At 34.2% G+C, this 72,089-nt stretch overlaps 4 protein-coding genes across 9 annotated transcripts; 1 reads left to right on the forward strand and 3 right to left on the reverse strand.

The window, feature by feature from the left end:
* Window positions 1-2,940: 2,940 nt before the first annotated feature.
* Window positions 2,941-6,212, reverse strand: LOC141689753 (thioredoxin-like protein AAED1, chloroplastic). 3 transcript variants are annotated; one of them, XM_074494134.1, is made up of 9 exons: window positions 5,912-6,212; window positions 5,657-5,807; window positions 5,499-5,544; window positions 5,060-5,119; window positions 4,866-4,902; window positions 4,135-4,202; window positions 3,957-4,048; window positions 3,477-3,537; window positions 2,941-3,226 (listed from the first exon to the last, which is right to left on the reverse strand). In XM_074494134.1, exons 1-9 carry the CDS (start codon window positions 6,102-6,104, stop codon window positions 3,167-3,169), a joined length of 768 nt encoding a protein of 255 aa, XP_074350235.1. In that variant the 5' UTR covers window positions 6,105-6,212; the 3' UTR covers window positions 2,941-3,166. The 3 variants fall into 3 exon arrangements, with proteins under 3 accessions (XP_074350235.1, XP_074350234.1, XP_074350236.1); XM_074494133.1 differs by having other exon boundaries at window positions 4,135-4,214; window positions 5,912-6,211; XM_074494135.1 differs by lacking the exon at window positions 3,477-3,537 and having other exon boundaries at window positions 4,135-4,214.
* Window positions 6,213-9,410: 3,198 nt separating this feature from the next.
* Window positions 9,411-11,358, forward strand: LOC141692509 (uncharacterized). 4 transcript variants are annotated; one of them, XR_012562839.1, is made up of 6 exons: window positions 9,411-9,705; window positions 10,319-10,387; window positions 10,518-10,640; window positions 10,765-10,850; window positions 10,933-10,990; window positions 11,106-11,358. XR_012562839.1 is itself a non-coding variant. In XM_074497374.1 (6 exons), exons 1-5 carry the CDS (start codon window positions 9,488-9,490, stop codon window positions 10,966-10,968), a joined length of 501 nt encoding a protein of 166 aa, XP_074353475.1. In that variant the 5' UTR covers window positions 9,411-9,487; the 3' UTR covers window positions 10,969-10,990; window positions 11,106-11,358. The 4 variants fall into 4 exon arrangements, 3 of the variants coding, with proteins under 3 accessions (XP_074353475.1, XP_074353477.1, XP_074353476.1); XM_074497374.1 differs by having other exon boundaries at window positions 10,765-10,819; XM_074497376.1 differs by lacking the exon at window positions 10,933-10,990.
* Window positions 11,359-12,513: 1,155 nt separating this feature from the next.
* On the reverse strand, window positions 12,514-15,958 carry LOC141692739 (putative protein phosphatase 2C 38). Its single transcript, XM_074497672.1, has 4 exons — window positions 14,919-15,958; window positions 13,716-14,083; window positions 13,108-13,344; window positions 12,514-12,893 (listed from the first exon to the last, which is right to left on the reverse strand). The coding sequence occupies exons 1-4, from the start codon at window positions 15,220-15,222 to the stop codon at window positions 12,663-12,665; spliced, it is 1,140 nt and encodes a 379-aa protein (XP_074353773.1). The 5' UTR covers window positions 15,223-15,958; the 3' UTR covers window positions 12,514-12,662.
* A 32,096-nt stretch (window positions 15,959-48,054) lies between these two features.
* On the reverse strand, window positions 48,055-54,014 carry LOC141693052 (kinesin-like protein KIN-5D). The gene is made up of 22 exons (XM_074498042.1): window positions 53,820-54,014; window positions 53,601-53,730; window positions 53,338-53,496; window positions 52,648-53,121; window positions 52,348-52,445; window positions 52,100-52,256; window positions 51,921-51,990; window positions 51,663-51,739; window positions 51,500-51,553; window positions 51,332-51,412; window positions 51,106-51,217; window positions 50,825-50,911; window positions 50,544-50,719; window positions 50,302-50,463; window positions 50,106-50,213; window positions 49,830-49,988; window positions 49,661-49,744; window positions 49,342-49,547; window positions 49,116-49,217; window positions 48,920-49,029; window positions 48,664-48,818; window positions 48,055-48,524 (listed from the first exon to the last, which is right to left on the reverse strand). Exons 1-22 carry the CDS (start codon window positions 53,975-53,977, stop codon window positions 48,309-48,311), a joined length of 3,135 nt encoding a protein of 1,044 aa, XP_074354143.1. The 5' UTR covers window positions 53,978-54,014; the 3' UTR covers window positions 48,055-48,308.
* Between the last annotated feature and the right edge of the window lie 18,075 nt (window positions 54,015-72,089).

Genomic DNA, 72,089 nt, shown 5'->3' on the forward strand with positions numbered 1-72,089 from the left:
TTTCACCTTTTTCGTTGGAACTAAACAACTCCAAAATTAATTTTAATAATTTAAATTTAAAAATAACAATTTATTAACAAATCAAGAACAAATTAAAAAAAATCTTTATCACATCATCTACATACACCAAATCAACCGCATATACTTTTCCGATAAACGCCCACGGCCGGAGGACTTTTTATTACTTTAACTATTTAAAATTTGAATCCGTCAATAACACGATATATAAATTATTAACTTTGTCATGAATTTCATTAAAACATAATTATTATCTGCTATAATTTAATTTTATATAATAAAAAATAATAAAATAATAAATATTATAGCAATTTGCACGGTTATAAGCTAGTATAGATTGTTTAGATAAGAGTTTTATAACCGGAGATGCTTTACATTATTTTATAAACTTATCCAACTGCACACACGAATTAATTTTGATATTGGGCTGAATTCATTTTGATATAGTGCTAAGATTTGCATTAGAGCACTACACTCAAAATAGCATCAAAACAAGCACCTCTAGAAGAGATAAACAGGCCAGAAAGGAAATAGACAGAGTGAGTACTCAAATATTAGTACCTAGTAAGAATAAATCCTTAATAATGAGTGATGAAGCAACTGCAATTATGAATACAACAGCTGAGTCAGTTTAAAACCTTGTTTTATAGTATTTGCATTAAAGAAATGCATTCCGGGCACTTGACACTGTCAACTAGTTCAAATTTTTAAGCTGGGTCAATCCCTAGATCTCAAGAACCAAACAAATACCAGAAGTGGTTCTTAAATTAGTAGATCGATAACTTGATGCTGTTTTCAGAGTTCAAGAATTACATAATGAGAGTCTGCAAGGTTTTAGCATGCCTATACCCTCTCTCTTTTTATTTGCCAAATAGCCTATACCCTTTTGACAATGAGAAGTTGTAAGTTCAAGTTTCGGTAGAGACACGTGAGTGACTGACTGGTAATTGAACTTAATGTGAGGGAGGGAGGGAGGGAGGGTAGTTACCAGTAGGAACGCCAAAACGCATAAGAGGGGATGAGGGATCATCACACCACTAACAGCATAATAGAAAACATCAATTACTCTATCAACTCCAGCCTCATTTGCTCTATACTTATTTAAAATGAAAACCAGCCCTGCTCTATACAAAATTAAACATGAAAACCATATTCTGCGTATCAATATAAACTACATATCTCATACATGGGGAATAAATCAAATGTTTAATTCCTCAAATCAATTATGAATAACAGTTAGCGGTGCATCAATGTTTTAAGGATGAACAAGGTACAGTAAATTATAAACATGTCCTTGAAAAACAAAACTGCATCCCAAACACCTCTTGTATTATGTGAAAATCTTTAATCAAATGTGGCAAACAACTTGCTTGATATGCTACTACAGATGATGTCAAAGAAAATACCTCCTCAAAAGCCAATTCATCTGCTGGTAGCTTCAGCAGCAAAAAAACTAACTGAAACCCCAGATAGCTCACCGCCTGAATTTCAGCCTTTCGCTTTCTCTTGAACATAATAATTAACTCATTAACACATATTGATAAAATCCTCTTTCAACAAATCCTTACAAGTACCCTGCTCTGTAATAGGCAGCCTACATTGCTCACATACCTGATACTTATCTCCCTACCACATAAATATCAGTAGTCAAATTATGTGCACCATCATATGACTCGCATCGTTAAACCAACAAAATCGACGATCCACCAGAGACAGAACAGGCAACTTCAACTTCCATGTGAACAGCCTACAGGCAGTATCAGGTTTCCCCTTGGCCAGTTAGCCGCCACAATTAGAATCCGATCATAAACCTATTTTGCACCAATCACGATGCTATGTGGAATGGCCTTTTCGCCTATTCCCACATCATAGATTTAACCATATCAAAAGTATCACTAAAAAAGTAAAAGCCTTAGCACAGCACTCCATTTCAGCATAAAACACATTAAGGGCATGCGTTACTAGTGTTATAAAAAACCTAAAATCATTTGTTGCTGATTGATATTTAATACCCATTCATTATTATTTTTTATGCTTGAATATTCAGTCAATAAATGTATAACTTATACTTTATCAAAAACTAAAAGCAATAAACTCAAACTATCTTAATTATATGTTTCAGAGGATCATATAATTTTCATCAACTCAAACTAAAAACTTAAATAAAGTCGAGAATATAAATACTATATTTCTAATTTCCTGAAATTCTAACTTACAACTCCTTTTAAGGTCATAATAACTTTTTTCTTGACAAACATACCAATAACTTGATGCTAAGAAGTTGGTTTGGACTTATAAGCACCATTTTCCAAACAGACCTGAAATGAGACCTATTACCCCCAAAGGTCAATATACAATTCATATCCAAATTGGTGTTAAATGGATTCCAAACAAAAAAAGCTTCACACCAGTGTAAATTAGGCGAGTCAGATTTAGGGGTTTTTTGAATGGGAGTTGACACTGTTGATGAAAGTAACATTTGGGATTGGTGGGTTGCAGTTCCGAATGATGTCCCATGTAATGTACCGAGCCAACAACATTACAGACTAGCCTTATATTCTTATTTTTAGTACTAGTTTACTCTCATTTTTTTATAACTAGCTCTGAATAAAAGTTCGTGTATAATGTTAATGGCACCTACTCAAAGAAAAGATAAGTATATCAAACAGCTTGGCAGCAACTAGCAAAGACCTTTTGCGGAAAAATATTGTAGCCAATGCTTTGAGCGGATATGTTAAGTTTTATATGTTGATTAACAAAAATGTGGCTAGGAGTAAAAGATCTATTTTAGTATGTTACAATATTTATGCAAACATAAGTCATCTGTGGTTCACATTCTACATTTACAATAGTTTTAATATGGGGAGTCTATGACGATATTTAGTTCCAATATTGCATATGGATATAAAAATGTGCTGAAAATGATAAAGAGCAAAAGTCCTCGAGTCCTTTATAATTATGTTTCACTACTATACAAGTTGACTATATATCGTTTCTATGGTTGTGAAAAGAAGAAACCTTAGCAGGCAGAAGCAGGCCGTTGTGCTTGCTAATCTCGTGGTTCTGCATCTTCCTCTAATTGACAGTGTATCTTAAATTTTATGAACCGGAAATACAACAGCATGCAAAACAACTTTTTAATGCTCCCTTATGAACAACATGCTTTAAGAATATCTTTTATATCTGGATCATCCCCTGCTTCTTTGTCCTGTGTAGATCAAGGTAGCACGGCAAACATGATATGAATCAGACTGTCATTAGTGAACAATACAAAAAGGAACTATGTAGATGATGGGAATTGAAAATTAAATACGAAGAATAATTCAGAAGTCTAGGATGCTTCCAACACAAAAGAATTATTAGGCCTATAAGCTACATGCATGATGCATCTAGAATCATAACAGAGATATTTTGCCAAGTTAAATCTTTCAAGTGGTATATGTGCATTTCAGAGAAACCTTGTGAAGGTATGAGATGTTACTTATCCCTGGTCCAGCAACTAGGATTCCGCCTTGCTGCCTGAGATTGAGAATGCAAGTACAAATATAAATTCCGTTACAAGTACTAAAATAGCATGATAGTGATGGCCAATAAAAGTACTACAATTTTTTTTTTGACCTGATTATGCAGATGATGCATCAGTATACTCATTGTCTGCCATATGACGGTAATTGAGAGGAACCATAACATAAATTTTTAAAAGATTGCTAATCAAATAAATTATCACAAAAACCAAATAAGTTGACTGAAATAGAAATTATTAGAATTGTGATGGACTTAAAACAAGTTGCTTTAATTATCTATGCAACTACGTAAAGAAATCAATTTGATATGGAATTATGTAATTTGATTGAGCTGCGGCATTCTAATGCAAGTTTATCATGTCCTTGTGTATCTGAAAATTTGTAACTACACATTATCAAATATAGTCTACATACCAACCACCTCTTTCTCTGGTGTCTTTTTCGAAGGAAATCCCCCAGTCCTGACGATAACCTTCCATATATAATTGAATAATCTTCAAACCTGCCTAGAATGTTGGAAAGAGAATCTCTCATACTTCCAGGACACATGTTCAATAAAATAAGTGCCATAATACATACAATATTGACATACCCCAGGAGTAAATGTTGTTGTAACTCCAGAAACAAAACTCAAGGCCTTGTATGACGAGTATGCTGGATCTGCATACACTTCTGTAGATAAAGTAACATTTGTTGTGCCACATTAAGCTCAGGCTAATAATTCAATTTGGTGGACTTTGTAAATTATTTTAAGATACGGAATGACAAAGTAAATGGAAATAAAAGACCAAGTATCAGCTTTTAGCCGGGTCATTAAGCAAAAATAAGGTAGAATAGTTCCACGCATGAAGATGATTAAATATTAAGATGCATGAATATAACAGTTAAATTGTAAAAGTTTGTAATTGTGATTTTAATTAGCAAAAAAACAAATAAAATTTGACATTGTTTTGACTCGGCAATTCACCAGGATGAATAAAGATCCAAGGGCACAAGGAATGCACATGCACAATAATACGAGCACAGATAGACAAATCAATAGATTGTTATATCAGATTTAAAAATTGTTTATTTTAAATATATAATTGACTAACAAGGTACGTAATAATTAGTTATGATAATCTGCCTTGTAGCAATAAATGTCTTGAGTGCATTGGAACTAAGAGGAAAAGGTCCTAACAATTCGGATAGACTAGGTACAGGCATAGTGTCCCTTTAGTTGCTGAACCTCATAAAAATATGAAGATTTGTTCTTATAGCTTTAACTTAGTTTGTGATATGCTTGAGAATGAGATAGCCAAAAGAGTACTTAAAAGCTCGTACCTCCCTTAAAACCTGTTTGCTCAGCAAATGTTTTTGCCTGCATAGGATTGATGACATACTCAGAAAGGGATTTTCCACTATGACAAATGAAATTCTCTGATCATTTAGTGGCACATGTTACTCTGTGGTCGTAAAAAATTTCAAGCTAATAAACGTGCCTAATGATAATGCATCAACTTCAGATTAGGACATACCTGATCTACACTACCAGGTCCAATTATAACAAGTGTCACCCCAGATGCATCCATCACGTCCTGTTAAACAAATAGGGAATTTAAAAATATTCTTATTCAGTATCACATTGACCAGTTAATTAAGTGGAACCATCGGGACTATCTGTGTGGCAGACGCCATAGAAAATATGAAGGAAAATAAGAAAAGTAGGCAATGTGGATCAAGGTCTGCCTGCACAAGAAAACTGATTTCACCTGCAAACATCCGTCAAGTCCATGATATCGAGAACCAAAATACGAGTTTTCAAAGAATAGTGAACCAAAAACTAAAAGAAAGAGGGAAATCAAAATCGGCATCCTATCCACACACTATCACCCCACATTCAACGCTCATTTGAAACCATTAATAAGCATAACCCGATCAATGTAAGAAAAACATGAATGAGCAGGGAAATAATACCTTTTTATCAGCAAGATAAGCAGCTCTTTTTCGACAAAGAACACACCTGACATTCAAATACACCAAATTATAAAATTAAAACGAACCAAACTTGATAATGCAAATATAAAGAGTACGAAAAGTAAAAAAATAAAAAGAAAAAAGGGAGAAGAGAGGACCCAAAATGGCGAGCAAAAGCAACAACAGCCTTTCGATCCTTCCACAAATCAGAAATTAAAACAGAATTTCCATTCAAGTCAAACACTTCAACTCTTTGAAGCAAACTTGTTGTGTCTTCACTCACTACACTAGAACTTTCAACTCCTCGTCCTAAACACACATGGTTTCAATATAATTACATAAACATAGAAGAAAATGTAAGAATGAACATGAAATAATGAAAAGTACATGGAGTTTGATAAATAAAGGCTTACCAACAGAGGAAGATACGAGGGTGCGAGTTATACGAGGAGAGACGTTGAAAAGGTGGTTGTTGTTGGAGGAGAAGCAAGGGAGTGTGCGTTTGGGTAAAATGTAAGAATAATTCGCAGAGCTGCTTTTTTTGTTATGGTGGGTATGTTTATTTAGAGAGAAGGTGTTGGGTGGAACTAGAGTTAAGGACGCCATGAAAATACTGTAACAGGGGAGCTGTCTTAATTTAATCTGGTTCAAGAGAACAGGAGCTGCTATCGTCACTCGTGGCTGCTATTATCACACGTAAACATACTGTACTATGTTCGAGTATGGAAGGTACAATCCTATATTTAATCTTCCCGTTTTTCTAGGTCCTAATCCAATATTTAATTTTCCTATTTTTTAGCAGGATTCATGTTTTATGGATTATTAAAATTTTATTTGTGAAATTTTTTATACGCGTTTTATCACTATTAATCAACTTTTAATTAATAAAATTTTAATAATTTATCAAATAATGAATTTCTTATTCTCATTGAAATAATTATTTTACTTTTGTATGTGTTATTTATTGGAAAAATTATTTTTTTAGGAAATCTAATCTAGTTCTTACAATTACTTTACAGTTTACAGTTTAGTGTATTACTTAAACCATATCATATGTGTTAATAATACCCATACTATGAAGTACTATGAAGTATGTTTGTGGATCTTTAAAAGAATAAATATTTGGTATTGCATTTATTATAATTTACTAATAACTTATAATTATAGTTTTCTTTTACATTTGCTACTTGATCATATTATTATATAATTTGCTACTTGATCATATTGTTATATAATATTTTTTAAATTAACATGTATGTGATGGCTTAATTGGCTAAAAAGTGGTTAATTATCCTCTTGTTCACATGTTCGAATCATACCGTAGAAAAAATTATGATTATGTCTCCTGAGTTAGAGTCTGTCGTTTAAATGCGGTTTACCTTGGTTCACGTGGTTTACTTGCTATTGCGTGGGCCTGTAGGGATTACCCAGTGCGCACCCGAAAGGTAGCGGTTGCAGATTACCTACGATAAAAAAAATTATATCGTTAAATACACACGATATGAACTAGGGTTAATCAAATTGAAATCAATTATTATACATTTACAATTGAATATATTCAATAGTTTAATATATATATATTTTATCCAAATTTAAAACTGACAACATATATTTAATTTATATGTATAAATTATACAATTTGATTGGATCCCTTCTATAATATTTATAAGAATATAATCAGATTAATCACGAAAAATATCATAGAATTACTTTATAAAATTCTAAAATGATTTGTAAGTTTATAAATCACGACAAATATTTATGACAGTTGAGTCGAATTTATAAAAAATAGTTTGAAAAATAAATAAATAATATTATTGAATTAATATATGGAGGAAGGTTGAAATCATTCACGAATAAAAGTCGCCAATGATTAAAATAACGTTATAATAATCCCTATAATATAAAACAATCCATATATGACCTATATCAACACGATCATCAATATAACATGTTCTCAAATATATATCTCATGTAACATATATGTATTTTTAACTACACGTCGTCGCCATGAATATAACAATCTTGTACGGAGACTTTAATACAATATGAATGAAGTTGGAGGGAGGCATTGTCGATTCAAAATACAACAAGTTTCAATTATCGTACACCCATAAATATTTGACTTACACAAATTACAATTAGTATAAAAAAAAAACTCAAATATTGCATTTACCCAAAATATATCATAACCGTAATCATTAAAGACTCAAAAGAAAAAAAAGTGAAACGCTACAAAGTATTTCATCACTAAAAAGTTAAAACAATCATTGGATATAAGTTGGTTCGAATAATATTTTCACTACACTTCAACTAAATTATTAAGCACTATACATTTTATTTTTCAACAAAACTCGTGCTAAAGTTTTTTTAAAAATAAAAAGTTACTTATATTGTATTTTTTCATGATACAATCTAAGAACAAAATGTATATACGTTTAATGGCCATATATTTTCTTATTTTTTTAATTTTTAAATACTTACGCCTATTTTTAAAATTGAAAGATGAAAAAACTGATAAATAAACCACCTTAAGTAACTGCAAATAATAACTTGTTGGGATCAGTGAACAAAATGATATATGGGCTCCATTTCAGTGACCAGTTTAATATTTAACATATTGAAAATATCAAAAAATTACATGATATTATATTAAAAATATCATTCCGAAACTAAGTGCATTTCAAATTAAAATCATAAATATATTTCATTATCCAACACTTTGAGAAATACACTGCCACATGTGTCTCGTAGTGCTTACACCTTACAAAAGTTAACGACAATAGTGATTCCGGTACAAAGTTGAAAAAACAGAAGGATCCTGAATTGCCCACAAAAATGTTTTTCCTTTTAATATAAAAAGATATTATGTATTCTACATTCATACTTTAGAACTTTGCATTTTACAATCTATTTTCCTTTTCATAAAAGATATATAAATGTAATTGTATATTTTGGATAATTGTAATTTTAAGTTTCCGATTTTATTCTACTTTTTTCACATTCAGCTTGCATGATTAAAAACGTAAAAATTTCATTACAAAATGAATTTTTTTATTATTACTTAATATCTCACATCTAAAATAACAGTCGATGGGTATTTGATGACTACTAGAGAATGGCTCGTGACTCGCACGGGTTATTATACTAGTTAGTATTGGAGTGTAAAAGCTATTTTAATCCCAATTTTTTTTTTGCCAAATCATAAAAATGTCTATAATCATTTTTTTCATATTAAATTGGACTTGCTCTTGCACTAAAAAAGAGGTAATCTACACTAATTGAAAAGACATATTATAAAATTGGAACAAATATATTAAAAACATCTTTAACAATGTATCTTAGTAAATTACTTATAAACATTATAAGAATTAGAAATTAGGTTATTAGTGATTTAGGATATTATACGTTACGACAAATTTAACAATATTACTTAAGCAACTTCAATAGAATATTAACATAATTTTTGAAAATATAACTAAATAATGGATCCTAATTATTTAGTACATTTTACTTTATATCAATTTTAATAACATTCCCTATATTTGAATCATATTATTATTATATCATTATATTTAAACTCTAGTAATTTCTTTAAAATGTTCCAAAAATTGCTCTGCCGTCTAGGCACTGCTTAGTCATTAGACGATATTAAAACGCCTCTATTGGGACCTAGGCAGTGACTTACCATTTACGGTCTTTATTAAATTTTTTTAGTAAGGAATGGGGGTGAAGACCGTAGTCAGATTTTCGACTAATCTAAAACAGAATATCAAAGAATGACATGACTTAATTGTTTTTAGTTAGCGGACTTAATTACAAGTCTTTAATTAGTTGAGTCACCAAAATGTAATTTAACTTATTGTTTAAAAGGAAAAAAGGGGGAACAGAGTGCAGCTTGGAAAAGAAAAAGGGGGGAGAAGAGAATACCATTGGACACAAATATAACCGCCCCAATCGTAGGCTATCCTCCTCCTGGGCTACCCAAAATGGTGACAACTAGCATAGGCTCACAGCAGAAGGGGGAAAAAAGCCAGGCTGTTAAAACCCTAGCTAATCAAATTCAAACTGCTGCTCTACATTCCAACACTGACTCAGCTACTACTACTACTACTAGCATTGCTGAGAAAAAGATTCAAAGAGCTGATCGCTTTGGTATCCCCGTTCAGCTCTCTGAACAAGAGAAGCGTCATTCTCGCTCTCACAGGTAAACCTCTCTCTCTCTCTCTCTCTCTCTCTCTCTCTCTCTCTCTCCCTCCCTCCCTCCCTCCCTCCCTCCCTCCCTCGCTCTCGCTCTCTCTCTCTCGCTCTCTCCCTCTCTCCCTCTCTCCCTCTCTCTCTCTCTCTCTCCCCCTCTCTCCCCTTCCCAACGTAATCAAGTGGACGATTAACATAGGATGACTAAACGGTTGAATTATGTTTGAAAAATACTAGTAAATTTGCGTGCTATGATAATAATAACATTATTAATTAAATTATTCAAACACAGCCTTGGATAATTTGTTGCTATTTACCATATTTTAGAAATAACAACAGATAGTTGTTTCAGCTTCGGAATAATTTTGTTTTGCCTGCTGTTTCGATATATTTATGCTAGCGTCTCTTGTGGAATTTACTTCAAGGTTTCTAAAATTGTTGCTTAAACTTAATATCTGACAATTAGTTATAGCTTCTTTTCTTTAACTAGAGGAGCACGTAGCATGTTGCTTTTGTAGGTATACATGATTTTCTTCTCTTAAGCTTGACAGAATGCCATTATTTCATGTCCGATGCATCACTAACTCAAACATTTGGATTGTAATTTGATCCGTCGTGTTTAGGTTTGGAACTGGTTCTGGAGATGAAATGAACAAATCTGAGAAGGATAAGAGGAAGGCTAGAGCAGATAGGTTTGATTTGAATTTCTGTTAATCTACTATGGAATTAATTACATATTATTGTGCTTATTTAGATGTCCAGTCAGTGAATTATGTTGCGTTTTAATATTTTCCATGACAATTTATTTAACCCTGATCCTAGATTTGGGCTGGAGCAATCTACACCTGCTGAGGAAGAGAAGAAGAAGGCAAGGCTTGCCAGGTTTGCTCCAGTTGTAAAAATGGATTCAGTGGAAGAAGAGAAAAAGAAAGCCAGGGCACTCAGGTTTGTATCATAAAAATATCATAGAGTGTTAAACGAGTAGGAGATTTTATATATATGTAATTATAAGTGACGTGATTTACTGTTTACAATCAATTTCTGATGCTCTTAAACATTATCATTGCAGGTTCTCAGAGCTGTCAAGCTCGTTGTCTGGTGCTAATAGTAAAGGAATTGGAGTGGTAGGTCATTTTTTGCCTGGTTATTGATATGGTGCGTGATATATGTTCTTTTTTTGTTGCCAATTTGATTTGATAGAGGTTTTTATGCTTGCATTTTATTTTTAAAACTGAAGGCAGTTGTTTTTAACAAAGAAGGTGGGAGTATGTGAAGACAATTTCTTTGATTATATGGTAACATTTAATTTGAGTAGTTGTTAACTAATTTTTAAACTTATTTTGCATATCACATAGATATGCCTGTATCTGTCAACAGCTATGCACTAACTTTTATTTTGTCAATTCTCAGCTTAGAGACTCAATTTCGGTCAAGAAACCTATCTAAATTTCGGTTGCTTAGAAGCTGCTGCAGCATACAAAGGAGGGAACTATATACTTTCTAAACATTTAGTGGTAAACTTTGGCCAAGCAAGAGCCTGTAATACAAAAGTCTTTCTCATTTTGTAAAGACCAAGCTGACTGATGGAATGAGGGATAATTGTTCTGGTAAATCTTTTGTCATCCTATTTTTAGATCTAGTTTTTGAATATTTGTATATGGTATCATTAATATTTTGGTAATGTTAAAAGAGCTGGAAGTAGTTGTAATAAAGATAATACTCACAGCTGACGGACTTAACTATCACATTAGTGATGAATTTTTAGATGATGAAAGTGAGTGTGATTAAAAAATAAGGAGATGAAACTGAGTCACTACAGCAATGTATAGATGAAGTCTGAGTCACTACAGCAATGTATTGATGAAATCGGCATTTAGAGCAGGTCCAATGCGGAGGACCAAGTCACCTGACACATTCTTGCCACATAATTAATAATTGGACTTCACATGTAGATGGGTGATCTCGTCCAACCCACAGCCCAACTCCTAACTTTTTTATGGACCCCACGTGATTAATCTTATGTAACTTTCTTATGGCACATGCACAGCAAAGTTCACAGATATGCAATAGGATATAATAAAATAAGAGAAAGATAGGCAGTTGGTCAGACCCGGAAAAGTGGACCTGTCCAGTTTTTATTATTCTCGTCCAGTGCATGTGGCCTGACTAGTTCCTTTTCTCTTTCTGCCACATAAGGAGTTGGGTCTCCCATTGGACCTGCTCTTAGTGACTCCGTAAGAAGCATTTTTTAAAGGAAAACAAAGACTTTATGCAGGTAAAGGAAAATGATTTGCCAAATCTTAGAACCACGGACATGGAAAGATGCAATTTCATATTGAGAGACGGTTTAGGGACTTGTATATACAGTGCAGGTAGTTATAGCAGGAACTTGATCATACTGGGATGTTATACTGCTTTCAATTGTCAAACAATACTTGATTTCGATTTCCGGCTAACAAACTTTTATTTGCAAGCTTTTGTTTATTTGTTCGTCTGGCTAACAAACTTTTAAATTATTTATGATCTTTTAAAAATTTTAAACCAAAAAAAAAGAGTAAAAAAGAATATACACTCCACTTTGAGTCCAACTTTCCAATAATTCTTCTAGTTATATACTTTACAACGGCCCCCGAAAGTAAGTTGTAATAATTTCTGTACCACACAAGAGGTTAAGATAATAAAATCTAAATCAGAACCTCTTTAATCTTTCCGGACACAGAATGCAACTAATTCAAATGTTAGCTGCAGAATGTTTTATCACAATCCCATAACACCACTAGATTATGGTTGCATGTTGAAAGCTTTCGGAGAAGGTATGAATTAGAGAACATAATTTAAGGGCTATATAAAAATCACCAACCTACATTGGCATTACATTAACAGTACCTAAGCTTTTCTGATATTTTCCCATTTCCTTAGTGGTATTCATACTAGAAATGAGGATACGAAACCAATGAATAATGTTAACTACGACTTGGTAAGACCAGTAACTCCTCCACCTGCTTTTATGTTACACGTGGTACCACGGGAAGGTACCCTATTCATCAGATGGGAATCCAGAAATACGACAATGACTGTGATGTCATCATGAAAATGTCTCCTCACTCCTCTATCAATCTTCTTCAGGTCCGAGTATCTCATTTCTCTTTTCTTTGCAGCTATTCGAAGTGCAGCTTTAACAAGTCTCCTTGCAATTCCCTGCAGATGAAAGGGAACAATCTTTATCAAAAAAGAGATAAAGCTGTGTCTAGTACAAGTTAAAGGCTAGAGTACTAAACACCAACAACACATGAAAATTTGGTTGATTAATTACATGACTAGAAGTACAAACTATATTCAAGTGACTCTAATTTACAATTTGACCAAGCAAATCGCCTCGACAATAAAATGGTAGTAAACACTGAAAACTTACATATCGGGGGTAATTGTGGACAATATCAACAGCCTCTTGGTTACTAAGATGCTCCCACAAACCATCTGATGCAAAGATGAGAAACTGATCCTTGGCATTCAGTTTGTGTATAAATATTGTTGGCTCTGCATTTAGAATTGGTTTTTCAAAAGGCTCAGGCAGTCTAAACTTAGCCAATAGAGGCTCCCTATTAAATTCTGACTTCTTCAGATAGGCATCACCAATGGATCTTGATATCTGAAAACAAAATATAAAGAAACACATAATTACAATTGTTCTATAATCAGTACAGGTGAGCCTTTTTAACAGGAATACTATTTGACATTGCTTATGGTGCCAAAAGCTGGACCACTTCTACTGTAAGTGATGGAAGCTGTCTGGCAACAGGGCACCAATGACATTGATAGTTGGCTGTTTAATTAGTCTATGGAAGCCGCTTTAAAAGGAGATTGCAATGTTGTTTGAAAAGTCTTCAGTAACAAATTCATAGGGTTTTAGTGGTAGTCTAAATGTCGGGGTAGTGCAGTAAGAAACCATTTCTTTTGATATAATAGAACCTTAGTTCTATAGGTAAACCATAATTAAAAAAGAGGACAATATAAAACTACCTGTATGATACCCTTCACTCGCCAAACTCTATGTTTTAGAACCACAATTTGTGAATCATTTGGATGCAATGACCGCAGCTCATCTCTAACAGATTCCTCGCTCGCATTGTGCTCTGTTGATAGCTGTATAGCCATCATGCCTCTGACAAGCTTATCAGCCCTCCCCAATACCATTCTAGAGTCACCGGCATTGGCTACATACAAGAGTCCATCACAAATGACCCCAACCAAACAGCATGTCCCAACTGAAGCAATCTGTGGCTTAGTATGCCATTGCTGCCTTACAAGAGATAAAAATTCTTCTTCCGTTGCTAAGTAGGCCTTTTTGATAACAGATGCAGATACCTCTTGATGTTCAGAAGCAAATTCTGAAATACAGACCAGATCATTTTCAGAAGGAATTCAGAGAACAGAAAAAAGTAAATTTAGTTATCATGGTTAAAATAAGTTTTAATGCTTATATTCCACAGATAGTTTAGCATCAAAACCGTTTTACTCAGTTTACTTATATGACGGAAAAGTTAGTCTAAGCAAGTTGCTACTAAGTTACAGCCTACAGGTACATCATGACCGATTTGTTTGCTTTGAGAGATGCAAAGTGCGACTCAAGTATCTTTTGTTTAATTCAATGCCAGGCATCTTATCAAAAACGGAAAAACAATGTTGTACTAATTACTATATCAATTAAAATATTATTCTTTACTAAAGTTCTATACCAGGCATTCCACAAGGGAATAAGGGGGGTTTAAGTATATAACAGAAGCATAGCCTGCATGTTGCATGCAATGTGATTTTGCAGGAGAGCTTCGGTGTGTACCATGTAATCTATGTGCTCACATAGATTCACAATAAAATTTTCATATAAAAAATACAAATTCTGTTGTTATTATCATTTTTCTTATCACATATTTGAACCTTCTGAAATGAAGATTTGAATTTCACATTTCTAGTGACTATATTAATACGTCACCTTTCAAATTATCTAGCTCATCATGAGAAATTCAAGGTTATTTAATCCATATGATACTAACAAATTACAATCCAAAAGTACTATTTTTAAACTTGCAACAGAGAGTAATTCAATTTGTTATAGGTTGAATACCAATTCTATAGCACAAACAAACACAATTTGAGACTGCAAAACACTTTAAGATATATTATAATCAAAGCGAACGGGGAAATTCAACGTAAACGAGAACGTACTCTTAAAATTCGGGAAGAGGTTGTCATTTACAAACCGTGCAGTCTCTGGTCCTCCATGCCCGTCATATACCCCAACAAATGTTCCCAAAGGGCCAGACTGTTGTGAACTCAGAGGACCAGATACAAGTTGACTATGATCCTCCACTAAATTATTAGCCTGAATTACTGCCATCGAAAATTCTCCGTTTACATGGGATCCTAAATCTTTATACCACATCAATCCATTAGTCCGGCCATTGGCATCCCCGCCACCTCTACGACTTCCATCACCCTCCACAGACGGTTTCCAACAAGGCTTAATCATGATTCCCTCTTTTTTCAATACCCAACCAGTTCAATATATACCAAAAAAAGTACCCAAACTACAAACTATATACCCATCAAACTATGTACTATATATCACACAAAAACAAACCCCACACCAAAGATATAATAAATATTATCCAAATGATCCAGCAAACAATAAATTCATAAAATCAAGCCTGAGCTCTAACTTTTGTTTATGCTCCAAACCCACAACTTGAATTCTTGATACAAAATACCCACCAGCACTACAAAACTCTGACACCATTAATAAGCAACAAAACTACAACATTCAAGAAAGAAAACCAAATGGGTATGGGCTAATTCTACCAAAACAATTGTCCCTCAAGAAATTATAATAAAGCTTTGATTTTTAATCTGAAAAAAACAAGAAATTACCTTGAACCTTGGTTTATTATTTGTGGGCCTTCTCTTAGCTGTACAAACAACCCATTTAGATTTGATTGTGACAGAGTTTGTTCATGGATCAAAGAAATAGAAGGGATAATAAAAAGAAAGGGTTTTTGAGAAATGTTTAGTTAAACATTTGTGTCAGATGAGATCTTAGATGAAAAATGATGGGGTGGTGACCAAATTCAAGATAGATACACATGTATTGTGTGTAATTGGAAAAAGTTTGGATTTTTAATCAATTCATTACCAAACTGGTGCTGCTGATGCACACCTTGTTGTCTTGGTATTTATATATTGGTCTGAACCAGACCTTGTTTTCTATCTTGTTCTTTTTAATTATGTCAATGTCAATTTCTCTTTTGCTTTCTTGTTGGTTAGTTTGTTTTTGCATGTGGTTTATATTAGGGGTTTACACATTTCTGAATTTAGAGTTTTGTTAAGGGTAGTCCATTTATTTAGGCAAAATTTGTTAGTTAAAAAATGTTAGGTATTAGTGGTAATTCCTCTGTTTTATTCCCTAATATTATGCTTGATGAAATCCAAATTATTCTGTGTTTAAAAAGCAAACTGTTGAGGTTGACAAAGATGAGGTAGGTAAATACAAAGTTGCATGACCATTTCAATTCAATTCAATTCAATCCTTGTGACCAAAGTACTTCAATCCTGCTTAGTATAGGTAGATATTGTTGAGATTTGATAAGCAGAACATATCACATTCAAGGAACATATCCAGAAAATACACCATGCATATAAAAATCTAATTGAAAAATATAGCATGTGCGAAAGAATAGAATTGAAACACATATGATCAAAGTTTAAACAAAATAAGTATAAAACATTAAACATTTAAAGATTGAACCAAAATATATAGCACATACGAGAAACACAAAAAATATAGCACACACGAGGATCAAACCGGGAAAAAACCAAAAACACATCGAGCATGAGGATGAAAATGAATATCTACTTTGCATCTGGATTCTGCAGTAATAATAGTTAAGCAAGTTGCATTGTTTTTTAATGTCTAAGTTGCACATTGAAGAATAATTTCATTTCCAGACTACTACTTGGCTTTGATGGTAGAACAGTATTAAATAACTTTCAAGATGGCTATTGAGCAGGTTCAGAATTAGAGAAACATCTGTTATGATCAAATATAATGAACACTGATAACAGTTAATTTTTGCTGCTAATGTAATGCAAGAATCACATCAGTTAGGTACAATTAGAGATGCACAAAAGGCCCACCGGGCCGGGCCTTGATCGGGTGTTAAAAAACCCGGGCTTTGACCGGGCCGGGCTTTTCGGGCTTTGACTTTGACCGGGCCGGGCCGGGCTTTCCGGAAATTTCAAAGCCCGTTTGGGCCCTCGAGGCGGGCCTAACTGGGTTTTTTTTCGGGCCGGATCGGATCGGGCCGGGCTTTTTTCTAATAAAACATTACTTCGTTGAAAACATTTAAGTTCGGCAAAAAATAAACATCTTTATATGACATCTCTAGGTACAATAGTCCTACAGATAAATGGCAACCCATGAGAAAAGGGTACAATATAATTTATCTGTACTTGCTCCATTTGATGGTCTAAATTCACTGGATACTCTCACTAGTTGCTTCCTAGTGGGATTTAATTATTGTTGCTAATTATTCTCAACCTATTCTTTGGTCCAAATATGATAACAATAATAGCTTCAAATTGACTGATCACAATCCAATCTTCACTTGGAAATTGACCTCTCACTCCCCCATTATAGTTATGCCAAATTACTTGTTATCAACAGTATACACTTGACTGAAAGCTACTAGAAAGAATCGTGTTTAGTGAAAAGCAGAAACTTAAAGGAGCTAAGAAAAAGTTGAAAGCTTGACCAACTATTAGTAACAGAAGTGCCTTCAATATACCACAGGGTCTGATTTTCATATCATATTGTTGTCCATAATCTTGTTTGGTGTCTGCAGACCAGATTACTAATTATATTTAGCTCGAACGCGAGTTTATCATCTGACAGACTGATAAGGTGTCTGCATATCAGCTAAGCCTGCCACTGATATGTAAAAATCATCAAGATTTACCTAAACTAATGCAAGATTATAAATTGATAGTATCAATTTACACTTCTCTTGCTACATTAAACACGTAATCGCGGAAGAAGAGGCTATTGTTCCCCCACATCATAGGAACAACAGGGACATGCAATTATTTCTTGCATTGATTTTAAACCCTTGGCAGGAACAATTTGTTGTGATGTTTTCGATACATATAAATAGACATGCATAACACATTATGGGCTGAATGCTTGAATTTAGTACTTTAAGGACAGACCAATAAGCATATAGTTATGTAGTCTCAGTTAGTTTGTCTGCAGGATAGATTCATTCTTGTTTCTGCCACAAAATTTCATCATCTTCTGGAATAATCTATCAGAGAGATCACCACAAAGAGAACTAGATACAATTCAGAGTCTCCATGCTTTCTTAAATATTCGTAGGGCCCTGCTATTTGGAAGCTACATAGTGATAATTGTAATGCCATATTGCTGAAGTGACCAAACAATTCAGTAGTGTATTCTACAAAGCAACAAAGCAACAATGTGATATCACTTCAATTTATTTAAGGGGGGGGGGCTGTTTTATTGAGTGGACCTATCTCAACCAAAATGATATAAGCCAACAGCTGCCCCGTACCATGTGAGCACCCTACCATGCCTTCGCAATTGGAACTCCTTTAGTATACAAGTAGGAGGCAGTGGATGATGATACTGAACTGGACTCACTACTCTTGTCCAAAACACTCGAACAATAATTTGAAAGCAGTGATCCATCTGAAGCAGAAGATGATATATTAATGGACTCTAGTTTCTTTATTAGCGATTTCAGCTTCTCTTCAGCTCTGTTCCTTGATTTAATTTCTCTTCTTAACTGGTTCTCTAGTTCAATTAGCTGAAGAGTCAAAATATGAGTACAGATTGGTAAGTAACAGGAACTTGAAATAGGAAACATCACATAAATATATATATCAACCTAGGTCACCCTGACTCGGGTACAGAGGGTCGTGTACCATACATATGCGACTGTCAAACTCGGAAGTTCTGTAAATTTGTGTCCTAATTTCGAACAGGAGTGCAGACCCGGGACAATTTTTCAATAAATAGTTCATATCAGATAAAATTTCATAACAAGAATTTGACAATAGAACTCATATAAAATATATCTCTATGAGAAACTTTGCAAATTTTTATTACGCGCATTGTTCTGATCTTATTCTAATTTACATTTCCCGTTCTTTTCTCATCTTTTTCTCTTCGTATCACTTCTATTTTTAGTGAGCTAGAGGTTGCATTTTAGTCAAATAAGTCGTACTAATATCCTGTTGGGCTTACTATAAGTAGGTCTAACTCATAGTAGCTCTAACTCTACATTAGTATGATATTATCTGCTTCTATATTAGCAAACTGTCTCTCTCACAAACGATGTAGACAACTTCTAACATATCCCACAAGTACGACAGCCAGAACCAAAGAGTCCAAGTAACATAAAGTTGACAACTAGTTAACACACACAGGCACATAAACAAGCTTAAAAACAACACATAATTAGAAACAAAATGCAGACATGAATGGTAGAAAGCAGACCTTTTGGGCCAATTGGTGAGCCTCCTGGTGGGCAACTCTTGAAGCCCCTCTTTCTGCAAGCAATCTACCCCTTAAACACTCCACTGTTTTCAATCCATAGTTCACTTCCATTTTCTCACAGAATATCAAAATGTATACAAAGTTAGAAACTGAAAGAAAAGAAAAAGACAGCTTCCTGCTTTATCCAGCTAACATTAATGCAGTATCTTTTTAGTAAATAAAATTTCTAAACTTAATAATGTAGAAATAGATCTGAAATGTGATACAAGAATGAGTAAACAAAACAGAGGGTGAGATAAAATAAAAGAGAACAGACCCGTGTCCACCGTCTGTCTTTTTGTGTTGTAGCTACATTGAAGTACACACTAACTTTACTTGCATAATACAGTATTTTTATTTCTGTCAAGCTCTCACATGACACTCCAGGCTTAGATTTTATTGCGGCTAACTAGAAACCACTCAATGCCTCTTGAACTTGAGTAGTAATATCTCATTTTTCTATTTACAAGCAATGGTGAAAACATTAGTCATGGTAGTTGGACACCTGAGTGTACCTAAAAGAAGCTTTTTTTTAAACTCTTTTCTCTTCTTCTGTGTCTGATTTAGACCGTAATTGTTATTTCAATTTTTATGAAAATGGGGATGACATTTTCTCGAAAAACAAACTGGTGATGGAAATTTTCAGAAGGCGAAGACTAATTCAGTACCTTATCTATGTTTATATTTACTGCTGCCAACTGTAAAAAACTTATCAAAACAGTATTCACATCTAAATTATCCAAGTGCTGAAAGTGAAATCTCCTGGCAAAATATATTGCAGACATGAGGATACTTGAATCAAGATGGAGACTAGCAAGCCTATTGATGCAGCAGTACAAGAAGGTGGAACCTTGCTGTTCAAGATCAGCAGAATCTCTGGCATAGGTGTCTTGGTCATGTACATATGGAATTGCTTCTAAAGATATCATCTCATGGTCTTGTTCGAGTACTACCAAAGCTCAAGTACAAGAAGGTGGAACCGTGCTCGGCATGTCAGCTTGGAAAACAGGTTAAAACTTCTTTTATTGCTAAGAATCAAGTATCCACTACTGATCCTTTGCAATTACTCCATCTGGATCTCTTTGGTCCTGAACGTTATGTAAGTCTTGGTGGTAAGAATTATGCGTTTGTTATAGTTGATGATTACTCACGATTTACATGGGTATTATTCTTACGTACAAAAGATGAAGTTTTTGTTGAGTTTAAAAATCTTATTACTAACCTTGAAACTAAGTATTCATATAAGCTCAAGACTATCCGTAGTGACCATGGAGGTGAATTCGAGAAGGATTTCATAACCTTCTGCAAATCGAGAGGGATCACTCATGAATTCTCAGCTCTTCCTACTCCTCAACAGAATGGAGTAGTGGAACGCAAAAACATGACACTACAGGAGACAGCAAGAACTCTTCTGCATGACAGTAAGCTTCCTCGTAATTTTTGGGCTGAAGTTGTTCATACATCATGTTATGTTCTTAATAGAGTTCTTATCCGTCCTATATTGCTTAAAAGTCCTTATGAATTGCTTAAAAAAAGAATCCTAACATTAGTTATTTTCGAGTATTTGGTTCCAAGTGTTTTATTTTAGATACTCAAAGTAATCGAGGCAAGTTCGATGCAAAATCTACACAAGGACTCTTCTTGGGTTATTCTACAACAAGCAAGGCTTATCGAGTTTTTAATTCTGTCAAGAACAAAGTAGAAGAATCCATAAATATTGCTTTCAATGAATCTTCAAGCAATATATCTCAAATTGACGATGACACCGCGGATCAATCGTCTCATTCCCAAATGAGACAGTTTCATCCTGAAAAGAGTCAGTCTCATTCTGACAAATCGAGCTGTAAAGACTCTTCAGGTCCATCACAATCTTCTGATAATTCTTCAGGTCCTTCTCAAGATTCGGATAAATCTTCTGGCTCTCCAAAGACTCCTGATAGTGTCTCAAATGTGTTCTCTACTACTCCTCCGAATAAATCTTCACAAGCGGAAATGAGACCGTCTCATTCAAATGAGACAACTCCTATTCAGTTCCAGGCAGACAATTCTAATGAAGAAGAAATGAGCAATATTTGTCTTCCAAAGTCTTCAAGAACAGTAAAGAATCATCCACCAGATAATCTTCTCACTGATTTAGATCAAGGAATCTCTACTTGAAGCAGACTTCATAACCTATGTGCATTCTGTGCTTTTGTTGCTGAGTTCGAACCCGAGAATGCTCAAGAAGCTGTTGCAGATGAACACTGGTTTATGGCAATGCAGGAAGAATTGAACCAGTTCGAGCGTTGTGATGTTTGGGAACTTGTCCCACCTCCTCAGGATGCCAAAATCATTGGTACTCGTTGGGTTTTCAAGAACAGGAAAGATGAAGATGGTAATATTATTCGAAACAAAGCTCGTTTGGTTGCTCAGGGATACAACCAACATGAAGGAATCGATTACGACGAGACTTATGCTCTAGTAGCTCGATTAGAAGCTATTCGAATCTTAATGGATTTTGCAGCTCACAAAAAGTTCAAGCTTTATCAAATGGACGTCAAGAGCGCTTTTCTAAATGGCTATCTCAAGGAAGAAATATACGTCAAGCAGCCTCTGGGTTTTATTCATGAAAAATATCCTAACTATGTTTACAGGCTCAAGAAATCTGTCTATGGATTGAGATAGTCCCCTCGCTGTTGGTATGAACTTCTCGGTCAATTTCTTGTAAACAACGGTTTCACTCCTGGTACACTCGATCCTACTCTCTTTATTTTTCATAAACGTGATCATTTTCTTTTAGTTCAAGTTTATGTAGATGATATTGTGTTTGGATCAACTAACGAATCTTTGTGTAAGTGGTTTTCTGACTGCATGCATAAGGAATTTGATATGAGTTTAATGGGTGAATTGCAGTACTTTCTAGGTTTGCAAATTAATCAGTCTAATGCAGGAATATTTATTCACCAAGGCAAGTACATTAAGGATCTACTCAAAAGGTTTGCACTTGAACATGTCACACCTAAATCGACTCCAATGATTACTTCAGTTAAGCTCACAAAGGATGAACAAGCTACACCTGTAGATGTCACTAAATTTCGAGGTATGATCAGGTCTCTTTTATATTTAACTGCCTCTCGTCCAGACATTATGTACAGTGTATGCTTGTGTGCTCGTTTTCAGTCTCAACCTAAGAAATCACATTTGAATGCCGTTAAACGTATTTTTAAATATTTGAAATGTACAAGTGACTTAGGATTATTTTATCCTAGTTCCTCTTCTTTTGACTTAATCGGTTTTTCAGATACTGACTATGCAGGGTCACAGGTTCATAGAAAAAGCACAAGTGGTGCTTGTGAATTTTTAGGAGATTGTTTGGTTGCATGACATAGAAAAAAGCAATCCTCTGTAGCTCTTTCTATAGCTGAAGGAGAGTACATTGCAGCTGGAAGTTGTTGTGCTCAAATTTTATGGATACAACAAACATTGCAGGATTTTGGTATTTTTTTTATTCAAATATTCCTATTTATTGTGATAATACCTCTGCAATTAATATCTCTAAAAATCCTGTCATGCATTCTCTTACTAAGTATATTGATGTTCGTCACCATTTTCTTCGAGATAATATTTCAAAAGGTAATATTGATCTTATTTATATATCTACTGAGAAACAGCGTGCAAATATCTTCACTAAGCCTTTAGCTGAAGATCGTTTTTGTGTAATGCGTCGTGAATTAGGTATGTGTTCCGTGTAATTTTTACGTGATTATATGTGCATTATTTCATAATTTTTATGTGTTTTATGGTATCTTTTATTCTTGTGGTTATTATATAATATAGTTCCGTGTTAATGCATAATTATTACATGTATTTATGTATGTGATTTTCTGATTATTAGTTTTATAATTATTTTATTATTTTAGTCTGTGTGTTTCTCCGTGTGGAATGCAAATAGATTTAGGCTATCTATTTGATTTGACTTATCACCTCCTCGTACTTCGTGCATGTACTTCTCTCTCAGTACATCTCCTCTTTCTTTCTCTTCGTTTCCTTTTCCACTTCTAACTCTTTGTCTTCTCATCTTTATATATCATTGTTTTTCTTTCTTCTTCCTTTTCATATTCCCTCAATCTCTCTCTCTCTCTCACCAAACGCATCTCTCCTTTTCTCTCTTAACCCTTTACTTTCTTTCACCATGGCCCGTCAATCAACCCCCTTTACTCGATCAAGATCCACCGCTCACCAAACCCCAACCGTTGGTGCCTCAGGCTCCAAGTGCTGCTGTGTTAATACCGTTGATTCAGAAGCTTCCAGCGAAGCATCTCCCAACTCGTTTGAACGACATGCAAAAGAAAGCGGCTCCAAAATCTTATCCAAGCCTATTATGAAAGAGCGTATATGTGATGTTGATCTTTTGACCCGTGTTGGAGTGTTTGATTTGTTTAAGTTTCAAGGATGTGATTCGCTGTTATCATCGGAAGAAGTTATCTACCCAGAACTCGTTCGAGAGTTTTATGCTAATTTTCAGTTACTGCAAGAAGGATTAGTGTTTTTGAATGTTCGAGGGATTCCCGTGGTTTTCAAGCCGACATGCTTGCCAAAATTGGAGGTGTATCTGATCAAGGGGTGTGTCCGTTCACTACACACCAAACATTTATGGAAGTTCCGAGACTTCAGTATGAGGAACAATTTAAGGTTATTGTTGGAGATAATTTTGTTGATGTCTCCATAAAACCCTCGGTATCAGATCTAACTCCACTATCTTTGTTGTTGTTTAAGTTGTTTCATACCAATTTGTTGCCTCGTAATAGTGATCGAGATCGAATTACTTTTCAAGATTCAATTTTATTGTCAAAGTTTATTATAAAGGTCACCTATAATATGTCTTCCTTGATAATCGAAAATATGCATCACTGCTCGACTCACGAGTCGATGCATTTTCCTTATATAGCTTTGTTGTCTAAAGTTTTTCGGTATTTCTGTGTGTCGGTTGATTCTGTTAAATTTGAGAAGGTTAGCACTGTGTTTGATTTGTCAGTGTTAACAACAAATAATTTGTTTGTGTCAGAGTCGAATGAGTTATTTTTTGATGAAACTCATAAGAATGTCGGTGGTATTCCTAAATCCCCGAACTATGCATCTGACCCCTTCGATCAACCCACAAACACTTTGTTTAATTCATTGTTGATTAAATTAAATGAGAACTCTGCTGCTTTGGCTAATATTAATCAACACTTTGCTTCTGTTGAGACTCTTGGTTCACTAACCTCACAGGTTAGTATGATGCATGCTTCTTTTGAATTATTTCAGAAATTAATTTGTTATTCTCTGGATTCGATTAATGCCAAACTGTCCGTTTTGCATACTCATGATGTTAAGCTTTCTAAGACTTTGGTTTTTGAGTTCGGAACCCTCCAAGAGGGTATGGTGTCCTCGGCAAAGGCCTGGGAAAAAGAATTTGTGAAGATGTTCTTCAAGCTGGGCTCTGAAACCAAGTTTGTGTCATAGCAGCTGTCTGCTATGCAGGACAAAGGAAAAATGTACTGGCACAAGAAGCGTGACTGGATCGGTGATTGCACGTTGGAGGAGATTACTGCCCCTTTGCCTCTTCCTACCATCCCTCCACCCTCTGTTTTTGGGATGACAAGGGATGAATACAAGGATAAGATTTTTGAATGGCTTCGGGAACGAGACGGCAAAGCACCAACAGAGGATGCATTCGACAAGCTCTTCTCTAAATATGGATATGCTCTTGTTTTTCCAACTGCAAAGGATAAAGCTTCAGGCTCTGGAAAGAACAAAGGGAAGACTCAGGTTGATTTGTCTTCTTCAGACGACTCAGATTGATCCCTTTTACGATGATGAAGGGGGAGGAAATGTGTGAAATATTTGAATGTTTTAAATGTTTCTTTTGAATGCTTTAAATGTTTCTTTGTTTTTTAGGACTAAGTGCTTTAAGACTTTGTTTGCCTCAGACTATGGTTTTATGTTTGACTATGGTTTTATGCTGATTTGAATGATTATTGAAAGACAACTGGACACCCTGGTTGAATGGGTGGGTTGTTCTTTGGTTTGTTAAGTTTTATATAATTGGGATTGTCTCTTCTAGTTGTCTCATTATATCTTACTTACTGTCTCATTCATAACATATCTTAGTCTCATTTAGATGTCTCAATTTGATTGTCTCATTCGCACTAGTGCATTCATATTTTATCTGTTAGATATTCTGTTGCTACTAATTTTCTTCTACAGGGATTAAAGTGTTTTTGATAGGGGGGAAATTTGTCAACATCATAAAAGGGGGAGATTATTAGTTTGCAAAGTTTCTGATGATGAACAAAATTCAACAGAATGAGAACAATTGAAAGGCCCCTACAATTGAAAGGGGGAGATATAGTTTGAGTTGTAATCAATTTGTTTATTCTTGTACTTGTGTATTCATATCAACTTTTTGTCTGGTTTTGGCAAGGCTTGATTTCAAAGCATAGCAATGTAGCTAGAAGGCTCATGAATAGCAGTTGGCTAGGTAGCAATGTTACGTTGGGAAAGGCTTTCTTTCAAGTTCTATATTTATAATCAAGGAAAAGACTGTAAGTTCTTTTATTAGTTGGCATTGGGACTTGGATGTAGGCCATAGACTAGGTGAAGGGGCTGAACCAAGTGAAAACTCTTGGTGTTCTGAATTATTTAATTTCTTTATTACTGCATTTTTATTTCAGTAATTTATTTTCTGCAGAGTAATTGAGACTGTCTCATTGTCTGTCTCATTCGTAAAGGGTCTGTCCCATTTACATAAGAGACTGTCCCATTTTCCATATTAGTTAGATAATTGTTTATATCGTTTGGGCCTTTGAATTTCAATTGGTATCAGAGCAGGTGCATTTAATTCTGATACCAATTGAAATAAGTAGGGGCCTTTCAATTGTTCTCATTCTGTTGAATTTTGTTCATCATCAGAAACTTTACAAACTAACAATCTCCCCCTTTTATGATGATGACAAAATTCTCCCCCTATCAAAAACAATTTAATCCCTGTAGAAGAAAATTAGTAGCAACATAATATCTAATAGATAAAATATGAATGCAACAGTGCGAATGAGATAATCAAATTGAGACATCTAAATGAGACTAAGATATGTTATGAATGAGACAGTAAGTAAGATATAATGAGACAACTAGAAGAGACAATCCCAATTATATAAAACTTAACAAACCAAAGAACAACTCACCCATTCAACCAGGGTGTCCAGTTGTCTTTCAATAATCATTCAAATCAGCATAAAACCATAGTCAAATATAAAACCATAGTCTGAGGCAAACAAAGTATTAAAGCACTTAGTCCTAAAAACAAAGAAATACTTAAAACATTCAAAAGAAACATTTAAAACATTCAAATATTTCAAACATTTCCTCCCCCTTCATCATCGTAAAAGGGATCAATCTGAGTCGTCTGAAGAAGAAAAATCAACCTGAGTCTTCCCTTTGTTCTTGTCAGAACCTGTAGCTTTATCTTTTGCAGTTGGAAAAACAGGAGCATATCCATATTCAGAGAAGAGCTTGTTGAATGCATCCTGTGCTGGTGCTTTGTCGTCTCGTTCCCGAAGCCATTCAAAAATCTTGTACTTGTATTCATCCCTTGTCATCCCAAAAATAGAGGGTGGAGGGATGGCAGGAAGAGTCAATGGGGAAGTAATCTCCGCCAACGTGCAATCACCTATCCAGTCACGCTTCTTGTTCCAATATATTTTTCTTTTGTCCTACATAGCAGACAGTTGCTGCGACACAAACTTGGTTTCAGAGCCCAGCTTGAAGAACAACTTCACAAATTATTTTTCCCGGGCCTTTGCCGAGGACACCATACCCTCTTGAAGGGTTCCGAACTCAAAATCCAAAGTCTTAGAAAGCTTAACATCATGAGTATGCAAAACGGACAGTTTGGCATTAATCGAATCCAGAGAATAATAAACAAATTTCTGAAACAATTCGAAACAAGCATGCATCATACTGACCTGTGAGGTTAGTGAACCAAGAGTCTCAATAGAAGCAAAGTGTTGATTAAGATTAGCAATTGAAATATTGTTTATATCGTTTGGGCCTTTGAATTTCAATTGGTATCAGAGCAGGTGCATTTAATTCTGATATCAATTGAAATAAGTAGGGGCCTTTCAATTGTTCTCATTCTGTTGAATTTTGTTCATCATCAGAAACTTTGCAAACTAACAATCTCCCCCTTTTATGATGATGACAAATTCCCCCCTATCAAAAACAATTTAATCCCTGTAGAAGAAAATTAGTAGCAACATAATATCTAATAGATAAAATATGAATGCAACAGTGCGAATGAGATAATCAAATTGAGACATCTAAATGAGACTAAGATATGTTATGAATGAGACAGTAAGTAAGATATAATGAGACAACTAGAAGAGACAATCCCAATTATATAAAACTTAACAAACCAAAGAACAACTCACCCATTCAACCAGGGTGTCCAGTTGTCTTTCAATAATCATTCAAATCAGCATAAAACCATAGTCAAATATAAAACCATAGTCTGAGGCAAACAAAGTATTAAAGCACTTAGTCCTAAAAACAAAGAAATACTTAAAACATTCAAAAGAAACATTTAAAACATTCAAATATTTCAAACATTTCCTCCCCCTTCATCATCGTAAAAGGGATCAATCTGAGTCGTCTGAAGAAGAAAAATCAACCTGAGTCTTCCCTTTGTTCTTGTCAGAACCTGTAGCTTTATCCTTTGCAGTTGGAAAAATAGGAGCATATCCATATTCAGAGAAGAGCTTGTTGAATGCATCCTGTGCTGGTGCTTTGCCGTCTCGTTCCCGAAGCCATTCAAAAATCTTGTACTTGTATTCGTCCCTTGTCATCCCAAAAATAGAGGGTGGAGGGATGGCAGGAAGAGTCAATGGGGAAGTAATCTCCTCCAACGTGCAATCACCTATCCAGTCACGCTTCTTGTTCCAGTATATTTTTCTTTTGTCCTACATAGCAGACAGTTGCTGCGACACAAACTTGGTTTCAGAGCCCAGCTTGAAGAACAACTTCACAAATTATTTTTCCCGGGCCTTTGCCGAGGACACCATACCCTCTTGAAGGGTTCCGAACTCAAAATCCAAAGTCTTAGAAAGCTTAACATCATGAGTATGCAAAACGGACAGTTTGGCATTAATCGAATCCAGAGAATAATAAACAAATTTCTGAAACAATTCGAAACAAGCATGCATCATACTGACCTGTGAGGTTAGTGAACCAAGAGTCTCAATAGAAGCAAAGTGTTGATTAAGATTAGCAATTGAAATATTGTTTATATCGTTTGGGCCTTTGAATTTCAATTGGTATCAGAGCAGGTGCATTTAATTCTGATATCAATTGAAATAAGTAGGGGCCTTTCAATTGTTCTCATTCTGTTGAATTTTGTTCATCATCAGAAACTTTGCAAACTAACAATCTCCCCCTTTTATGATGATGACAAATTCCCCCCCTATCAAAAATAATTTAATCCCTGTAGAAGAAAATTAGTAGCAACATAATATCTAATAGATAAAATATGAATGCAACAGTGCGAATGAGATAATCAAATTGAGACATCTAAATGAGACTAAGATATGTTATGAATGAGACAGTAAGTAAGATATAATGAGACAACTAGAAGAGACAATCCCAATTATATAAAACTTAACAAACCAAAGAACAACCCACCCATTCAACCAGGGTGTCCAGTTGTCTTTCAATAATCATTCAAATCAGCATAAAACCATAGTCAAACATAAAACCATAGTCTGAGGCAAACAAAGTCTTAAAGCACTTAGTCCTAAAAAACAAAGAAACATTTAAAACATTCAAAAGAAACATTTAAAACATTCAAATATTTCAAACATTTCCTCCCCCTTCATCATCGTAAAAGGGATTAATCTGAGTCGTCTGAAGAAGAAAAATCAACCCGAGTCTTCCCTTTATTCTTGTCAGAACCTGTAGCTTTATCCTTTGCAGTTGGAAAAATAGGAGCATATCCATATTCAGAGAAGAGCTTGTCGAATGCATCCTGTGCTGGTGCTTTGCCGTCTCGTTCCCGAAGCCATTCAAAAATCTTGTACTTGTATTCGTCCCTTGTCATCCCAAAAATAGAGGGTGGAGGGATGGCAGGAAGAGTCAATGGGGAAGTAATCTCCTCCAACGTGCAATCACCTATCCAGTCACGCTTCTTGTGCCAGTATATTTTTCTTTTGTCCTGCATAGCAGACAGTTGCTGCGACACAAACTTGGTTTCAGAGCCAAGCTTGAAGAACAACTTCACAAATTCTTTTTCCCAGGCCTTTACCGAGGACACCATACCCTCTTGAAGGGTTCCGATCTCAAAATCCAAAGTCTTAGAAAGCTTAACATCATGAGTATGCAAAACGGACAGTTTGGCATTAATCGAATCCAGAGAATAATAAACATATTTCTGAAACAATTCGAAACAAGCATGCATCATACTGACATGTGAGGTTAGTGAACCAAGAGTCTCAACAGAAGCAAAGTGTTGATTAAGATTAGCCAAAGCGGCAGAGTTCTCATTTAATTTAATCAACACTGAATTAAGCAAAGTGTTTATGGGTTGATCGAAGGGGTCAGACGCATAGTTCGGGGATTTAGGAATACCACTGACATTCATATGAGTTTTATCAAAAAACAACTCATTCGACTCTGACACAAACAAATTATTTGTTGTTAACACTGAGAAATCAAACACAGTGCTAACCTTCTCAGATTTAACAGAATCAACCGACACACAGAAATACCGAAAAACTTTAGATAACAAAGCTGGATAAGGCAAATGCATCAACTCGTGAGTCGAGCATTGATGCATATTTTTGATTATCAAGGAAGACACATTACAGGGGACCTTTTTAACAAATATTGACAATAAAATTGAATCTTGAAAAGTAATTCGATCTCGACCACTTTTACGAGGCAACAAATTGGTATGTGTTAGGAATATGTTGTAAACTTGATGATAAGTTGAACAAAATACCCTAGTAGATTTAACTTAGTGTTTTTGTAGCTCTCGACGAATGTTTTACAATAGTCCCGATGGATGAACTTTATAGTCCCGACGGATGACCACTGTACATCCATCGAGAGTGTAGCTTATGTAATAATAAGTCTTGTAGCACATGTCTGCAAACAACAATGCATTAGTTGAGTAGATGTTGTAGGATTTTTTAAGTCATGTTGACTGCTAGATTGATATGCAAAATAGGTTGGCTAATTATAAATGTGAGATGTCTTGTAATTCTGTATAAGTGAAATAGAGTCAAGTGGCAGAAAGACTCCCGACGGATGATCTACAAATGCTCCCGACATATAATCAACAAGGAATCCAATGGATGACCAACATAGTCCCGACGGATGATCATATTCAAAAAGAGCAGTTGACAGTGACAACACAGTCACATGCGTCAGGTATTTGCAAATGGAATGTGGCAGCCTAATTGAAGGATTTAGAGAACAAAGAAGCATTACCATTTACATGCAATTATGAAGAGATTCAAAGATGCTGGTAGTGTAATGAAGTAGCATGAAATTAGACTAGAAACAATTTGTGTTTTACTTGTTTGTCATTTTATCATGTAACTTGGTAGTATATAAACCAAGTGTAGCAAGTAGAACAAACAACTAAGAGAATAAGCATTATTTTCAGAGAGACGGAAAAGGTTGTATATGTTAAGCATCTCTTTGTAATTCTGTAAGTTCACTTGTAAGCAGTTGTGTGCTATTCAAGCATCACAGAGTTCTTATCTTAATATATATCTCTGGTGGATAAGTTCATATCCACCAGAAAGTTTTAAAGCCCTGTGTTTTATTTCTTTGTGTTTGATTTTCATATCTTTATCATTCCGCAACATAGAAAAATCTACACAGTTATATTATTAAGTAAGAACAGTCTTAAAAGCAGAAAAAGAAACCAGAATTACATTCAACCCCCCTTCTATAATTCTTGTTGCATTATTTGGGAATAATAATTGGTATCAAAGCAAACTCTTGAAGAACAAAGAGTTTAAAGATCACAACAACTAACAAGATGAGCATAAAAGATGTTGGAGTAAAGATTTCATTTCTGGACAAAGACAACTATCGCCATTGGAAGGTGAAGATGCATCTGCATCTCCTATCTCAAGATGAAGCATATGTAGACTGCATTGAGAAAGGTCCACATGTCCCTATGAGAGCTGCTACAGGTAATGAACCATCTGTCCCAAAACCTAGAGCATAATGGTCTGATCCTGATATTGAACAAGTTCATAAAGATAAAAAGGCCATGAACATTTTATTTAATGGTTTTGATGGTGACATGTTTGAAAATATCATAAACTGCAAAACTGCTAAGGATGTCTGGGATACTATTTAAGTTATATGTGATGAAACTGAGCAGGTAAGGGAAAATAAAATGCAACTCTTGATTCAGCAATATGAACATTTCTATAGTGAAGAAGGTGAGTCACTCACTGACATTTTCAATAGATTTCAAAAACTACTGAATGCTCTAAAGCTGCATGGAAGAGTCTATCAAACAAAAGACTCAAACCTCAAATTCCTTAGATCTCTGCCAAAGGAATGGAAGCCTATGACAGTCTCATTAAGAAATTCTCAAGATTACAAGGAGTTCACCTTGGATATACTGTATGGGAATCTAAAAACTTATGAGCTTGAAATAGAGCAAGATGAGAAGATGGAGAAAGGAAGAACGAAGGGAGGATCCATTGCATTAGTTGCTGAGCAAGAAAAGGAGAAGGAGATAAAGGTTGAAGCTGTTGAATTTGCACCAAACCCTAGAGTTTGTGAAGGCAAGGGAAATGGGCTAGTAGCTGAACATGAAGACCATCTTAGTCAAGATGACATGGATGACATAGATGAGCATCTTGCTTTTCTATCCAGGAGATTTGCCAAGCTCAAATTCAAGAAGAATTTTGGAGCAGCTAAGCCAAACAGAAACATGGTGGGTAAGAATTAATTCAAGTGTTTCAAATGTGGCTTGGCAGGTCATTTTGCTAGTGAGTGTAGAAAGCCTGATTCTGGTAAAAAGAAATTTAAGTCTGTTAATTATAAGCAGAAATATTTTGAGTTGCTCAAACAAAAGGAAAGGGCTTTCATTACACAAGAGAATGACTGAGCTGTAGATGGATTAGAAGATGATGAAGATACAAGCTATGTCAATCTAGCACTTATGGCCAAGTCAGATGAAATAGAGACCAATTCATCAAGCAATCAGGTAATCACAACAAACCTAGCACATTTATCTAAAGCTGAGTGTAATGATGCCATAAATGACATGTCTCCTGAACTATATCACCTGTGTGTTACACTTAAGTCTCTCACCAAAGAAAACAGTAAAATTAAAGAGAATAATGTGTTTTAAGTGAGATAAATAATGTGCTAGAGACTCAATTTATTGAGTTTGAAAAATTGAAATTAGAATGCAAGATTGCTAAGGATGAACTAACGGAATCCTTAAAGAAAGAGGAGATTTTAAGAAAGCAACTTGAACGAGAACGGGAAGTGATTAAGGCATGGAAATCATCTAGAGATGTCCATACTCAAATTACTAAAGTTCAAGGTATAGAATCCTTCTGTGATGTTGCCTGGAAAAGGAACAAGGAGAAGCTTGATTCCAATCCGGTTGAAGGACATTCAACTGATGTGGATTCGACGGATGATGCAAATTATCCATCGAATAATTAAAAGGATTATCTGTCAAAAGACAATGAGTCACATCCGTCGACTGAGAGAAAACCAGTTAGCAAAGTCAAGCTAGCTAAGTTAAATGAGAAGTATGGATCAGTTTCTAAAAACTTTGTTCTAGGAAAAACAAGTCAAGTGAGAAAATAAAAGAGAGTCAATGTAGGTCATCTGTCTTTCAAGCAATTGAATGACAGATTGGAGAAAATTGAAGTGAAAGCAGAGTCAAAAAGGAAAAACAATAAAAATGGGAAGGTAGGAATTAACAAACATAACAACTACACACCTGATAAATATGCACCAAGAAAAATATGTGTTAAGTGTGGTAGTATTAATCATTTGTCTGTTAATTTCAAACTTGCTATGTCTGCTCCTAAATCTGTACCACCTTCATTTCCTAACATGCCTACAATGCCTGTTACTGTTTTTACTGCACAAAACTGAATGCACAATTTGCTAATATGTCATTTGCACCTAATCCTTATTATGCTACATTTAATATGCCTCAAATGCCATTTAGCATGCTTTACTGGAATAACATATTTGCACATAGCATGCCTCTTCATGTTAATCAAAATATGTATGACAATTATGCTTTAATGAATGATTTCAAAGGTCCAACTCAAATGACAAAGGATGAATCTGAAATACCCAAGTCAAATGAGGTCAAACCTAAGAAACCAAAGAAAAAAGCTAACAAGGCAGGACCCAAGGAAACTTGGGTACCAAAATCAACTTGATTTGATTTTGATGTGTGTAGGGAAACATAAAGAATCTTTGGTATCTGGATAATGGTTGCTCAAGGCACATGACTGGAGATTCTACCCTGCTCATTGGTTTTAGAGAAATAGTTGGCCCAAGTATTACTTTTGGAGATGACAGCAAGGGTTATAATGTGAGATATGGCTTGATTTCAAAGGATAATGTCATCATTGAGGAAGTTGACCAAGTGGATGGTCTCAAGCATAATCTGTTGAGTATCAGCCAGCTTTGTGATAGGGGCAACTCGGTTACTTTTAATATAGAAGCCTATGTTGTGACTGACAAGAAGAACCACAAAGTGGTTCTCACTGGAGTAAGAAAAGGCAATGTGTATCTAGCTGACTTCAACTCAACAAATGCAGAATCTGTAACTTGTCTTCTCAGTAAAGCAAGTCAAGATGAAAGTTGGCTATGGCACAAGAAGTTATCCAATCTAAACTTCAAAACCATGAATGAGCTAGTCAAGAAAGAATTGGTTAGAGGTATTCCTCAAGTGGAGTTCTCAAAGGATGGATTGTGTGATGCCTGCCAAAAAGGAAAGCAGAATAAAGCATCATTCAAAAAGAAGCTTGATTCAACAAATGAAGAACCTTTGCAACTATTGCACATGGATTTATTTGGACCAGTCAATGTGTTGTCCATCTCAAGGAAAATATATTTCCTAGTCATTGTAGATGATTTCTCAAAGTTCTCTTGGACATATTTTCTAAAATCCAAAGATGAAGCTAGTGAAATCATCATCAATCACATAAGTCAAGTCAACAATCATCCTGATTTCAAAGTAAGAAGAATCGGGAGTGATATGGAACTGAGTTCAAGAATTCTGTGATGAGATTATTTTATGAAGAGAATGAGATTATGCATGAGTTTTCTACAGCTAGAACTCCATAATAAAATGGAGTGGTGGAAAGGAAAAACAGATCTTTTATTGAAACTGCAAGGACAATGCTAGAAGAATCAAAGTTACCAGCATATTTTTGGGCTGAAGCTGTGAATACTGCATGCTACACTCGGAATATTTCTTTGGTCAATCAAGCAAAATGCATAACTCCCTACCAATTGTTCAAGAATAGGAAGCCAACTCTAAATTTTCTTCATGTCTTTGGATGCAAATGCTACATTCTAAGGAATCAAACTGAACAGCATGGAAAGTTTGATGCTAAAGCAGATAAAGGAATTTTTGTTGGATATACTGTTGGAAAAGCAAATAAAGTCTACAATCTTAGAACAAACATTGTTATGGAATCTGTACATGTTGTTTTTGATGATAAGAAGATTGAAGGACTAAAAGATGAAGGTTTCCATGATAGCCTCAAATTTGACAATGTTGAGATAATCTGACAGTGATGATGATAGTGATCAAGAAATAGTGGCTAAGGATATTGCAGAAAAGTCTATCTCCAATGATGCACAAAAATCAGCATCAGTCGAGATACAAAATGCATCATCCATCGGAAGACAATCAGCTTCATCCGTCGGGATACAAAGTGCATCATCCGTCGGAACAATCAGAGAAGTTGAGAGTCAAAATAGATCACTTATAGAAAGAAATCCTTCTTCAAATCAAAGATCCACAAACTCAGGGGAGTTTCTTCTAATCAAAACTCAGTCACACATCAAGACAACAATGAGGCCTCTTCATCTAGAGCTAATCTACCTCAACAGAGAAAATGGACTACAGATCACCCATTTGAACTGATCATTGGTGATGTGTCTTCAAGAGTGCAAACAAGGAAAGCAACTCAAGATGAATGTCTATATAGAATCTTTCTTTCTCAGGAAGAGCCTAAAAAAGTAGAAGAAGCTCTGTTGAATCCTGATTGGGTTCTAGCTATGCAGGAGGAGCTAAACCAATTTGAAAGGAACAAGGCATAGAAGCTGGTACCAAGCCTAAAGGAAAGAATCCAATTGACACCAAGTGGGTATTCAGAAACAAGATGGATGAAAATGCATAGTTGTCAGGAACAAAGCTAGATTGGTTGCTAAGAGCTACTGTCAACAAGAATGAATAGATTTTGATGAAGCTTTTGCTCCTGTTGCAAGACTTGAAGCCATCGGAATTTTCTTAGCCTATGCAGCCCATGCCAATTTCAAAGTCTATCAAATGGATGTCAAAAGTGCCTTTCTGAATGGAGATTTGGAGGAGGAAGTCTATATCAGTCAGCCTCCTGGTTTTGAAGATCCAAATTTTCCAGAATATGTTTACTATCTTTTGAAAGCAATTTATGGGTTGAAGCAAGCACCTAGAGCCTGGTATGATACTTTGTCAAAGTTTCTCTAAGAAAATCACTTCACAAGAGGTACTGTTGATAAAACTTTATTCTTTAGAAATATCAATGGCTCTATTATACTTGTTCAAATTTATGTAGATGATATTATATTTGGCTCTACAGATGAAAAACTTTATAAAAAGTTTGTCAAATTGATGCAAAGTAAGTATGAAATGAGCATGATAGGAGAACTAACTTATTTTATTGGTTTACAAGTAAAACAAGTTAGTGATGGAATAATCATTAATCAAACCAAATATATTTATGATCTTCTAAAGAAGTTTGATCTAATGGATTGTACATCTGTAAAAACTCTCATGACCACTATAACTAAACTTGAATTAAACACTATTGAAAAGTCTATGGATATTTCAAGCTATAGAGGCATGGTTGGCTCACTCTTGTACTTAACATCTAGTAGACCAGATATAATGTTTGCTACTTATCTCTGTGCTAGATTTCAGGCTGATCCTAGAGAATCTCATATAATAGCTATTAAGAGAATTTTCAGATATCTCAAGGGAATACCAAAACTTGGCATTTGGTACCCTAGAGATTCTGGTTTTGATCTAACTGGTTATTTAGATGTAGATTATGCAGGTTGCAAAATTGATAGAAAAATCACAACATGAACCTGTCAATTTCTAGGAAACAAGCTAGTATCCTGGTTTAGTAAAAAGCAAAATTCAGTCTCTACTTATAGAGCTGAAGTTGAATATATTGTTGCTGGCAGTTGCTGTGCACATATTCTATGGATGAAAACCAATTGTTGGACTATGGTCTGCAAGTGGACAAAATTCCTATTTTCTGTGATAACACAAGTGCAATTGCCATTACTGAAAATTCAGTACAGCTTTCAAGAACAAAGCACATAGAAATCAAGTACCACTTCATTAGAGAACATATAATAAATGGTACTGTGGAACTTCATTTTGTTCCAAGTGAGAAGAAACTTGCATATATCTTTACCAAGCCACTTGATGAATCCACCTTCACTAGGTTGGTAAGTGAGTTAGATATGCTTAATTATTCTTAAATCATTTTTGATAATTTTTGCAAGTTGAAATGCAACCGGAAACTTAATTGATTCTTCTGTTTTGGATTAAAATTTGGCTAAGTCAAAATCTACATCTCGACGGATGTTCATTATCCATGAAGTTTGATCATCCATCGAAATAGAATAGCTTGGTAAAAATCAATTACTTTTTTGGATTAATTTAAATCCGACGTATAACTGCTTTATTCTCATCCGTCGATTTGCCTACATCTTAGCCGTTAAAGTTCTGAACATTATCCATCGGATTTACTTACAGTCTGTAAGTATATCACGACGGATAATTGATGGAATCTTGACAGTTTATTTTATTTTTAAACAGTTATTTTGGGCAATTTTTATCGTGTCTTTAATTTTTACCTTCAATTTTTATCCAATTTTATCTGAGAATATATAAAAGCCTAATTTCAAGTTAATTTTAGCTTTTATCGTTCTCTATTGCAATTAACTGCTCTCTTCTTCCTCAAAGCAAAACCCTTTTTCTTTCTACAACTTTCCTTGCTTAACAATGGCACCAGTAGTCAAGATCATGTCTCAGTCAGGATTCATTTATGAGAAGAACAACTTTGTGGGTCTTGTGAACAAAGAGATTCCAGTCTCTGAAGATTATCACAAAATGATGGATTTTGTGAAGGGATGCAAGCTTAACTATGCCACGTTGGAATCACCCACAATCTACTGTGAAGTTGTGGAGGAGATGTGGACACTGCTGTGTATCAGATAACTGACAAAACTATAACTCTCTCCATTAAAGGTAAGGAATTTTGTATTAACAGTGATACTATCCAAGCATGCTTTAAAATTCCTGAAAACACTACTAATAAACCACACACAAATGCTTATTTAGTTAACTTGCTTAATTCTATTGACTATGCACTTCCTACCACTAAATTAAGTGAAATTAGGAGGCTAGGCCTTAGGAAAGAGCGGAGTTTTCTGTGTGATGTAGTTATCAAGGTGTTTTCTGGTAAAATAAGCAACTTTAACTCTATCAATACTGCTATGCTTAACATGCTCTACATGCTGCTTACTGATAATTACTATAATTTTAGTGATGTTATCATGTTTGAGTTAGGCTACAAGTTAGGGGAGATTAAAAAGAGATCTAGGAATGTTTATTATGCTAGATTCTTTATGATTATTGCTAACCATATTTGTGAGGATCTTGTGATTGAGAACCCAACCAAAAAATTGGATTGTTGGGTTTAAGAAAGAAGAGTAATTGCAGATTTAAACAGAGCCAATCACCACAAGGAGGTGCCCCTTGTTTATTTGCCTATCATGGAGGGCCCTCAGGTAAGTGAGGTATATACTTCTGTCCCTATTTCTTCTACCTCTCAAGTTTCTTTGCCATTGACTGTGGCTATGACATCTGTGTCAATGACCCAATAGATGCCTCCCAAAGCCACAAAATCCAAAACTTCAAAATCCAAATCAAAGAAACCACACTCTGGTGTCTCTCAAAAGATGCCAGTTTCAAAATCTACCAAAAACAAAGAAGGGAGTGTGAAGGGTGGTGAGAATGGTGAGGGATAGGGTGAATATAAAAGAAGCCCTAAGAATAAGGATGGTGAGGTGAGTGTACCCAAACCTAGCCACACCACAGTTTCCCAATAAACTGTGGTGCTTAATAAGAAAATTAGCACATCTCTAGTTTCATCCTCTCAAAAAGATGCTGCTATTGAAACAAGCTCCCAACAAGGAGCACAGGCCAAAAGAGTTAGAGACACAGACTCACCCAGACTTATACAAGAAAGAAGAAGTCTAGAAAACTTGGGGATGCACAGGGATCACACACAGTGCAAACTGCAGCTAAAGACTAAGTTACTGCACCTTCTCAAACTCAGTTTGATGTGGCTCCAATTAATGTGGAGTCACAACCAAAATCTCTAACAATAAACATCTCACACACACTAGATACACAAAACTCTCCCACCAATTCTCTGGATGTGGATATGATTCACACATCAATTCATGATTCTCCTTCTTTAACTCTGTTGGAGAAGCCAAAATTCAGTGCAAGTGAGCATCATCTTTTAGATGATTTGTTGGCTCACTTTCCAATTCTATCAAGAACTAATGAGACTTCTGTGCCTAAATTATCATCAATATGCACAGAGTCCATAATAGTTTTAACTCCAAACTCTATCATTTCCTCTATTCCGGTGGATATTGTTCATCCATCGACTAGTGATTGTATCCCGACGGATGTGCCTAACAGCAGTCATCCATCGGCTATCCTGATGGATGTTCCTCATCCGTCGGTACTCACTACACAAGCTGAATTTTCAATAATTGTTACAAGTGTAGATGATCTAGTAGTTGTACAATCACTCCTAGGATTGAGGGAAGGGAGTGAACAGAGTGAGAGGTTGAGTTTCTCTCAGGAAAAAGGAGAGGAAAAGAGAGAAAATATAGGCTATTTCTTCCAGCCTGGAAAAAAGTGAGTGAGGGGAGTTCCACCTTAGTAGGTGAAGGTGAGGGTGTGAGGGTGGTGAGCCAAGGGGAGCCCTTGATGCAAGAATATAGAGAACATGAGATAAATGCAGGTACTGAAGTTTGGGAAGAGCCTATTGTTAGTGAGTTAATGGATGTCAATGAAGCTGACAAGAAACAGCTCAGCAAGATTATCAAGCTGTCTTAGATTCTATTTCTTTTGATGCTGAGGCATTTACTCATCCTATTCCAGCTTATCAAATTCTAGCTGAACAAAGCAATGAGGCAGCTGATAGAACTTTTAATCTGGTGCACACAACTGCTTCTATGCAAAGGGTCAAGGATGCAGTAAATGCCTTGCCTACTACAACTGATGTAGATTCTGATTCTCTCAGTAGTGAATTTGGAGACAGTGATGGAGATGATGAAGAAGAGGAGCCCATGGATTTAGGGGGAGAAGCTGGTTCAAGCAGGAATGCAAACACTCTATCATGGATGTTTAGCAAAGAATGCAGTGAGCATCATTTCAAGTCAACCCTGATCTCTCTCATCAAACAGACCAATACAGCTCTTCAAGCTTCCACAAATGCCAACACCAAAAGTCTGCTACAAGCTCATCTCAACTCTCTTCAATTACATCAAATATCAAATCTCAAACAGACTCATGAGGTAGATGCACTCAAAGCCTCCATAGCTGATATCAAGAAGGATGTATCTGACAGACTGGAGTCTAAGCTTCCTGAATCTACAATGAGAGATCTACATCAAAGACTAGGGAAGGAGTCTGAAACAAACTCCAAAATTGATGTTGTTAGCAGAAGGGTGATTAAACTAGAGAGTGAGCTCACTAAAATCAGACTCAATCAAGCTCATCAAACTATGCTTCTTCAACAACTGGTGGCTGCACATACCTAACCTAAAAATTCTCAACTTGATGCTAACAAAAAGGGGGAGAAATGCTCAATTACCTCAATTAGTCAAGGTGCTGCAAGTGAGGGGGATGCAGCGCTAAAGATAAATGTCAGCAACGTAATTGTTCCAGAAATCACCTTCATTAAGCCACTAGTGATGGACAATATAGATTTGATCAATCTCAAGGCAGCTGAACTGAATGAAAAGTGCGAGGAATTTGACAAAAAGATTGAGCAGAAATTCAGTCAAATAAAGAAACCAGACAAGATCTTTCATCACTTCTCTCAAGTCAAGCAAATCTCAGTCAATGAAATGAGTCTGGGTAATATGGAAAAGGGCCAACGTTCATGTATAAACTCTCCAAAAGCCAATTTGGTTTTGAAGCCCAAAAGAAATTATCCAAAGTCATCTAACAAGAACCCCTTGGATCTTATGTTTGAGACTCCAAGGCCAGATGAAAAGAAGCTGTTGTCAAGGTCCATTGCATTCTTCAAGGATCCAACTGACTTTGTACTAAAGAGAAGAATTGCTAAAATCTACAGGAATGGGAAAGAAATCTGTGTGGTGGCTGGACATCCTCAGTTTGTAGAAGCTATAAAGGAAGAAAATGAGAGAATTAAACAAGAAAAGAAGCAAGTTGCTTTAGATGCTAAGAAGCTCAAACAGAAGAAAAAACAAGCTGCTATAGTAGCCAAGCTCCAAGCTGTGAAAACTACATCTGAGATTTCTGAGAAGCAACCTATGATAGCTGAAGCTCAGGATCAAAAAATGCACAAGGAATCTCAACAGACAAAGAAGCCTAGATACAAAGTCAAGGCCAAAAGAAGATTGGACTTCAATGATGATGAGATGGAAGATTACATTCCCAACCAGTCTACATCTACAACTCAAACATCCAAGCCCTCAGTGGTGCAGGAGGGATCTAAGGTGGATCCTACAAGGAATTATTATGGTGAGCCAATAGTTCCCAAAGATGAGCCAGTAGACTGGGATAGCTTGCTTCTTCCTGAGCTAAATTTACCAATCTTCAACAAGTTAAAGAAGACAAAGTCAAGAGCAATCAAGAAAGAGGAGATGTACTGAGAGAGATGTACATGCACGAAGTACGAGGAGGTGATAAGTCAAATCAAATAGATAGCCTAAATATATTTGCATTCCACACGGAGAAACACACGGACTAAAATAATAAAACAAATATAAAACTAATAATCACAAAATCACATACATAAATACATGTAATAATTATGCATTAACACGAAACTATATTCTCTAATAACCACAAGAATAAAAGATACCATAAAACACATAAAAATTATGAAATAATAATCACGTAAAAATTATACGGAACACATACCTAATTCACGACGCATTACACAAAAACGATCTTCAGCTAAAGGCTTAGTGAAGATATCTGCACGCTGTTTCTCAGTAGATATATAAATAATCTCAATATTATTTTTTAAAACATTATCTCGAAGAAAATGGTGACGAACATCAATATGCTTAGTACGAGAATGCATGACATGATTTTTAGAGATATTAATTGCAGAGGTATTATCACAATAAATAGGAATATTTGAATAAAAAAATACCAAAGTCCTGCAATGTTTATTGCATTCATAAAATTTGAGCACAGCAACTTCCAACTGCAATGTACTCTCCTTCAGTTGTAGAAAGAGCTACAGATGATTGTTTTTTCTATGCCATGCAACCAAACAATCTCCTAAAAATTCACAAGAACCACTTGTGCTTTTTCTATCAACCTGTGACCCTACATAGTCAGCATCCGAAAAACCGATTAAGTCAAAGGAAGAGGAACTAGGATAAAATAATCCCAAGTCACTCGTACCTTTCAAATATTAAAAAATACGTTTAACCGCATTCAAATGTGATTCCTTAGGTTGAGACTGAAAACGAGCACACAAGCATACACTGTACATAATGTTTGGATGAGAGGCAGTTAAATATAAAAGAGACCCAATCATACCTCAAAAATTAGTGACATCTACAGGTGTACCTTGTTCATCCTTTGTGAGCTTAACTGAAGTAATCATTGGAGTCGATTTAGGTGTGACATGTTCAAGTGCAAACCTTTTGAGTAGATCCTTAATGTACTTGCCTTGGTGAATAAATATTCCTGCATTAGACTGATTAATTTGCAAACCTAGAAAGTATTGCAATTCACCCATCAAAAAACTCATATCAAATTCCTTATGCATGCAGTCAGAAAACCACTTACGCAAAGATTCGTTAGTAGATCCAAACACAATATCATCTACATAAACTTGAACTAAAAGAAAATGATCACGTTTATGAAAAATAAAGAGAGTGGGATCGAGTGTACCACGAGTGAAACCGTTGTTTACAAGAAATTGACTGAGAGGTTCATATCAACATCGAGGGGACTGTCTCAATCCATAGACAGATTTCTTGAACCTGTAAACATAGTTAGGATATTTTTTATGAATAAAACCCGGAGGCTGCTTGACATACTACTTCCTTGAGATAGCCATTTAGAAAAGCGCTATTGACGTCCATTTGATAAAACTTGAACTTTTTGTGAACTACAAAAGCCATTAAGATTCGAATAGCTTCCAATCGAGCTACTGGAGCATAAGTCTCATTGTAATCAATTCCTTCCTGTTAATTATATCCCTGAGCAACCAAACGAGCTTTGTTTCGAATAATATTACCATCTTCATCTTTCTTGTTCTTGAAAACCCAACGAGTACCAATGATTTTGGCATCCTGAGGAGGTGGGACAAGTTCCCAAACATCATAACGCTCGAACTGGTTTAATTCTTCCTGCAGTGCCATAGACCAGTGTTCATCTGCAACAGCTTCTTGAGCATTCTTGGATTCGAACTCAGCAATAAAAGCACAGAATGCACATAGGTTATGAAGTCTGCTTTGAGTAGAGATTCCTTGATCTAAATCAGTGAGAAGATTATCTTGCAGATGATTCTTTACTGTTTTGGAAGACTTTGGAAGACGAATATTGCTCATTTCTTCTTCATTAGAATTGTTTGTCTATAACTGAATAAGAGTTATCTCATTTGAATGAGACGGTCTCATTTCCGCTTGTGAAGATTTATCTGGAGGAGTAGTAGAGAATACATTTGAGACACTATCAGGAGTCTTTGGAGAGCCAGAAGATTTATCTGAATCTTGAGAATGACCTGAAGAATTATCAGAAGATTGCGATGGACCTGGAAAGTCTTGACTGGTCGATTTTAGAATGAGACTGACTCTTTTCAGAATGACACTGTCTTATTTGGGAATGAAACGATTGATCTGCAGTATCTTCGTCAATTTGAGATATATTGCTTGAAGATTCATTGAAAGAAATATTTATGGATTCCTCTACTTTGTTCTTGACATAATTAAAAACTCGATAAGCCTTGCTTGTTGTTGAAATAACCCAAGAAGATTCCTTGTGTAGATTTTGATCGAACTTGCCTCGATTATTTTGAGTATCTAAAAGAAAATACTTGGAACCAAATACTCGAAAATAACTAATGTTAGGAGTCTTTTTCTTAAGAAATTCATAAGGAGTTTTAAGCAATATAGGACTGATAAGAACTCTATTAAGAACATAACATGATGTATTAACAACTTCAGCCCAAAAAATTACGAGGAAGCTTACTCTCATGCAAAAGAGTTTCCTGTTCTTGCGTTCCACTACTCCATTCTATTGAGGAGTACGAGGAGCTGAGAATTCATGAGTGATCCCTCTCGATTTGCAGAAGGTTATGAAACTCTTCTCGAATTCACCTCCATGGTCACTACAGATAGTCTTGAGCTTATATGAATACTTAGTTTCAAGGTTAGTAATAAGATCTTTAAACTCAACAAAAGCTTCATCTTTAGTACGTAAGAATAATACCCATGTAAACCGTGAGTAATCATCAACTATAACAAACACATAATTCTTACCACTAAGACTTACATAACGTTCAGGACCAAAGAGATCCAGATGGAGTAACTGTAAAGGGTCAATAGTGGAGACTCGATTCTTAGCAATAAAAGAAGTTTTAACCTATTTTCCAAGAATTTACAATGGCAAGGAAGAGTTCCAGCTTCTGACATGCCGAGCACGGTTCCACCTTCATGTACTTAAGCTTTGGTAGTCCTCGAACAAGACCATGAGATGATATCTTTCGAAGCAAATCCATATGTACATGACCAAGACGCCTATGCCAGAAATTCTGCTGATTTTGAACAGTAGCAAGACATATTTCTTCGTGTTGTTCATCAAAATCTAACACGAAAATATTCCCTTTTCTTTTGGCAACTAAAACAAACTCATTAGATTGAGTACCAATATAGCATACATCTTTATCAAAGTTAAACTTATTACCAGCATCGGTAAGTTGACTCACACTAATAAGATTGTATTTTATACCATGTACTAAACGAACGTTAGAGATAGCAAACTTGTCATTACCAATGGTGTATTTTCCAATAATTCGCACGGTGTTAGAATCTCCAAGAGTAACTAAACCACCTTCCTTGGCAACTAGAGATAGAAACTTGGATTTATCACCGGTCATATGACGTGAACAACCACTGTCGATGATCCATTTATTTCGCGGAACATGAACCTTCAAGCAAATCTGCAAAAGTTGTTTTATCTTTTAGGTACCCACTTAACCTTGGGTCCTTATTGGTTAGCATCACATATCTTATATAAATGTCTATCTGGTTTCTTAATCCATATTTGAACAATATTAACTGAGGCATGAGCAGATTTAAATCTAGTAGACGATCTATAAGATGAGTTAGAAGAGTGGCCTTTGATACCACATAATCTAGATTCGGAAGTAGTGTGACCAGATTTGCCACAATCTCGACATTTCACATAAGGAATATTGTATTTCATTGGAGCTCGCTTGTAACCACCTTGAAATGCACGTTTCTTGATTGATTCACATCCTAATCCTCCTTTATCAAGAGAAGATTTTTGTTCAGCAAGTAAATCATTCAGAGTTCCTTCACCATGAAAACACTTTGCTAAATCTTTTTCAAGTTGTGTCACTTTCTGCTTTAGTTCAGGAACCAAAGGGTCAGGAGCACTGTCTCTTTTGACATTTTCTGAAACAACTGAGGTTGTCTCTTTCTTCAATGCTTCCAGACATACATCCTTCATTTCAATCTCATTCTTGAGATATTGATTTTCCTGAGTAAGCTTTGAAACCTTTTCAAGCAAAGATTTGTTTTCTGCAGCCAAGGCTTCATCCTTTATAGGATCGTCCATTTTACTAAGAACTTCATTTAATGCTTGTTTTAAATAAGCATTCTTTTCTTTTAGCTTCTTAATCTGTACCTGCAAATTCACCATAGATGAAGATATATTTGAATTATATTTTATATTATGTACCTTATCGTTATCACTGGAGCTATCCTCGAGTCCAACAAAGCAGAGTTGAGCAACTTCATCATCTAAATCGATCTCAACATCAGACTCATCATCACTCCAAGTGATCAATGCTTTCTTTTTGTTCTTCAGCTTGTAGCAATCCTTTTTGAATGCCTTTTATTTCCACATTCAAAGCATGTATCCTTGCTTTGTTTTGATTTATTCTCCTTGCTAGTATTAGATTTGAAGTCCTTCTTTGGAAACTGTGACTTCATAGGTCATTTAGAGGCATTCCGTTTGGCAAGAAATTTATGGAACTTCTTGGTCAGAAGAGCAATTTCCTCGTCAGAATCATCAGGAGACTCATCAGCTTCGGCATTGAGTGCAAGAGTCTTTTTACGAGGAGCTTCATCTTCTTCATCATATCTGCGTAGCTGATTTTTGAACTCTTCCAATTCACCGAAGAGTGTTAAAGTGTCCATAGTCGAAAGAAGTGTTGAATCCTGCAGAATGGTAACCTTTGGAGCAAACTTCTTTGGCATTGCCCTGAGGATTTTTCTATTGATCTCAGATTGAGGAATGATCCTTTTCCAATAGTGAGATATAATTTATCAAAGTTAGGAATCTTCCTTAAGCATCCTGCACATTTTCATCTCTTTCCAACCTGAAACCTTCATAATCACTCATTAGCATACTTAATTTGACTTCACGTACCTTAGAAATGCCTTCGTGGATGATTTTGATCATATCCCAGATCTGTTTTGCAGTAGTACATGCTGATACTTTTCGTAACTCGGTAGCTATCATGTCATTAAAAAGTGAGTTCATAACTTTAGAATTGGAGTTCATTGCATTCACTTTTTCAGGAGAGAGAACCTTGAAGGATTTGGGCTTCCCATCTTTCATTGGAATTGTAAAGCCATTTTCTACAACATCCCACTCGAATGCATCACGCTGGAGAAAGATTTTCTTCCGAAATTTCCAATCATTGTAGTTTTCAGCACCTTGGAGCAGTGGTGGATAATTATTTGAATACCTATCGGGTTGAGCCATGGATCGCTAGCAAAATGAACACTAAAAAGAGAATTAAATGCACCTGCTCTGATAACAGTTGAAATTCAAAGGCCCAAACGATATAAACAATTATCTAATTGATATGGCGAATGGGACAATCTCTTATGTAAATGGGACATACCCTTTACGAATGAGACAGACAATGAGACAGTTTCAATTACTCTGCAGAAAATAAATTACTGAAATAAAAATGTAGTAATAAAGAAATTTAATAATGCAGAACACCAAGAGTTTTCACTTGGTTCGACCCCTACACCTAATCTATGGCCTGCATCCAAGTCCCCATGCCAACTAGGATAGAGAATGTATTATATCAAGTTTAATAAAAGAACTTACAATCTTTTCCTTAATTACAAATATAGCACTTGAAAGAAACCCTTTCCCAAGCTAACCTTACTACTTAACCAACTGCTATTTCTGAGCCTTCTAGCTACCTTACTATACTTTGAAATCAAGTTTTGCCACAACCTGACACAAAGTTGATATGAATATATGAGTACAAGAATAAATAAATTAATTACAACTCAAACTATATCTTGTTCAACTGGATTTGTATTTCGAGTATAATGAACAAAAAAGTGTTTCAGATGAAGAGATATAGACGTTAAATTTATAGACAAAGTCTAACAGATTTTGTTTCAAACAAAAGACAAGATAACTGATAAATATGGAACGGTTTTGTTTGAAGTAATTTGAATAAGTTCTGAAAATAATCTGTTAGAGTATTTGAAAATGGATAAACTTAGTTAAAGATAATTATTTAAAAGATTCAAACTAAATTTAAGATAAGTGTTACGAGAGAAGTGGTTTAAATCCGTTCAAATTAAGATGTACATTAAACCTTAAATATTTAACATAAGATTTGTCGGAGAAGAGGTTTAAATCCAGTTAAACTAAAATGTATATTAAACCTTAAATCTTATCCGCTAGAATGTCTCTGGAAACCGCAATCTTGTTTCTTGAATCATTCTGTTGAATTATTCTCATTCTGCTATCATCAGAAAATTTGCAAACTAACAAATAGAGGTGCTAGTACAAACTAACAACTTAGAATATAGTTTAACCTTCCAACTATTATTCACAAATCTAAATAAAAATGCCGAAAAATAACAGTTTACCAATCGAATTCAAATCGATACTCAATAAGTATACATGACGTGAAGTGTCAGTAAAATTTTCCTATTTTACCTTTTATTAAGTTTGTAGATAGAAAAAAAATGATGAGTGTCGACTGTGTCTTAATATTTAATCCATGCTATTCTGGACTCTTTTTTTTTTTTGCTAAATTATTCTGGACTCTTTAAAGAACACTACTTGTGTAGTGTAGCTATTGTATAGTTCTATAGATGTATTCTTCCTGTAAAGTAATGTATGTAATGTTTCTTACATCTACCTACAGTCCTCTAACGTTCCGCCACAAACGTTAATTTGTAGCAGTAAGAGGATATGTGGAGTCTAAGGATTTGATTGCAGCAGTAGCAGCAGCCTCCGGGTTCCGATTTGGTTGTTTAATTGAATAATCAGCTCCTCTGAAAATATTTAGAAGCTCTTCAAATGCAGGAGTCCTGAGCTCTTGTATGGATGCCATGCTAGGAAGATTATATGTTTTAACTGTTGTCGGACAAGAATGATTTTCCGCCTGGTGATTAGAAATTGAGAGTATACACATAAATAAATCATCAGTAACGACAGATATAAGAAATTATAAAAATTTAGAAGTTATCGATCTGAATCAAAGAAAACGAGAGTTATGATAAAGCATTTTCTGATGCACTTACCACCATGTATTCATTTACTAGGCACTTCTCTGAAATTTCTCTAATCTCAACAATTTTTTGAGAATGTGCACTTTTCATGTCTGTCAAATCCTCTTGACAGGGATCTGTAAGGGAATTAATATTCTGACATGCTTTATGATCAAGGCCCAGTAAATCTGAAGAAAAGTCGGTTCTCAGTACATAACTTAAATATTAGTTACTAATTAGTTTGGCATTAACACCATGTGTGAAGGATCATCCTTAATCTGTAACTTACACTCAATGTAAGAAAGGGAATTGTTGTTGGCAGTATCAGCTTCCTCAAGTGTGGAAAGTGCAACCGTGGAGAGATGAGCATACAATTTTTGATTGGATTCCTTGCCAACTCTAAGAAATCACATTGCGGATTAATAACTTAAAAATTACAATAGCTACGTTTACTAGAAGCAAACAATTGAAAAATATCTGCTTACTTGATGATGGAATCAATGGAGTCGACATTGCTTCTTTGCTGGCGGAGGAGGGATTCATATGCCTGGTTCCATCGTTCTGAAACTGTTTTTGCCTTCTTCATGCTGCAGATAAATCCGCAATAAGTCAGATAACAGATAATAACGAGAATACTTGCTAAATATAGAAATGCGGATAGTAAAGAATTAGATATAATAATGGTAATTGTATGGTTAATTTTCCTTGTACCATAACATAAAGCCATTATCCATCTTATCCTTCGCAATATTCATTGTGGCAGTATCTTCGAGATATTGTCTCTCAGTTTTACTTGTATAACTTGTACATTCTTCTTGTGCAGAACATGTGCAACTTTGGATGTTTGACATTTCCTCTTGAAGCTTGCTTGTTCTACTAGTGGAACTGTCCCGAAGGTCATCTGCTGCTGTTTGTACCTGAATTAAAAGATAATTACTTGCTTCATGGAAATAAAGATAAAATTTAACTCATACAGATCGCAGTGCAGAGGTGAGCAACAAAGCCACTGACAAAAAGGGGTGCAAAGTACCAATTTCTTTTTCCTAGCATTTGAACTTGCTAAAAGCTCTGCAACCATGTTTAATAGTTGCCTTTCTTCACAATCAGCATACTCCTAAATGAAAGGAAAATGTAGAATATTAAAAGAGTCTATGAAGGCTCTAAAGCATAAGGAAAAAAGTTTCCTACTGAACACATACCTCGTAGTTCTTCTTAAGAGCAAATAACTTCTGATCATCAATTTTTTGTTCTTCTTCGACAATTAGAGTTAATTTAGAGATGTATGTGCTAAGCATTTTGCAGAAATTCAATATAGTTCTCGAAACTGTTTGAGTTGTCTGGTACGTTTTGGCATGATGCTGAGAAGAGAGGAGCAATATGCGAAAGAAGTTATAGGTATCAAGTATTACTCCAGACTGGAAAAATAGCTAAACGTCTCAAAGTTAATGTATGAGAACTGAACTCTAGTCGCAAACCTCATGTTGTTGCTCTAAATATGATGCAATAGTTTGCTCTTGACTAGTGAGGCTACTCTGGAAATCATTGAGCACTGCATTGGCCTCTGATGAGACCTCTTTAATTAGCTGTAAAACAAAAAGATGCGCAGTGGAGAGTCAGCCATGATGAGGAACAAGTAGAAGAAGGTTCATTTAGACGAAAAGTGTTGCTCACATCTTCAAAAGTTGAAGACTGTTTTGAAGATTCTGAGCTTATATTGTTGAAGGTTAATTGGGAAGATCCATCAAGTTCACCAGCTAAATTCGATAATGACTTAATACCAGATCCATATATGTCTTTTAGCTTTCTAAGTTGTACGCGCAGCTCTTCAGTTGCCTATCCATATGTCAGGACGATTACTAATTATTTTCCAGTGAAAGCTATGAGAGTCACAATTTTGATTCCAAATTTTTTACCTTATCCTTATCTGAGACAAAATAATCTGCATTTATTTCAATATCTTTCAATTGCTTTTGTTGCTTTTTAACGGATACTTCAACAACACTGTGTAAAATCTCAAGCTGCTGAGCTAACTGAGTATGGAAGCTTTGGATTAGAGCTTTATTTCCATTTTCCATATTGTCCTTCCTTTCTGTTGAAAAGACATGAAAAGATAAATCAGGCTCAGGGCCTCAATTAATGCCTTTATATATATAGCTTGATAAAATCATTATTTAGTAGAAAGCTAAAAATCAACCAATTTGCGCAAACAATCTGGATAGCTCGGATGATGCAGTCTCCAGATCAGCTCGAAGCTCAAATGCTCGTTCAGTAAGAGCTTTTTCTGAGAAAGAATAACAATCATCGCCGAGTCACTTAACCACTTGTCTTAAATAGATAGAAAAACAAGAAGATGAACTCAGAAGAAGAGAAAATTCAAGCAGAAGAAAAAGAATCTGAAGTTGAGCTGAGATTCTTAACTTAAAAGTTTCGACCAGCTCAATAAAGTTCTAATGGAATATAAGGCAATTTACGCACCAGAACTAAGGACATTATATATCAAGTAATCCTTCTCTTTAACTGTATCATTGGCTTGTCTGCAACTTTTTTCGAGATCAAAGAAAGCATGTTTACTTTCCTCAAGTTGTCTCTGTAGTAAAAAACATGAACATGAGCAGCTTTAGATAGCTTTGTCTGTGGTAATGATAGAATCTCATCCAACAAAAAATCTGAGATTTTAATTGTGATTTTGATGATTGGATACCTGAACCCTCTCAAGATTATCTTTCAAGTTGTCTGTTAACTGTTGTTGATAAATGTAGAGTTCTTGAAGCTCTATTAGTTGCTGCTCAGAAAGTTATTTGGTTCTCAGCACTCTTGAACAGACTAGAAGATTTTAAAGCTGCGATGACTACAAGAAGATGGCACATACCTTGTCTTTAAACTCTAAATTAAGCTCCATGCGCTCTAATTTCTCAGCCATTTCCTGCGTAGAATTACTTTTAGAATGCAAAGTCCAATTTTTCAAAATGTTGTAATATTGTTTGCTAATGAAACAAGAGCAGTATAATCTACTTATGAGGCTTCTTATGAACCTTCTTGGCAGCTTCTTCACTCTGATAACAATCATGCGGGATATAGATTCCATTTTTCTCCCTTGTAACATGTAATTCTGACAAGAAGCAAAAGCAAAAAAAAGTGAAAAAAAAACAACCAAAAAGACGGTTTTATGACAAGATGTGAGATGAGTTGTAAGCATACCTGATGAGAAACTAAAACAAAATAAAAAAATTAAAAAAGGCCATCAGTTATATGATTCTTTAAGAACATAATCTTTAAAGTTGTCAAGGTACCTTGTTTAAGACGGTCTATCTTTGTGTACAGATCTTTGATCATTGCTGATTTAATCACCTTTTGATTAACCTACAAATAGCATTTGCAACTTTAATATTAGCAATTCAGAAGAATAAAACCATTAAATATTAGATAATAACACTTAAAATACTGTATAACAAAGAAGGACGACACTAACCTCTGGCCGATTTTTGATGTTTTTAGCACGGTGTGCGTAATCAAGACTACAGAGTGTCTCGTCCAGACAGTTTATAGATGGTGAAACTGTGGCAATTATGCATGTCTTAGTTTTTCCTCCTAAGGAATCTCTCAGCAACCTAGTTAATTTGCTGTCCCTGAAATTTCATATAGTATAGGTTTTGTCAAATCGCTTTAAGCATTATTTATATGCTGCATACTTGGTCATATGCAAAATAGGGTTTGAACCTGTATGGAACATGTCCCGAGTTCTCAACTAGTGCATTGATAACCCGACCAAGTGTAAGGAGACTCTTGTTGATTTCGCCAGCTTCCCTTGCTCGTCCCTGTATTTATAATGAAAAGAAAGCATACATTAGTCAACTTATATCAATATCCCAACAGGTTAAAAAATTAGATAGCAGATGAACTGTCATCATATGAGGAGTCTGCCATTAAATACAATGGTCATTGGTCAAGTATTTACTGGCAGAAACCACATATCAGGGAGAGGATAGTTCTATATCTTGGTATTTAAAAGTTTTATACCTCTTTTGCTCCAGAGCGGAGTATATTCTCAGAACCAGCAAGATCAACGAGATTTAGTTTTCCACATTTGATAAGCTCAACTCCTTCTGAACTACATTCCTTGATATGAATTGTGACAGTAAATAAAGAGTGAGAGCGGTTACTTTGTTTGTTAACATCTGTCTCTGCAATACACTTTTTTGCGGTCCCTTTCTCCAATATATTAAATATTTCATCTGCAGTGTATACTACCTCCTCTTCAAGGCCTTTAACAAACACAGCCCCTTTGCCATGTTCCATAAGAGCTACTGGCTTCTTTATTCTGCCATCAGAGCACTTCAGTCCCTCATCTGGTGCAAGAAGATCTGTTACCTCCTCATTGTAGAGCTCTATAAACGACACTTTTATGTTGTAGTCAGCCTTCTGAGCTTCAAGGATGTCAAAAACTTGCTGTACAGCTCTCGGAATGACCCCTGCATCCATATGTATTCCTCCCTTCTACACATAAAGGAGCAAATTAAGACCTAATGACTGACACAGACATAAAACTGACTTTTTAAACCAGAGCTCACGTACTACATTGAGTTACCAGCGGTCTTACAGTACTACATTGAGTTACCAACCGTCTTAAAGGTTCTAGTAGAGTGGCTTAACTAGATCATCTATCTTTAACAAACACATATTATTATTTCATTCCAGAAACAAGCATACCCCATCTTTTCTTCCTTCACCTTGCATCGTGTAAGTCTTTCCGGTTCCAGTCTGACCATATGCAAAGATAGTGCAATTATAGCCCTCTAGAGCTTCATTAACTATAGGAGCAACAACTTGATCATACAAGTCTTTTTGTTTGCAATTTGAATCAAATACCTAGACAAACAATATATAAACAAAATACTTTATCAATCATATGTACCCGATTGAAGATAACTAATCATGCCTAGTTAAGAAAGGACACTTATAAAATGTTAGACCTTGTCAAACACAAATGTCTTATTAATCTGTTTGGTTCCAGTGTTTTGGAATACCGTGACATCTCTTTTAAGTTCATTACAGGAAACAGCCACCGGCGTCTTTGCCTTCATCTCCTCATTGCTCAAGGGCCTAGACATGAATGCATGCATTCACCCATTGTCAGCAGACACACAAAGAAACGTGATTAAAACTGAAGCATCTATGGTCTAACAACTCACCTGCAACGCAACACAACCTGCACATTAACTCCGTCTTTTTCATGCTTAAAACTCAAGTTTCCCTTGCTTGATCGTAAATCTCTGGTTGGCTTATCACTTGACCGTGAAGTCTGAGACGAAGAGGAACTTGCATTCACCCTCTTCCGTGAAGTCGACATTGTAGAATCCTGATTCTCAATCTGCTACCTGACCCTATTTAGATATCACTGGAATGACATAGTCCAAATGTAGATTACAGAAATGTATAAAACATAAATAAGAAAACACTGTCATAAAAAATCAGGAATCTTCCAATTCCATGACAATGGAACCATTGTAGTTACAGCCGAGTAAAGAAGATTGGATAGCTAGTAAAACAGGGGAGGATCAACATGAAGAGAAAGAAGACAGTGAAAAGAAGCTAAAAAAACTCATCTGGGTTAAAAGAGCCGGCCTGTTGTTGCATTGTAGTTTATGAAGATTAAAAAAACAGTGCATATGCAACAGCAATATGAGAGAGAAGGATTCAAGAACGAGAGAGAGAGAGTAAATAATTATGGCGTTACTTACTAGTCGAAAAATTAAAAGCCATCTTTTACGTTATTTCAGAGATTATAAATACTATAACATACATCCGAAAATTCAAGAAATTAAATACTAACCGGTGACAAACATTGATATCCCTCATTTCCGAGATAAGTTTTTCTTTTAAGTACAGACCTTCTGATTAATTTTCGTAATTCGATTTTAATACGAGCCATTGATCACGTACAAATTTATTTCTGAGGATAAAGTGCAAAAATAATAGCAATCTGAATAAAAATGGCCCAATTAAACGGGGAAAGCAGATACGAAGAAAACACGGGAGTGAAGTTGTAAGAAGAAACAAACGGGCAGTGTTGTATTGTGTCCTTGCTCCTCTGCCTATCTTATTTGTGCCGTCTTTGTTTTCATAACTCTTCATCTCTTGTGAGCTTGACTATAAGTATAACACGAGTTAATTGTATAGTGCACCTATTTATTTTGAAATATTATCAGTTTAATCCTACTTATTTCAATAATTATACTTTATATCATTTAGGTGCTATTTTTATTTTTGACGTTACCATTAAATCACTTAGGGATAAAGAAGTAATTTAACGATATTTTATTGTATTTTTTACTGTTAAAGTTCTACCCAATTTATATCTGAACCGTTGATTTTTTTTTTTCATTTCTGACCTTCAACTAATTTTTTTTACATTTTTTCAAAAATTTAAGAATTTAAGAATATTTGAAATAATTTGAACAAAAACAAAAAATACAAAAAAATAATATTTTACGGAAACAACAATGAAACGGGTGCAAAATGTGCCGCCTAAAAAATATGGGATGCAAAATACAAATAATCAAATGATTAATACCGAACTGATATTGAAAAAACCCAAAAGGATACATATTGTAATTTACCTTTATAAAATATTATTTTAAAAAAGTGCAAAGAGAATTATAATCTATCTATTCTCTTCTATATATATAATTGAACATGTTGATAAAATTCATGAGATTTTTTATTCTCATTGCAATAACTATTTTATCCCTTTATATGTGTTATTTAGTGGGAAAAAATATTTTTTCTAGGGAATCGAACATAGGTCTTACAATTGTTTTACAAGATCTCTAACCATTGTACTACTTAAATCATATATGATCTTTAAACGAATAAATATTCGGTATTTCTATTACTGAGACTTACTAATAACTTATAATCATATTTTTTTTACATTTCCTATTTTGTATCATATTTTTATATAATATTATTTAATTAACATATATGTAATATTTTGTTAAATACACACGATATGAAACATGGTTAATCAAATTAAAATTAAATAGTATACATTTACGATGGAATATATACAATAGTTCAATAGATATATTTTATCTCAATTTATTATCAAAAACATATATTAAATTTAAATTAATTAATATATATAAATACACTAAATTATATTATTTGATTGGATCCATTATATAATATTTATAGAAATATAATCATATTAATCACGAAAAATGGCATAGAATTATTTCATAAAATTCTACAAGGATTTAAAAATTTGAACAAATATTTATGACAATTGAGTCAAATTTATAAAAATAATTTTAGAAATAAATTAATAATATTAGTAAGTTAGTATATGGAGAAAGGTTGAAAATCATCTCCTTCTATATATTAAAGGGCAACCAAGGGCAAATTGCTGTGAAATTATAACTTTAACCTTTTATTTTAAAAAATTACACAAATAACACCCATATATAGTTTAAGTAAAAATTAAGAAGAATTTTTATATACACCAAGATTCGAACTCTTACCTTTCCATTGTTAAGTACATTTCAATACCATTATACTACATATCTCATTACATCCTTTTTAAAAATCTTATTAGATAAATCACATCAACTTTTTCTATTGTAATATTTTTCTATTATTTTAACTTTTGAATAAATAAAATGTTGCATTATATTATTTATGTTGCATTATATTATTTATGTAACTCCCGTTTTTTAGTTTTCATAGTTTAATTTATAACTATATCTCCTTCTATATATTAAAATTGAACCATTTTAATGGTGGTAAAATTACAATTTTGGTCTTTTATGTTGGAAAATTATAAAAATACGATTTCTCGCACAATTTTAGCTAAAATTAGGTATATTGTTGTGTGCACTAAGAATCAAACCCCAAATCTTCTAATCAAAGATTTCATAGCACTACGATTATGCTACATAACATCCCTTCTTATTTTAAAATTCTTATTAGATAAACTAAATCCTCTCTTTTTATCAAATTCTTCTTTTACTACTTTATTTTTTGAGTAAATAAAATATTGGTTTATATTATTTATATGTCTCCTTTTTGTTTAGTTTTTGTAGTTTCATTATAAAATTTTAAAAATGTCACCACCTCATATTTGTTTCACTCAGCTCATATTCATTTCCAATTTGTTTCACTCACTTCATACTTATAAATTCTCTTAGTATATATATATATATATATTATCTATATATATTTTAATATATTTTATTAAATAATTTTTTATAAAACAGTATTTAAAAAATTATAACAATTTTAAAATAATCTATAATTTTATTGATCAATTTTTTACATTATAATATAATACACATTTTTAATTTTTCATTCATTTACATTATAAATCAATTTTAATATGATTTGATATTAAAAATATGAGATATTATCAATATTTTTATATTTACGAATTATTAGACAATTTTTTATTTAAAAAATATACTAAAAATATAAAATTATTATTTTAAATTATTTCTCCACATCACCGTGGGAATCCCCGTTCCGGCGGGAATCGATAATAAAAAGAATTCTCATTTAAGATTCAAGGTGCGTTAGGAAACAGGGGCAGGAATTGTACTCCCTGACCCCGAAGTGACACAATGCATATCCTTACAAACAAACTTTAAATATTTTTGTTATAATGATATAGTTTTTAATTATTTTATTAACATATAGCTTACAATAAATATCTAATCTCAAAATTATCGGGCTAAGTTAAAATCGAACTTTACTATAAAAAAATAAGCTTTCACCACTTACGTTATCCAATACCGCTTCAATAGTATGTATTAAAAGAAAAAAAAATGAGACAATACAGTAAAAAGTTAAAATAAATCATTTATCGTATTAAAAAATTATATGTGTATAAATACAAATTTGTTCGAAATAATATTTTAATATATATGAAGGCTCTTGCCTCACACGGGCTTTTATACTAGTTTAGTAATAAAAGTCGTCAACGATTAAAATACGCTATATTAATCCCTATATTATAAAACAATCCATGTATGACCTATATCAATACGGTCATCACTATAATATATTCTCAAATACATATCTTGTAACATCCGGGATATATCGTGTAATTATTTTTATCAATAAATAACATTTATGTGATTATTATGTGAATTTTTGGTGAATTATCTTTGAACTGGTATCTGTGTTTGGATATTTAAATATGATAAAATTTGAGTGTTTTAATTTTTATATGTCCAAAATAAAGTGTAGATAATTGTGATATTTTTCTATTTATTTTTATGATGTTATATGGTTTTATAAATGATTTATGGATTTAATACATTATTTTCCCGAGTATTTATAAACTATTTTGTATAATAACCAACCGACTTCAACCGTTTTTACGTTTTTACAACCCGAAAGTTTCGAGAAAACTCTTTACTAACCTAATTGCGATATTACGAGAATTTTCCATGTATTGACTTTTTTGATCCGGAGTACGGTTTTCCATGTGCGGGTCCCGACACAAAATTTTCGATACAATATTCGTTTCGGTAAATCGATAAAACCCATAATTTCGAGAAACGGGATATTTTGATTAAACTATTATATTATCTTCTCGTAATTCGTGTAATCAAAGCGCTGAGACAAAGTATGTATTTACAAAATGTATAATTTTGGTTATCCTAAAAGCGGTACCAATTTGGATCTGTTTTATCAAATATACATTATATTTTATATCTGATATGATCCAACGGGGTACCAATATTCTGTAATATGAATAGCCTTTACCGTATTTTGTTTTGTACAGAAAATCATTTGCAGTCAGTTAAATATATATATTTTTCCAGAGAAAATCAATATATTCATAATATTCTTGAGAATTAAACTATAATTTGAAGGCGTTATCGATATCGGATTTTGGAATTCTAGTAGTAAAAAAAAAGCTCTTGAAACCTACTATCAGATTCTACTAACCATACTGCTGAAGAATCAAAAGGTAATTTTTTATATAGTATTTAAATTCTAATTATTTTGGGTTGAATTATGAATTTTTGATTTTGGTGTTGTTTGTCTGATTTGATGCTTGCATGTTGTAGATAATTTGATTCTGATCATTTTTGCATGTCATAATAGTCATTTGGAAACATGCTCAAATATGTATTTTAATTTCAAATTATGAAATTAGGGTTTTTAGGCAGTTTGAATGTTCTTAATTAAAATTTGGGGGTTTCTTCCCCAGGGGTTATTGATGAATTTGGTTGATACCATCGTGTTTAGAATGATTCCAGGAGTCGATTTATGTATTTGAAATAATGTGAGGATTCTTGGATCGACCAAATCGAAGAAAACAAAACTCGCCGTCGACGGCGAGTTTCTTGTTCATTTTATGGCCAAATCTGTGATTGGTTTTGTGTTTTGATTGCATGTACAAATTTCTGGTAGCCAGTAGATCAATTCTAAAGAGTTTGGTGACCTGAGGTGGCCAGAATCGTGTTCTTCGACGACATCCGGCGAAAATGACGACGACCACTGCAAAATTGCAGTTTGGTCCCCGAAGTTTTAAAGAAGATACAGTTAGGTCCATGTAGTTTGTAAAATTTAAAAAATAGGATTTCTTTTTTGAAAATTTATAAAAATTATATTTTTTATTTATTTTAATTTCAGAAATTCGTTTTTAATTATTAAAAATTCCAAAAATCATTATTTTAATTTCAAAAATTATTTTTAATTCAAAAAGAAATCTGAATTATTTAATTAATTAATATTAGTTCATAATTAATTAGTTAATTGGTCAATAAATTTGAATATTAATTGATTTAATTAATTATTAATTAATTAATAATTGATTATTTAATTAGATTTAATAATTTTTTTGATTTAAAAATTCTGAAAAATAATTTCGAGTTTTAAAATATTATTTTAAATTGTTTTCAAGGCTCGATAATTATTATAAAATGATTTTAAAGCCAGATTCGGGTAATTGAACCTTGTTAATTATTTATAAATGATTCAACTACCCGTTTTAATTCCGAAAAATGTTTAAAAATTCGTATTAAATATCTGGAAAAATATTTTAACCCCGAATCTTCTTTGAAAATGTATTTTTATCAAATATCTTACGTGTTATATGTTATATGTGATCTGATTGGTGTACGATATGCTTATATGTGTATTGTTTAACTGTTTTAATCGTAACTTTCAATCCGTAAGTCGGATTTGGGTAAAACGAAGGGTAGGTAGAAGCTTGTAACGAATAGAATAAGATGGGAATAAGTATTGATAGATACTTGTGATGTATGAGCAGAAGAAGCGAGGCGTAGGAAAGGAAAGCAGATAGTCAGTGAGTTAGAGTCAGTGAACAAAAGCAAGAGAAGCTTTATCGAATCGAGATAAGGCAAATACTTCTGAACCTTTTTCGAGATATATAGCAAGAGATTTCTAAACTATCTTGATACGTGTTTGGAATAGTTATGTTTTATATTGCAAGTGCTTTGAATCGAGATAAGGAAAGTACTTCTGAACCTTTCTCGAGATATATAGCAAGTGATTTCTAAACTATCTTGATACTTGTTTGGAATAGTTTTGTTTTATATTGCAAGTGCTTTGAAGCATTTAACCCTAAACCCTGATTACAGTTATTGATCTTTGAGCCGTAAGCCTTATTCTTTGTAAACCATTGATTGTTGAATACCAGATACAAACCACAGACATACGATGCTACTCCACAAATACATACAAAATAAATAAACCAAAATTATTTAACATTCAAACCTTCATACCTTATACATCAAAATACTAATCCTTATAATCACGAGACCTTGATTCTTCTATCATGTGATTCTTTTACTGACTGATAGCCAATCTTTGTACTTACCTTGTTATATCCTATTGATGATTGTGAATCACCTTATGCTTGAAAATCAATGTTGTTTATGATTCTATTTACTGTTTTACATTGTTTATTATGTTATTGTTATAGAATTGGATTGTTTTATAAATGTGGACCAGATTTGTGGTCGGACCAGATTGGTGGTCATGTTTGGACAATGTGTGCATTGGATCCAATAATTAGAGCATAGATGTGTGCCTTACTCGGGGTTGGTGCGTGACTGATTAGTGGTTTTTAAAATAAAAATTGAATATCCAATTCTAATCATTGCTTATAAAGAAACTTGATAACTTAAAATTATTTCATTTGATCATTGCTTAACCTCAGTATTGTCACTGTGACTTGTTGAGCTAGTTAGCTCATTTGTGCCTCTAGCTCGATATTTAATATTTTATTAATATTTTATAAATTTATTAGAATCGAATTCGAGCATAACCTATCATATTTTGAGTTTTTGTCAATATTTGGTGAAATTGATTCAAGTTTTTGAGCCTAACTTGAGACTACCGGACTATTTACGACCCGAGTTTCATTTTTGATTTAAGACTCGGGCGAAACCGAGCTCGTGCTCGAGCCCGGACATTTTTAATCGAGTTCAAGTCTGAAAGTTTTCGACTCGGCTCGACTTGATTATATCCTTAGTTGTTGTAAAGTTGGTATTTCAAAGTGAGTTAATTACCCAAGTCTCAATATTTAATAAATTATTATTAAATGGTAATATATTATCAATAAGTTAATATGGTAACATAATATAAACAAATTATTTAGTTAATATTTGTAATTTTTTTATAAATAAAAAATAATAATTAAAATCACGTGGTTATACATGAGTATAAATTTAATATATTATAGTGAGCTAATTACTGAAGTTTTAGAATAATTTTATTATATATCAATATTAGATTATATAGGTTTAGCCATCCCATATAAAGAAACAAATATATAACTTGGTACTTGATGTTATCAAAATATAATCAAACGAGCCTGTAGCTCAATCGATTGAAGTCACACGTTTAGATATAGGTGTCACATGTTCAATTCTACAAGCCAATAATATTTTTCCATATTTATTCAAATAAGGGCGTAAAATATTAATTTTGAATTATATGTTTTCCCTAAAAAAATTAAACCTGTCGAACTTTTACGACCTGAATTTCGAGTTTGAAATTTAAAGTTCGGTTGAACTCGAGCTCTTGCTCGAACCCGAACATTTTTAATCGAGTACGAGCCTGATAGTTTTCAAATCGACTCAGATTGATTATACCATTAGTTGTTACACGAGTATAAAGTTAGTATCTCGATGTGAGTTAATTACCCGATTTTTGATAATTAATAAATTATTATTATATGGTAAGATATTATCAACAAGTTAATATGATAATATATTATCAACAAGAAGTTATTTATTGAATGTATAAATTAAAAAAATTAAAATCCCGTTATTGCACATGAATGTAAAGTTATTATATTGTAATCAGCTAATTACCCAAGTCTTAGAATAATTTTATTATATATAAATATTAAATTATATAATTTAGTCACCCAAAATAAAGAAAGAAGTATGTAACTCAATACTTGATTTTATTAAAATTTAACCAAATGAGCTTTTAGCTCAATTGGTTGAAGTCATATGTTTGTTATAAGTGTAAAGTTAGCATATCGAAATGGGTTATTCAATCAAGTCTCAAATCATTATATTTTATTTAAATATTAAAATAAATATAAAATTTAATATAAGGCAAGACACCTCGTGTAAATAAATAAGTTTTAACTCAATAGTTAATGTTATAAAAGTTTAACCAAAAGTGTCTCTAGCTCAACTGGTTGATGTATTTAATTTGCAAATAGTAGACATCTTAATGCTGCAGATTATAAAGATAACAGATTTTATATAGATATTAAAATAAATATAAATTTAATGCAAGGCAAGACATCTCGTGTAAATAAATAAGTTCTAACTCAATACTTAATGTTTTAAAAGTTTAACCAAAAGTGTCTCTATCTCAAGTGGTTGATGTGTTTAATTTGCAAATAGTTGACATATGTTCGATTTCTAACGACAACAACTATTTTTGATATTTTTTAAAATATATGGGCAAAACATTAATTTCGAATAAAATGTTTCCCTAAAAACTTGATATTGCAATATTATAAAGATAATAGATTATGTTAATGATTATGTAATATATAACACATAAATTTAAAATTCTTATGTTAATGATTATGTAATACTAATAATGTATATTAGCATAAGGGTGTCGGCTTTTAAGAACATTATTTAGTAATATTTTTTTTAACTTTTTTATCATAAGGATTTGCTCATATTGTAATTGTTATTTTTTATATTTATGATTTTCAGATTGTTAAAATATTAAATATATGACGAGAGTATTCTTCTAAGTAATTGATGATTCATGTAAATTAGTTCAAATAATTTTTTTATGAAAAAATTATAAAAATAGCACCGAAAGAGTAAAAAAAGTAATTAACGGAATAAAAAGAGAAATTTACTCGCTCAAAAAGGATGAAACATGACTCAGTACATTAATGTTTTTGTTAACTTCTTTTTTACAAATAATCAAATTTACCGACAATTTAAGCCAAATAATCAATAAATTTTGTGACTCTCATTTTAACACCACATAAACATCCACAAACGTTAAAATTTTGTTGGCCTATAAAGAATTTTATTAAACACAAATTATAGTTTTTGTGATATATAACGCACATAATTTTCAATTTGCCAAATCAACTAATATATAATTAATCTCAACAAATAAGGATAATATAATTATAATATTGTTAGTCCCTTGACAATATGACAAGAATTACAGAAGGGGGGGGGGGTTAAATGGAATTTTTGAAACTTTTTCGTGAAATAAAATGTTCTAACTCAAATATAAATATAAGTGTATTGATTAGCACAATGCGGAATAAAAACTTAAGTGAATCAAAACACAAGTAATTAAAAACAAGAGTTTTTAAAAACTTTCTTGTGGATTTGAATGATTCCACCAGAGATATATTATATATATCGAGAGAACTCTGTTTAATGCTCACAGCTGCTTACAAATGTTGACCTACTGAGAATATAGAGAAATGCTAAGAATTCTGCTTACAAATGTTTCTCACTTTTTGTATCTCAGATACTTGTTTCTATTTGCTACTTCTTGGTTCATATATAATACCAAGATTACAAAGTGATAAGACAGGATCATAATAAAAACTATCGAGTCTAATACTTTGCTACTTTGTTCTCTATTACCCAGTTAATAGGCTTCCTCATTCCATTTGCATACACTTCGACGCATGTGACTATGTTGTCATTGTCAACGGATATTTGAATTTTTTATCCATTGAGTACATGATCATCCGTCGAGTTTATGATCATCCGTTGATAGCCATTTGATCATCCGTCGATGGCTTTGTTAATCATCCGTCGGTAGCTATTTTGGCACTTGACTTCATTTCATTTATGCAGAATTACAAGACATCATCTATGTACAATTAATCAACCTATCTAGTTAAAGTCAACATGACTTATATGCTACTACAGAATCTATACAAAGGTGTATGCAGAAATGTGCTACAGACTCATTATTACATAAGCTACTCACTCGATGGATAATAGGTTATCATCCGCCGGGACTATAATGAGTTATCCGTCGGGACTAAAATTCTTATCCGTCGGGTGCTACATTATTTCACTAAGTAAAATATACCGAGGTATTTTGTTCATGTAATCATCAAGTACACAACATATGCACAACAATCTCCCCCAATTTATGTCTACTGGAATTGTAGTCATAAATTAAGAGATACTTGATGATAACAAAACACCCTAAACATACAACTTTAAAAGAAAGTAGGTAATACTGAAAAATGCTTCAAATAGCAAAATGTACAAAGTTTAGCTCACAGTCATTTTCAAGATGCTCCTCTAGTCTGAGCAGATTTATCTAGTTCCTTGAAGGTCTGGATCTTCTTCCAAGCTTTCTGTTATTTTCTTCAATCTGATTTTGGAGCTTCCTGTGGAATTCTAGTTCATCAGACTCTGAGAGATTTAGCTTTTTTTGCATTTTCAAAAGAGTCTCATTGCTAGAGATACTCAATTGGTCTTCCAATCTGAAGAATCTTCTCACACCTTTGTCATCCATGAACTCCATCAGCCAGTAGGGCCTTAGATGCACTCTTCTTCCTGTGTAAGGGATGGTTAGAGTCTTTGTGAGTGCATCTTTAGCTCTAACACTCCTTAGTTCTTCAATCTTCTTCAATACCATTCTTCTTGCAGTAATGTCGAACCCAAAGTTCTTTTTGAAGGATGAATAAACTTTAATCAGTACAGCTTGACTTTCTTGAAGAATCCTGTGAAGTGGCCACTGAATCTCCTTTCCTCCTTTGTACTTGAACACTAATCTTTCAGGTAGGGTTCTGTATGCATCAATTCCTCTCACTTCATCTAGTTCATCCAGATAAAGGTTTAGATCAGAAAATTCTTTGATGTCACACAAGTACATGTAGTCTCCCCTATTGACTTTGGGCTGAGCTTTAACTACAGATTTGGATTTGAGAGGTAACAGCTTAACTTTCTTGACTGCTCTTGACTTTGTTCTTTTTGGCTTGCTAAGGATTGGTAGATTGAAGTCAGGAATTGGTATGTTCTCCCATTCTATTGGCTCATTCTTGGGCACAATAGGTTCACCATGTATATTCCTGTAGGGATCCACCACCCTTGTATCTTCAAATACCACAGAGAGCTTTGATGCTTGAGTTGTAGACGGTGTGGATTCCTTAGGAAATTGATCTTCCAATTCCTTGTTCACAATATCCAGTTTCCTTTTAGTTCTTTTAGCCAATTGCTTCTTTCTTGGAGATTTCCTCTGTTGTTCAACTTGCTTCTTTGATTCAATAGCTTCAGATGGTTGAGAAGGAATTTGTTGTGATGAATTTACAGCATGTAGCTTGGCCAAGATAGCAATCTGCTTTTTCTTCTGTTTAGCCTTTTTAGCATCTAGAGCAGCCTGCTTCTTTTCTTGCTTATTGAGGGTGTCCAACCACCACACAAATTTCTTTTCCATTCCTGAAAATCTTAGCAATCCTCCTTTTAGAAGCTGAATCAGCTGGATCTTTATAGAAAACAATTGACCTTGACAGAAGCTTCTTCTCATCAGGCTTAGGTGTCTCATACACAGTGTCCAAAGGGTTCTTACATGATGATTTTGAGTAGTTTACCCTTGGTTTAAGAATTGTTTCAGCCTTTGGAGATTTGATGCAGGAAGACTGTCCTCTTTCCAGATAGTTCATGCTCATCCCATTCATACTAATTTGCTTGACTTGAGAGTGATGGATGACTGACTTAAATGGCTCCTTGACAAGTTCAAATTTCTTCTGTATCTCCTCATCAATCTTCTCCCAGTTGACTAAACTTAACTTTTCTTTATCAGCTGCTCTCAAGTTGGCTGCTGCTGTGCTGTGCATATGTTGTGTACTTGATGATTACATAAACAAAATACCTAAGTAGATTTTACTTAGTGAAATAATGTAGCACTCGACGGATAAGGATTATAGTCCCCACGGATAAATCATTATAGTCCCAACGGATGATAACTTATTATCCATCGAGTGAGTAGCTTATGTAATAATGAGTCTGTAGCACATTTCTGCATACACCTTTGTATACATTCTGTAGTAGCATATAAGTCATGTTGACTTTAACTAGATATGCAGAATAGGTTGATTAATTGTACATAGATGATGTCTTGTAATTCTGCATAAATGAATTGAAGTCAAGTGCCAAAATAGCTACCGACGGATGATTAACAAAGCCATTGATGGATGATCAAATAGCTATCAACGGATGTTTAATATAGCAATCGACGGATGATCAAATAGCTATCAACGGATGTTTAATATAGCAGTCGACGGATGATCAATGAAGCCATCAACGGATGATCATGTACTAAACGGATAAAGAATTCAAATATCAGTTGACAGTGACAACTGGTCACATGCGTCGAAGTGTATGCAAATGGAATGAGGAAGCCTATTAACTGGGTAATAGAGAACAAAGTAACAAAGCATTAGACCTAATAGTTTTTATAATGATACTGTCTTTTGACTTTGTAATCTTGGTAATATATAAACCAAGAAGTAGCAAATAGAAACTAAGATCTGAGATACAAAAAGTGAGAAACATTTGTAAGCAGAATTATTAGCATTTCTCTGTATTCTCAGTAGTTCATATTTGTAAGCAGCTGTGAGTATTCTTGCACACAGAGTTCTCTCGTTATAATATATATCTCTGGTGGAATTGTTTAAATCCACCAGAAAGTTTTTAAAGACTCTTGTTTTTAATTACTTGTGTTTTAATTCACTTAAGTTTTTATTCCGCATTGTGCTAATCAACACATTTATATTTATATTCGAGTTCGAACATTTTTATTTTAATAAAAAGGTTCAAAAATTCCATTCAACCCCCCTTCTGTAATTCTTGCTATATTGTTAAGGGACTAACAATTGGTATCAGAGCAAGCTCTTAACTTATAAGGAGTTTAAAGATCAAAATAATTCAGCAAGATGAACAAGAAGGATGTTGGAGTCAAGATTCCTTTTCTAGATAAAGATAATTACCATCATTGGAAGGTAAAGATGCATCTTCATATGCTTTCTCAAGATGAGGCCTATGTGGACTGCATAGAAAGAGGCCCTCATGTTCCAATGAGAGCTGCAATAGGAAACGAGCCATCAGTCCCCAAGCCAAGGCATGAATGGTCTGATCCTGACATTGAACAAGTCAGGAAGGATAAAAAGGCCAAGAATATTCTGTTTAATGGAGTTGATGCAGATATGTTTAACAACATTATCAACTGCAAAACTTCCAAGGAAGTTTGGGATACTATACAGATAATCTGTGATGGCACCGAACAAGTTATAGAAAATGAGATGCAGCTCTTGATTCAGCAATATGAGCATTTTCACAATGAGGAAAGTGAGTCACTCACTGACATTTTTAGTAGGTTTCAAAAACTACTAAATGCTCTCAAATTGCATGGAAGGGTCTATCAGACTAAAGACTATAATATGAAATTCCTTAGATCTCTTCCAAAGGAATGGAAACCAATGACAGTCTCATTAAGAAACTCACAAGACTATAAGGTGTTTACTTTGGAGAGACTGTATAGCATCCTAAAAACCTATGAGCTTGAAATAGAGCAGGATGAAAGGATGGAGAGAGGAAAGAAGAAAGGAGGATCCATTGCACTAGTTGCTGAGTTGGAAAAGGAGAAGGAAGTGAAGATGGAAGCTGTTGAATCATCTTCAAAGGTCTGTGAGAACAAGGGAAAGGGGCTTGCAGTAGAAAGTGAAGATTCATTAAGCCAAGATGACATGGAGGACATTGATGAGCACCTAGCATTTCTTTCCAGGAGATTTTCCAAACTCAAGTTCAAGAAGAACTTTGGAGCAGCCAAGCCAAATAGAAACATGGTGGATAAGTCAAAATTCAAATGTTTCAAATGTGGCTTGGCAAGGCATTTTGCCAGTGAGTGTAGGAAGTCAGATTCCAGTAAGAAAAAGTTTGAGTCTGTGGATTATAAGCAAAAATATTTTGATCTACTCAAGCAAAAGGAAAGGGCTTTTATTACACAAGAAAATGACTGGGCAACAGATGGTCTGGATGAAGATGAAGATGTCAGCTATGTCAATCTAGCCCTAATGGCCAAGTCTGATGAAACAGAGACAAGTTCCTCAAGCAATTAGGTAATTACTACAAACCTTGCACATTTATCTAAAGCTGAGTGTAATGATGCCATTAATGACATGTCTACAGAGTTATATCATTTGCGTCTTACACTTAAGTCTCTTACTAAAGAAAATGCTAAAATCAAAGAAAATAATTTGTTTTTAAGTGAGAGGAATAATGTGCTTGAGTCTCAGTTTATTGATTTTGAGAAATTAAGAATTGAGTGTAAGATTGCTAAGGAGGAATTAACCGAGTCCTTGAAAAAGGAAGAAATTTTAAAGAAGCAGCTTGAGCGTGAACAAGAAGTGATTAAAGCATGGAAAACATCCAGGGATGTCCATGCTCAAATCACCAAAGTTCAAGGAATCGAGCCTTTCTGTGATGAAGCCTGGAAAAAGAACAAAGAGAAACTAGAACCTAATTTGGTAGATGGTCTGCTAACAGATGTAGACTCGACAAATGATGAGGACTATCCGTCGGATAACAAAAAGTATTATCCGTCGAATGATGAAAATTCTCATCCGTCGGCTGTGAGCAAGCCCATTAGCAAAGCCAAACTAGTTAAGCTGAATGAGAAGTATGGGTCTGTTTCCAAGAATTTTGTTTCAGGAGAGTCAAGTCAAGTTAAGAAAGGGAAAAAGGCTAATGTTGGTCACATGACTGTCAAACAGTTAAGTGACAGACTTAAAAAGATTGAGGTAAAAACAGAGACTAAAAGAAAAAACAATAGGAATGCTAAAGTAGGGATTAACAAACACAATAACTACACACCTGATAAATATGCTCCCAGAAAAATCTGTGTCAAGTGTGGTAGTGTAAATCATCTGTCTGTTAATTGCAAATCTGCCATGCCTACTTCCATGTCTGTGCAGCCTCAATTTCCTAACATGAATGCCATGCCTCTCATGCCTGTTAATGCTATGTCTACACAGAACATGAATCCACAGTTTGCTAATATGCCATTTGCACCTAATCCTTATTATGCTGCATACAGTATACCACAAATGCCATTTAACATACCTTACTGGAATAACATGTTTACTCACAACATGCCATTTCCTGTTAGTCATAGTATGCATGATAATTCTGTTGCAATGAATGGTTTCAAAGGCCCAATCAAATGACTAAGAATGAATCTGAAATTCCTAAGTCAAATGAAATAAGGCCTAAGAAACAGAAAAAGAAAGCTAACAAGGCAGGACCCAAGGAAACTTGGGTATCAAAATCAACTGGATTTGATTTTGATGTGTGCAGGGAAACAGAAAGAACCTTTAGTACTTGGATAGTGGTTGTTCAAGACACATGACTGGTGATTCTACCCTGCTCACAGAGTTCAAAGAGAGAGCTGACCCAAGTATTACTTTTGGAGATGACAACAAGGGTTATACTGTGGGATATGGCTTGATTTCAAAGGACAATATCATCATTGAAGAGGTTGCCTTAGTGGATTGTCTCAAACACAATCTGTTGAGTATCAGCTAGCTTTGTGATAAAGGCAATTCAGTAACCTTCAACTCAGAAGCCTATGTTGTGACTAATAATAGAAGCAACAAAGTGGTTCTCACTGGTGTGAGAAAAGAAAATTTGTACCTAGCTGATTTCAACTCATCTAATGCAGAATCTGTAACTTGTCTTCTCAGTAAAGCAAGTCAAGATGAAAGTTGGCTATGGCACAAGAAGCTATCCCATTTAAACTTCAAGACCATGAATGAGCTGGTAAAGAAAGAACTAGTAAGAGGCATTCCTCTAGTGGAGTTTATAAAGGATGGACTGTGTGATGCCTGCCAAAAAGGGAAGCAGATTAAAGCATCATTCAGGAAGAAACTTGATTCAACAATTGAAGAGCCTTTGCAACTGCTTCACATGGATTTGTTTGGACCAGTCAATGTATTGTCCATCTCAAGAAAAAGATTTTTCCTAGTAATTGTAGATGATTTCTCAAAGTTCTCTTGGACATATTTCCTAAAGTCTAAAGATGAGGCTAGTAAAATCATCATCAATCACATAAGGCAAGTCAATAATCATCCCGATTTCAAGGTTAGAAGAATCAGGAGTGACAATGGAACTGAGTTCAAGAATTCAGTCATGAGAGCATTTTGTGAGAAAATGGGATTCTGCGTGAGTTTTCAGCAGCAAGGACTCCACAACAGAATGGAGTAGTGGGAAGGAATAACAGATCACTTATTGAAGCTGCAAGGACAATTCTTGAAAAATCTAAACTGCCTACATATTTCTGGGCTGAAGCTGTAAATACTGCATGCTACACTCAGAATATTTCTCTGGTTAATCAAGCAAGATGCTTGACTCCGTATCAATTGTTCAAGAACAAGAAGCCAACTCTAAACTTTCTTCATGTCTTTGGCTGCAAATGCTATATTCTGAGAAATCAAACTGATCAAAATGGGAAGTTTGATGCTAAAGAAGATGAAGGAATTTTTATTGCATATGCTGTTGGTAAAGCATTTAGAGTCTACAATCTAAGAACCAATATTGTTGTGGAATCAATACATGTTGTGTTTAATGATAAAAAGATTGAAGGACTGAAAGATGGAGATTACCATGAGAGCCTCAAATTTGACAATGTGGAGATGGTTAGTGATGACAGTGATGATGAAAGTGATCAAGAGAATGTATACAAGGATAATGCAGATAAATCTACCACCAATGAAGCACAAAACTCATCATCTGTCGAGTTGCACAATGCTTCATCCGTCGGAAGGCAATCTGCGTTATCCGTCGGGAGACAACCTACTTCATCCGTCGGTACTCAAAATTCACCATCCATCGGGTTATCAAAAGGAGCAGGAAGTCAAGACAGATCACCTATAGAAAGTTCTCCTTTCTCAAATCAAAGATCCACAAACTCAGGGGGAGTTTCAAATAGTCAAAACTCAATCACACATCAAGACAACAATGAGGTCTCTTCTTCTAGAGCTAATCTACCTCAACAAAGGAAATGGACAAAAGATCATCCCTTTGAGCTCATCATTGGTGATGTTTCTTCTAGAGTTCAAACAAGAAGAGCAATTCAGGAAGAATGTCTATACAACAGATTTCTTTCCAAGGAAGAACCAAATAAGCTAGAAGAAGCTTTGTTGGATCCTGATTGGATATTAGCTATGCAGGAGGAGCTAAACCAATTTGAAAGGAATAATGTGTGGAAGCTGGTACCCAAGCCTAAAGGAAAGAATCCAATAGACACCAAGTGGGTATTCAGAAATAAGATGGATGAAAATGGCATAGTCGTCAGGAACAAAGCTAGATTGGTTGCTAAAGGCTATTATCAACAAGAAGGAATAGATTTTGATGAAACATTTTCTCCTGTTGCAAGACTTGAAGCCATCAGAATCTTCTTAGCCTATGCAGCCCATGCCAATTTCAAGGTCTATCAAATGGATGTCAAAAGTGCCTTTCTGAATGGAGATTTGGAGGAAGAAGTATATGTCAGTCAACCTCCTGGTTTTGAAGATCCAAATTTTCCAGAACATGTCTATTATCTTTTGAAAGCACTTTATGGACTGAAGCAAGCACCTAGAGCCTGGTATTACACTTTATCAAAGTTCCTTTTGGAAAATCACTTCACAAGAGGTACTGTAGATAAAAATTTATTTTTCAGGAATGTTAATGGCTCTAGTATACTTGTTCAAATTTATGTAGATGATATTATTTTTGGCTCTACAGATGAGAAACTTTGCAAAAAGTTTGCCAAATTGATGCAAAGTAAGTATGAAATGAGTATGATGGGAGAACTAACTTACTTTCTTGGTTTACAAGTTAAGCAAGTTAGTGATGGAATATTCATTAGTCAAACTAAATATTGTTATTCCCAGTGGACTAACAATGAGATTTACA

Source organism: Apium graveolens, chromosome 10, assembly GCF_009905375.1.
Source record: "Apium graveolens cultivar Ventura chromosome 10, ASM990537v1, whole genome shotgun sequence".
In the NCBI taxonomy this organism is placed as follows: Eukaryota; Viridiplantae; Streptophyta; class Magnoliopsida; order Apiales; family Apiaceae; genus Apium; species Apium graveolens.

Coding starts and splice junctions, on each gene's coding strand:
- LOC141689753 (XM_074494133.1), bottom strand. CDS start 6,104: ATGGCGTCCTTAACTCTAGTTCCACCCAACACCTTCTCTCTAAATAAA. Junction 4,903..5,059: donor GACCTGGTAGTGTAGATCAG/GTATGTCCTAAT, acceptor AATCCTATGCAG/GCAAAAACATTTGCTGAGCA. Junction 4,215..4,865: donor GCAAACAGGTTTTAAGGGAG/GTACGAGCTTTT, acceptor CTTTATCTACAG/AAGTGTATGCAGATCCAGCA.
- LOC141692509 (XM_074497374.1), top strand. CDS start 9,488: ATGGTGACAACTAGCATAGGCTCACAGCAGAAGGGGGAAAAAAGCCAG. Junction 9,706..10,318: donor CGTCATTCTCGCTCTCACAG/GTAAACCTCTCT, acceptor CGTCGTGTTTAG/GTTTGGAACTGGTTCTGGAG. Junction 10,820..10,932: donor ATAGTAAAGGAATTGGAGTG/GTAGGTCATTTT, acceptor TTAAAACTGAAG/GCAGTTGTTTTTAACAAAGA.
- LOC141692739 (XM_074497672.1), bottom strand. CDS start 15,222: ATGATTAAGCCTTGTTGGAAACCGTCTGTGGAGGGTGATGGAAGTCGT. Junction 13,345..13,715: donor GAGTGAAGGGTATCATACAG/GTAGTTTTATAT, acceptor TTTTGTTTTCAG/ATATCAAGATCCATTGGTGA. Junction 12,894..13,107: donor TCCACAATTACCCCCGATAT/GTAAGTTTTCAG, acceptor TTTCATCTGCAG/GGAATTGCAAGGAGACTTGT.
- LOC141693052 (XM_074498042.1), bottom strand. CDS start 53,977: ATGTCGACTTCACGGAAGAGGGTGAATGCAAGTTCCTCTTCGTCTCAG. Junction 53,122..53,337: donor GTGAAGGAAGAAAAGATGGG/GTATGCTTGTTT, acceptor TATGTGTAGAAG/GGAGGAATACATATGGATGC. Junction 49,218..49,341: donor GATAATGGCTTTATGTTATG/GTACAAGGAAAA, acceptor ATTTATCTGCAG/CATGAAGAAGGCAAAAACAG.